This window comes from Mustela nivalis (genome assembly GCF_964662115.1).
Source record: "Mustela nivalis genome assembly, chromosome: 16".
Taxonomy (NCBI): Eukaryota; Metazoa; Chordata; class Mammalia; order Carnivora; family Mustelidae; genus Mustela; species Mustela nivalis.
In genome coordinates this window covers 65236359-65287834 of record NC_139035.1, presented here as the reverse complement: position 1 = coordinate 65287834, position 51476 = coordinate 65236359, and the positions used below count along the sequence as shown (strand labels likewise).

Genomic DNA, 51476 nt, shown 5'->3' with positions numbered 1-51476 from the left:
GAAGAATGATTTAGTTACTAGAGCTGTTCAGAGTAGAATGAGCTGTCTCAGGGGACAGTGTGCTCTCTGAGACTCCCTCTCAGAGTAGAAAGTGGTCGGCGGCCTGTCAGGAGAATACAGAGAGATCTCTGCCCTCCGAAGAAGAGAAACTCGGCCTCCCCAGGGAAGTTAGGTCCATGAAACAGGGGTCTCAGGAGGTATGCAGGTCAAGTCTCCCTTCCGTGTTGAGAGCATGGGAGAGGAGGGCATCCAGAGACAGGAGGGCATCACCACCACGTGACCCCCTGCATGGCAGCCACTGTAGCTCCCACTCAGCGGTACCCAGGGAGCATTCGTGTACCCAGGATCTCGCTCTCCCGGACCATCAGTCAGGGGCACATTTCCCTGTGTGATCTCCTTATCATTCCAGCCTCCGGCTTTCCTCTTACAGAGCTCTCTCAGCCCTGATCACATCTCCTCTGAGCTCCACGCCCTCCTGGTTTTCATCTCCCTCCCCGTAGCAGTCTGTCCCCTCTGTTGACTATCGACTCCGACTCCACTCACGGTTTGCCCAGGTCTCCTCCACCTTCCACGAGTTGAGGTCGTGGGCACAACAGAGCGCAGCACTCTGAGTGTGGACAGGCAGTGGCTAGGCAGGGAGAACATTCCACAAAGGAAAAGTGAAACCCACAGGAAACAGAACAAAACCTGGTTTCCTAGCAGAATAGTTCAGGGCAGGCTTGGATAAACGTTCCCATCCAAAGCTGATGTAAGAACGACCAGGAGGAATGTTAGTGTCGTGTAGAAATGTAATTGACTTCCTATACATGGGCGTTGGTAACTTCGTGCAGTTCTGCGTAATTACTGCCACCCTGAAACCATCTCTAAGAGCTACAGCTTCTAACTTCAGATAGAAAATACAGTGCAAGACACAACTGGTTCCTTCTCGAAAGTGCCGTAGACACTGCGAGGCGTCTACAGGTGCACAGCACTGTGGGCTTATACCATCACTTACATGGTTTCATTTGGCCTTCATAGAATTCATCAGAGAGAAGCCACATTATTCAGGCCATACACAGGCACACAGTCACACACACAGATATACACAGAGACAGACACACAGACACACACACAGATACAGATGCTCCCACCCCCCACACACAGACACAGTACTATATAAAAGTGGTCACGGTTTTTGCTGTAATTTAGAACTGAACTCAGAATCTTAAATTTGATACATTTGTCATTGCTGAGGCAGGAGAGAGACCATGCTAGGGAGTATTCCATCCACAAACTTTCTACCATCTTGCACGTCAATAATACCTTTTGTTTCTTTCCCTTCTGATGCTCATGAGGTGATATCATAAAGACTTCAGGAACACAGAAACATTGACTCGGGTCCACAGAGCCTCTTCTCTTGGGCCAAAGAGTCTTAAGCCCTCGCCTGAAACTAAAAGGGAATCCAACTCTGAGGTCAAGCCCTGCCATCAGTTGTAAATTATTATGCTTTTTTCAAAATTCCAATTCATTTTGTCCTCATTGCTAAGTAAATGTGCATAAATTGTGCTTTTAGTAATTTGTGGTAAGAATCTCCCAAAATTAGGTATTTATGGTGGGTTGGAAGCTCAATATTAGCAACAGTAAAGAATCTTATCTCCATTTTAGAATGGAATCGTATCAGGGAGATCTTGAGAGCAAAGTGAAGCCTTCAAATAAAGCAGAGTAAAGGAACTTTCGTTCCAGAAGGATCATCAGAGAAGCCTTCCCAGAAGATGGTCTGTCTGAGATGAAGTGATCAAATAAAGAATGGGAGTGGCAGAGATAAAGGCAGAGAGGTGGGAACATACACCTTGTCCCATTAAATTGAGGGTCAGAGGATAGGAGCTCAGGTGAGTCAGAAGCTGATACGTTCCTGCACTTTCCCTGCGTCGTGCTCTAAAGAGGAGATTAAAGGTGTCCGTTTCAGGCACGTAGGACAGATCACTCCTTTCTTCTGCTCCACAGAGCCTCATTTTTATTCCAGTCAAAGTAGAGAAATCACCCACAGGCATACAGATGCCCTTTCTGCCACCAGAATTTGTTTGCGTGTTAGAGCATTGTTTGGGGGCAAAAGAAAGAACACAGAATGTTAAAACTGAGACACGGATTGCAAATGCCAGGGAAGAAGAGCTTAGTGGAAGAAGAATTCAAGTGGGAGAGGAAAGAATGTCACCTGATAATTCAAATGAATTCCTACTTGGTGCTTGTGCCCCAATGTCCCCTCTTCCGAATGTGTCCATAACATCTAATTTTCCTGTAGCCATATTAGATATCAAGATAGTCATATTTTGTAGAGGAATAAGAACACGATGAAACAGAGAATGATATAGAAAAGATATATGGAGTGAGGGAAAGAAAATGGTACAATCTCAAGTGTGATGTAGTAGATAAGCATCCCCTCTTTTGCTTTTAACTGAAAGTAACAAGCCAGAGGTCAAAGTTTATATATGGAATTTATAGTTCCATACAGGTGGGAGCCTTATAGACCAACCTTAGTTTTCCAAAGAGACAAAAAAAAAAAAAAAAAAAAGGTGTAGACTTTGGGAAAACTACATTCCTGTGGTTTTACACCACAGGAATTCAGCTGACACCAGAAGTATGAGAGTGTCAACAATGTGCTAATAAATTAGACGAAGAGTTTTATTAGGATATATTAAGTAAGGATATCTAAGCTTACCTTCATATGGACTTTATTTTTTTCCCCTCAAGATTTTATTTAAATTCTAGTTAGCTAACATCTAGTGTAGCATTGGTTTCAGGGGTAGAGTTTAGTGATTCATCACTTGCATACAACACACGGTTTCATCATGAGTGTCCTGCTTAACCCATCACTCATTTACTCCACCCCCAACCATCTCCCCTCCGGCAACCCTCAATTAAGATCGCCTGTAGTTAAGAATCTCTTAGAGTTTCCCTCCTCTTTGATTTCATCTTATTTCTTTTTCCTTCTCTTCCCCTATGTTCATCTATTCTGTTTCTTAAATTCTGCATATAAGTGAAATCATATGGTATTTGTCTTTCTCTGAGTGACTTACTTCACTTAGCATAATACACTCTAGTTTAATCTACATTGTTGTAAATGGCAAGATTTCATTCTTTTTGATCGTTGGGGGATATATATATATATATATAAAATCACATCTTCTTTATCCATTCATCTGCCAATGGACATCTGGACTCTCTATATTTTAGCGATTGTGGCCATTGCTGCCATAAGCTTCGGGGTGCAGGTGCCCGTTCGAACCACTATGTTTGTATCTTTAGATAAACACATAGTAGTGCTATTGCTGGGTCATAGGGTAGTTCTCTTTTTAACTTTTTGAGGAAGGTTTTGAGAAGTGGCTCACCAGTTTGCTTTCCCACCAACAGTGGACAAGGGTTCCCCTTTCTCTGCATATTTGCCAACATGCTCTTTTCAGAGTGGTTAATATTAGGTTTTAAAAGGATATGAAACTTGTGCTAAGTGATAGAAGATTTGTAGACATGAGCAGTGTCAGGAAGGACATGGCTGGGAGTTAAAAGCGAGGGCTCTGGAGTCAGATAGGCCTGGCTCAGCTCTAGCTCCATCATTCCCTGGTTGTGTTGTGTGGGGAAAAGAGCTTGGATGGACTTCTCTCACGTGGAGAAAGCCTCTCGCTCACCGGTCGATTGGAAAGGTCAGTAGGAGAATACGTACACATCGCTTATCACAGTCCTTGTGGCTCATCAGGGCACAGTAGTATCGTTCTTGGCAGAGTGGAGGAATGGGAGCTGTCGCTGGGTAGAGGAAGCATCACGAGCAGATGCTGGAAGCATGGGGCAGTGTGACTGGGTCCCTCCCGCGGAGGCTCAATGCGCGTGAGAGGGGATGGGGAAATTCGGCTGCAGAGGGAAAAAACGTGTTTCACAGTAACCTACTTTACATCAGAAAGAAATTGGGTCTTCACTGTAAAAAGTGGGTAAATAACTGAGAGGTCTTCTGTAAAAGAAATTGGGGGCGCCCGTAGGGGACAGCTGGTTAAACGCCAGACTCTTGTTTTCTGCTCCGGGAGTGAGGTAGTGAGGCTTTCCCGCATATCCTTCCTCAAAGATGGTCTGTCTAGTGGGACTGCACATGGTGTCCACTACGGAGATGATGGAAATGACCACTTTCCAGGGACACTGCAGCTCCTACAGATACTTAAAATATAATAATAATAATAAAAATACTTAAACAACTTGAGGACAGTAGGTTTGGTTACTAAGATCCAATGGCCAAAATTCCTATAAAACACAACTTACTGAAACTGCCTCATAAAGAGACGGAACATCGGAATGTCCCTATATCTACACAAGGAAATTCATTTGTAATAAAAATCTTTCCACAGTAAAAGCTCTGGGAATAAACACTTGATGATTCTATCAAGCGACTAAGGAGGACGTATTTATTACTGATCTTAGACACATGCATTTAGAAATGCCAATATCACCATCATACCCAAATCAGATAAAGATCAAGCAAAAAGAGACATCGAAGCCAATATCCCTCATGAAAGTAAATGTAAACATACTTTCTTAAATCCTTAAAAATTGAATCTAGCAATATGTAATAAGCGATAGGGAGCCCTGGGACCCTGTGCGTGAACTCAGGGATGCAACACTGATGCCCCATGTAAACCTCTATCATGCTTTGCGTTTCCGTGGAAGGACCAGGACAGCAAGCTGTGTGGGTGACCAGTGGTCCTGTGAATTCATAAATCAAGCCGGCCAACGCTTCCAGCTCTTGAAGATCAGGATACCGCCGCTCCTCCCGGGCTCCTTGGCTACAGCTGCCCTAACAAAATATACAGACTGGGGGTGGTGGGGGGGGGCTGCTTACACAGCAGAAATCTATTTCCTCAGTGTTCTTGAAGCTGGAAATCCAATATCAAATTGTCAAACGTTTGCTTCCTCCTGAGTTCCAGTTCGCAGGCCATCATCTTCTCACTGTGTCCTCACACGGTGTTCCCTGCTCTCTGGGTAGGTTAAAACCTCCTCTTTTTAGAAAAGCACCAGTCCCATTGGATTAATGCCCCTCCCTTAGGACATCACCTTAACTTACCTGCCTCCTTAAAAGCCTGATCTCCGACCAAATACAGTCACAGGGCGGGGTTGGGGGGAGACTTCAACACATGAATTTGGGGGAACACAGTTCAGCCTATACCCGCCCTTTCTGTTTCTTTCTCTGAGATGCAAACTTTGTCACTAAGCTTTCCTCCATGAGCCCAGTGTGGATTTGAGAAGGCCTAATTGTGGTTTTCTGATGTAATTGTTCTTTTGCTTACTTCTGCTTTTCTCCTTAGATTCGCTCTGCTGTCTCCTAGATTGATAGCTTAGGGTGCAGGTTGACTAACATTTTTGTTTTTCTATAAAGAGCCATCGAGTGAACCCTAGGTTCTGTGGCTGGTCTGCTCCACAGCGGCACCATGAAGACAGGCATAGACAATGCATAAGTAAATGAGCATGTCCGTATTGCAATAAAGCTTTACTCACAAAAACAGAGAGTGTGTTAGCTTTGGCACACAGGACTCCAATCCAGTGGGGACTTCTCCTGAAGATTTTGACTATGTGAATTAATCCTTCAGGTAATGAAGAGTCATGTAAGTGTATCTGTTCTCTGTATCAAGAGTTCTTCTATGTATGTTCTACTAGGGAGCTTTCTGCACGACGGCACAAATCATCAATTGTTTGACTACTGCCTATTAGGAAAAATGCACATTTTTAGCATTCCTTTGTTTCATCTATTAAAATTCCAATTGCACTGTATGAATTATGGGGCATTGCTCTGAATTGTCCTTATTGAAGACAGTAATCCGTGTTTGCACACCGGAGTCCCAACCAAGGACATTATTCCACCTGATGACAAGAAAAAGAGCAGGAAAATAGCCTGATATGGTCATTCCCGTATGATCTCTGATCTCTGGGATGGGGACCTCTCTGACCTCCCTAATGTCCCTCTTCACGCATTACCTTAAGAGCAGCTCCACGGATCCATAAAAGCTTCCACCTGCAGCAAAGAAGGAGGGACACCACGTGTGTTTGTGGACATCTTGCCAGGTCCCCTTGCCTCCCCACGACTTACTCACACTTTGGTGGAGTTTTCCGACGCTCCCACCTCTAGACTTCAGCTATCTGACCCTAGGAGGTCAGCCTTTATGGTTGTCTTGCACTCTGGGGATGCTTTTCATCTTCAGGTCTATTTCAAGCAATGTGAGTGATCATTAATTTGACCAGTGAAGTAAAGTAGCCTAGTCTCAGCTGAGAGGGCCGCCTCTCCAACTAAGAACTCACACATCGGTAATGACCTTCTACTTCTGCCAAGCTCCGGGTATGTCAGTTACTAGCTGGGTGAATGCTTCAGGCACTAGTTAAACCGAGAGTGATTCCATAGCCAACCTACCCTCTTCCAGGAGGTACAGTCAAGGGTGAGCAGAGAGACACGCCTCTTCCAGCATCTCCTCCTGCCACTCTGAGAACAGGAAGAGAGGGATAAGCAGTCCGGTGACTCATCCTAACTTTTCTTACATTTGAGCATCATCCACGGGAATACAGGTCTCTGAGGACCCACCCACCAGTGTGCTGGAGTTGTAATGTTGGCACTCGGCCATCTACTGGCATTTGTAACAAAACACTCACTTATACCTTTGCTATAATCTTTCATTTTTGATTAGGCACATACAGGAAGGAAACTGTTGATCTTCTCTGACTAAGGAAATCGAAAGCTAAGAGCCTCGGAGGGAGGAGTCTCGACATTGTGTTGCAACTTCTGCATCCAGGGGGCCGTGCCCCGTGAGGAAACCCCCGCCCGCCGAGTTTTCTGGGACTCTACTAGAGCCATCTGCGCTTGCTAGCTTTCCAAATACTTCTTTTCCCTCCGCCCTCCAGGAGGTCATCACACCCTGCAGTTCATCCTCTGAAGGCTTTGTCGACTTATCTTCCTCCTCAAACAACATAAGCAGAGATTCCTGAATTTCTGAAGAAGACATCAGGATCCAGACTCCTGGAGATTTTCAGCAAGGTGAGGCTTGTGGCTTTCTGCAGACAGCTGTGGGCACCTGCTGGCTGAGCCCAAGACAACCGGGGAGTAGGCAGGGGTTAGTGTATGAAGAATTGGGGTAGGGGGCTGGTATCAACTATAGTTGGGGACATGAAAGCATGAGTAGCTTGATTCTAATCCTTTACTACCTAGACAAGGAGCAGGCATGTTTATCACCACAGCTGACACCTGAACGAAAGGAGGCGCATTTTGACTGTGGAAAACTTTAAAATCTATTCCGCAGGTGACTACTGGCACCAGTTACCTTAGAAAAAGGGTCTGGTTTTCTTCCCTCGGTGGTGTTCAGGAAACTCTTGGTAATCTTGGTACAGTTCTGGTCAGAAGTCAAATTAGGAGCACAAGGAAACTATCAGAACATAATAATAAGTAAAAAAATACATCTGGATTTAAAGCTGCATTGTGGGGGCACGTGAGTGGCTCAGTGGGTTAAGCCTCTGCCTTCAGCTTGGGTCATGATCCTGGGGTCCTTGGATTGAGCCCCGCATCGGGCTCTCTGCTCGGCAGGGAGCCTGCTTCCTCCTCTCTCTCTGCCTGCCACTCTGCCTACTTGTGATCTCTGTTAAATAAATAAATAAATCTTTAAAAAAAAAAAAAAAGCTGCATTGTGGTCTTATCCTGATTTTAGAAGACACTCACACACCCATATACATGCACAGAGCAGAAAAAGTTTCACTTCCCCAGACACAGTTATGCAAAAACATGTTTACCTCTAGTAAGGCAGTTTAATCTTCATATTATACTCCAGATGGTACCACCAGAGCTGGTTTTCCAGTTCCTTTTAGTATTACTGTCTGCCTTCCTGAAAATTACTGATTTTTTTCCTAGTGGCAAAGTATAGGAGAAAGAGGAGGAGATTTCGCCACAAACAGAGTTTCAGAACTGTTGAGGGACTTTCTGTGCGACCTGCATAACAATAGTTCCTATGTGCTTGATCAGAGTGTGAGATTTTTAATGCTGATTTTGGAATCTTATGTATGTTACGTAAACCTGTCGGTTATGCTTATTAATAATGTTAGTCCTAGTTCCTAAGCCTCTACTGAATTTTTTACCTTATTTATTTAATAATTAAGAGATATGTTAAAATCTCCTACCATAGGGGCTCCTGGGTGGCTCCGTGGGTGAAAGCCTTTGCCTTCAGCTCAGGTCATGATCTCAGGGTCCTGGGATCGACCCCTGCATCAGGCTCTCTACTCCTTGGGGAGCCTGCTTCCTTCCCCCTCTCTCTGCCTGCCTCTCTGCCTACTTGTGATCTCTGTCAAATAGATAAATAAAATCTTAAAAACAGAAATCTCCTACCCTAAAATTGTGAGGTTTTTGTCCTATAGTTCCCTCAAATTTATATATACAATAACATAGTGTACATTACTTATGTAATTATGTATAGATGTACACATGTATATAAAAGTGTGTGTGGATGAGTGAGGAGAAACATGCTACATAATACTACAAATGCAATTTCTATATTATAATATGTCAATCATGTTATAAGACATATTATGTAATATTTGTAGCATTAGAAAGGAATATAAAGTATCAATAACATATATTTACAATTAGCAGGTAAATGCATAATGACAACTAGGAGGTCAGCCTTTATGGTTGTCTTGCACTCTGGGGATGCTTTTCATCTTCAGGTCTATTTCAAGCAACACTCGTATAGATAAACTGGGTTTTCTTTTAGTTACTCTTTGCATGATAAAGTATTTTTCTTTCATTTTCCCACCTTTAAATGATCTTTTGTTAATACTCTATTGGCAGATTGCATAAATGCATTTTCCTCCACAAATGCAATTTGTCACTTATCTGGGTAGGCCATTTATGGAGGTGTTGTCTCTCTTGTCTTGGGTCAGGGCTGTATGCGTGTGGAAGGCCTAGGTACACCAGATCAGGCTCGGTTCCAGCTCTTACTTACCTTTGGGCTTGTGGTATTTCTTGGCTCTTTGTGTTATTTTTGGTGTCGAATATTTCCTCCAATAGATGTCTCTGTATAGGACTTTATCTTCTAAACTACCAAGGCCTTGAATATCAGAGAATAGTTTCTGAGACCCTCACATTTAAATATGATTTGGACTAGCTTAAAATTCACCTCTTAAAATTATTTTGCCCTCAAGATACATAAACAATACATCTTCTGATACCCCTGGGGCTACATATGTTTTGGAATTCAGAATTGGGGCATTTTAGAAAGGAAAGGCTATTTAACACACCTACTTTAAATACTGTAATACTAGACACCATAAATACATATGTATATGTATATGTATGTGTGTGTGTATATATATATATATATATATATATATATATATATTTTTTTTTTTTTTAAGAGAGCAGGCAGGCAGAGAGGCAGGCAGAGAGAAAGGAGGAAGCAGGCTCCCCGCTGAGTAGAGAGACTGATGTGGGGCTCGATCCCAGGACCCTGAGATCATGACCTGAGCCGAAGGCAGAGTCTTTAACCCCCTGAGCCACCCAGGTGCCCCAAATACACTAATATTTTAACAGTAAAACTTAGGAATGTTCAGTTAGGTGGAATGAATAAAGAATAAACATTGTCTCCTGTCACCTCATATCTGGTTTTATTTTGCAAATAAATTATGTTGTCACACACACACACACACACACACACACACACACAAAACACAAAAATTTCATTTTAAAAATTGCTCGATTTTGAAATGGATAACGGAATTTGGATGAGAACTACATGAAAATTGACCTTATTTTCCTGTGGTGGGCAGCTTTGCTTTGAACATCAGTTTCAATCTCATCCTTGAGGCTTTACAGGTGACCCACTCTTTATCTCTGGAAGCTTTCAGAGTTTTTAACTATGTTTTTAATAATCTTCAATTCCCCCATAATATATCTTAGGGTTTTATCCTTCACTCTATGGGCCTGATGAATCTGGAAATGCTCACATTCTCTCAAGGAGGAATAATTCTTAGCCCTGGGAATCTGAACATGCTAATTATACAAAAATCACACAAACACGCTGTCCGTAAATGAAAAGAATTTATGACTTTGAATAGAAAATTGGAATCCCTACCATGTACTGAGTCCCACGGGGGAAGTACACACGGTGATAAGGAGACCCAAAAGGACGACACCCAGGCCCAAAAGGGGACTCTGGTGGGTTTCAGGAGACAAAGCCTCAGTGGAGCCTTGAAGGCTGTAAGAAGGTGGTGGGAGGAAGAAAAGTGAGGCTGGCTCTTTGGGAAGCAGGGAGGGAATTAGCAAAGTCATGAAACTTGGGAAGACAAGGTATATTGTGTATTTCTGGAACATATGACATGCAAAATACAAAAGTTACAGATGTAAAAATGATGCAGATTATTCAAGGCTTTCCAAGTTAGGCTAAAAAGCAAGAAATTTTTTAAAACCAAAATGGGGAATGATTGGAGGATGTCGACTGGGATAAAAATGGGGCTCTATACGGGGGAGCCGGCTCTCCAAGAACTAATAAGAGGAATTCAGCCTAGAAAGGTAAAATCAAGCAACTGTAGAAATAACTTCAGCCAATAACTGCTGGGTGCCTGCTCTAGCAAGAAAGTAGAACTCCAGCAAAACAACTACCAAATAGTCCTGATCTATTAGGACTGTGACTCCGACCCCCGACAGCCCTCACTCCACACAGGGCATCAACTACCTCTTTCCAGACCTCCTGCCACCACACCCACCCCCAACCCCACCCAACTCAACTATCATTACTAAAAGGAAAGAATTTCTTAGAAGTCCCCAATGTAGCAGTTCTCAACCCATTTCCCACAGTGACACACCTGGAAATTAAGTTCCTCTTTGTCACACACACACACACACACGCAAGGACGACGCCTTGGCATGGGTGCCTCCCTCACCCGAACCGAACTTTTAAACCATCCGGATGAAGGTATAACACCGTACGGTATTTTTCTCTTTCAGGCTCAGCCGCACCCGGAGAGATGGGGAGTGACTACAAGAGGATTATTCTGCTGAAGGGACTGGAGGCCATCAACGAGTACCAGTTCAGCATCGTCAAGTCCCTGCTGGCCCGCGATCTGAGACTCACCAGAAAAATGCAAGAAGAGTATAATAAGGTCCAGATTGCTGACCTGATGGAAAAGAAGTTCCCAGGGCCTGCCTGCGTGGACAAGCTAGTAAATCTGTTCAAAGACATAGAAGGGCTTGGAGACGTTGTTAAAATTCTTAAAAATGAGAAGAAAAAAGGTAATGGGCAGGAGCCCTCACTGTCAGGGTCCGGGTCCCCCACATCAGAGGGAGCCCTGGAATTGGCATAGCTGAGTGATCCCTTTCCCAATTTCCAAGTGGGTAGCCGAGACGAGGTAGCCCTTCAGACACCAACAAGTAGACAGTTTAGACAATCCCTTTACTATAAAGAGGTCCACTATATTTTACAGGGTGTATTTTGGGGGTGTGGGTAAAGAAAAAAGCAGAAAGAGTTGATGAGGAAAGGCAGAGGCTTCTACATATTACAAAACGTTGAAGAGGGACAAAGAAAAATGAGGAAAAATCGTAAGATTTAAAAATTCTTCGTTCAGTCCGTTTGGTGCTCTGTTACATTATTTATGCCATCATTACTATGTTCCTTAGCAAGAAACATGACTAAAAGTTACTAAAAGTTATGAAATATGACTAAAAGTTTCTTGCTAAAGAACATAACTTTTTTAAAAGAAAAAGCTAATTCTCAGAGATGTGAAGATTTTGCCTCCTCTAAAAATATTTTAAAACGTTAAGTCCAGTATCACCAACTCGTCTTATCACCAATTAGATCAGATTTTCCTTCTCTGGTTTCTGTAATTCAAACAGACGTTCCATAGGAGTTAACCCACCACATGAATTATGAAAGCTGCAGATTCTTTTTTTTCCCCCAAGATTTTATGTATTTATTTGACAATGGGAGAGGCAGCAAAGCAGGGGGAGGAGCAGAGCGAGAAGCAGGCTTCCCTCTGAGCAGGGAGCCTGTTGAGGGGCTGGATCCCAGGACCCTGGGACCATGACCTGAGCCAAAGGCAGACGCTTAACGGACTGAGCCACCCAGGTGTCCTAAAACTACAGATTTTTAAAAAGAACGCATAGGATAAGGTGGGAAAAGGGTTTGACTGAGGTACCTGGGAGTGCAGGGGATTGGAGGGGTGTGCTCATGTACCTGGGGGAGAAAGGGAACTGGCTTTGTGAGTCTGCGCCTGTGCTCTGGTCCGCGGGCTGATGCAGGAGGGGAGCACACCAGCATCCCAGACCCACAAACACGAGCTGAGAGGATGCAGGAATGGAAGTGCTACAGCTGCCCTCAGCCAGCTCCTGGGATTCATCATCTTGTTTTTTTAACTGCTTCAGTTATGAGGCAAAGCGGAGCAAGAGGGAAAGAACCCATGAAGAAAAGAAGGCAGGACTCCCCCAGAACTGATGAATCCACGTCTACTGTGAACGAAGCTTCGGGATCAGTCCATGACGCAGTCATGTCCAAGGTAGGATGGAGAAGGTCCCGTGGAAGGAGCTTCTTCTAGGTTCTATCACTTATTACCTTCTTACGTACACCAAGTGCTTTACTCATTCCTCAACCTGCAAATACAAGAATCGGGAAAAAGGGATTCCAGGAGCAGAGTGAAAACGAGGTTCAGAGGCAGCACCCCTAGTTATGATCACCGTGATGTTTCGGAACTGTGTGCACATCACAAGTGCGGATAAGTCCCCATGAAGGAGATGTGAAGTCGTGACCCCTCCTTACATGTGCACAAAATTGGAAGTCACACTAGGAGAGTAGCTTGCCAAGCCTGCTCAAAGAGACAAAAATTCAAACATAAATTTTATAAATTCCGGTACAGCATTCTTCCCAGGGATGAGGAGGGTTCCCAGGCTCTTGTGTGAATCAATTATATGTGTGGGCTGCCTGCTTTGCCATCATCTCTTAGCGGGATTGAATCCAAGTACCTCCTGGATTTCAGGAACACAGAAATTTTGACATAATTAGAAACTAGTAATAAAAACTTGATTTGCTCAGTAGTAATGATGTGTTTCATCTAATATTGGAAACCATTAACCAGGGGTGAAACTTACTTTCAGAAAAAGAAAATCAAAACAACACAACAAGATGAATCTATGAGGACCCAGCCAACCCAGGAACAGAGTCCGCTTCCAGGACCATCTGCAACCAGCACACAGTCCACTTGTAGCTACCCTCAGACTCCGCAGATGCCCCCACCGACCCCAGGCAGCAGTTCTGCAACTAAGGTACCATCTCCTTCTTCCCATGCTTATACACCTTCACAACATGCTACCAGACTCTCCATGACCTTGAGAGACCTTCTCAGTCACTCTCTACTATGTATAAATTCCCTAAATACCAAAAATCACCCCTTAGTTTACCAAGTGCAGCCACTGAGATTTTGTTGTATTACACGTCCTTTGCTACTTGCAAGGATTGCATTTTGACATAATTCCGGACCTCAAGAGGTCTACTGGCTTGGTCCAGTAGTAGGAGTGGGAAGTGGACAGACAATTGGAGATGAACATGAGAGGATGCTTATCCCTTCTGTTCTTCATTCAACCATTTCTTCTTGACTTGCTGGCCATTCTTCTGGACTCGTGTCCTACATGCGGTGCTCCTCCTCATGTTAGCTATGCGAATGCGTGCTACTTCTGTGATTTGGAATTCATTGCTCCTATCTTTGCACTGGCCCAGGGACAGCTCCTTTCAGACACCAGCCTGCCTGCTTGCCTCTGGCAAGACTTCCCCAGCGCCCGAGGACGATACATCACATCTTCCTACTGCTCCCGTTCGTGGGTCCTTTTACCTTTCCTACCCAGCATTTGCAATCATTATATGAGTCTTACGCTCTCTTTTCTTCCTGGACAATAACCTCAGAAACGCAGGACAAGGGTAGGCAGGTGAGTGCCACAGACATGCATCCCCTCCTCCGCATCTGCCTCTGCGCCGCCATGACAGGGCCCCTGCGGTTGCCAGCACTCAGATGTACAATGTCCATTCTGTGACAAGTGCACACGCAACCTGAGGGATGGACAAAGTAGTATCGTAATCACTGTCCTCTCGAATAGTTTGTGACCTGCCCCCAAGCTGTCCCTGACCGAGCTGGTAGCCCGCTCCCATTACACACACATGTAGTTGAGGGCAGACTCCCTATGGACAAGATTTTTCAAATTCTGTCTTCTTATTCTTGCTGTTGTCAGCCCCTATGACTCCTACTCCCCCTACAGTCTCTCCACAACTTAAGGGATGGAGCTAGACACTTGTGCCTGTGACCTTATCAAGTCAGTGGAACCTCAGCTCCCCATTTTCTCTGCTATGACAATGGCATAGATGCCCATCTTAGGACAACTCCACTTTGGCCATGCATATTGGCTTGGAAAGGACACTTTATATGTCCCCATCTGCCTATATAGGTGACAAGGTCATTTCTTCACACAGAAGAATCCTCCTGCTGCCCTGAAACCGCCTGGGAGCACAGGGACCCCAGGAGCCTCTTCCACCCCCTCAGGCTCTTACACCTACACACCCGAGAGCTGCCATTCCTCCTCTGGGGTCCAGCCTCCTGCACGGGATGCCTGTAAAAAGGTATCTGACTCTTCACTCTATGCTTCACTAGATGAGCAGGAAAGTCTTGCTGTGGCTCATCACGGGGTCTCCCAAGGATTTTCTCTAAGGTGTGGGCTCTCTTTATTCTGTTGCCTCAAAACAAGACACAGACCAATATTGCCCTTGAGACCTGCTGCTCTGTCTCTCCTGAAGCAAACAGCTCAGACCATCCTCTCTGCTGAATGGGACAGGGAGATGAGGGAAGTAAGTTCTGGGAAAACGAACAGTTATGATTTTTAAACATTGTCCAATCAGAAAGTATAACTCAGCATCCAAATCTATTATTCAGATTTAGAAGTTTTCAGTATAAATAATTTTAGGAGATGCTTCCAAAAGTTCTTCTCCACGAATTTAAATTACTACATGTGACAGAAATAGAGAAGCTTCTTTTTTAATTTAAATTTGATTAGCCAACATTTGCTACCTCATTACTTTCATATATAGACTTCAACAATTCATCAGTTGTACCCACAAGTACAACTGTACCTACCAGTTGTACCTACAAGTACAACAACAAGTACTCATCACATCTTATGCCTTCCTTCATGCCCATCACCCAGTGCTCCCCATCCCCCCCACCCACCTCCTTTACAGCAACCCTCAGTTTCTTCCTTTCTTTTTTTAACAGCATCTCATGGTTTGATCCCCTCTATACTTTTTTTTCCATTCCATTCCCCCCCCCCCGCCTTCCACTATGAGCATCTGTGCTGTTTCCTGTATCCCACATATGAATGAAACCATAAGATACTTGCCTTTTTCTGATTGACTTATTTTGTTCGGCATAATACCCACCCATTCCATCCATTTTGATGTAAATATTAAGAATTTATCTTTTGTGATGGCTGAATAATATTCCATTGTATATTTCTATGCCACATCTTCTTTATCCATTCATCTATTGATAAGTATCTTGGCTCTTTCTACAGGTTGGCTATTATGGATATTGTTTCTATAAACATTGGAGTGCACGTGCCCCTTCAGATCACTACATTTGTATCTTTGGGGTAAATACCTAGGAGTACAACTGCTGAGTCATAGAGTAGTTCTATTTTCAACTTCTGGAGAAACCTCCACACTGTTTTCCAGAGTGGCTGCATCAGCTTGCATTCCTCTCAATAGCACGCAAGGGCTTCCCTTTCTCTGCATCCTCACCAACATTTCTTGTTTCCTGACTTGTTAATTTTACCATTCTCACTGGTATGAGGTAATATCTCTTCGGGATTTTATTTGTATTAGGAAAGTATTTCTCATACATAGAGAGGGTCACACACAAAGCATGAAAAATTTGCGGATCTCAATGGAAATACAAGCTCCCTGCATAGGCATGAAGGGCTAACAACAATCTTGACACACCTTTGTATAGAAAATTTAGTGACTGGATTCTAGAAATTGTGCTTCCTGTCTGTGAACTCATCTTTCCTTGATGGACCACTTATCATTTGTCACTCGGATGCTATTGCTAGTCCTGATTCACCAATGGGAAAAATGAGGATTGTAGAGGTTCACAGCTTTCTGGAAGGACCACCCAGGCAGTGAATGTCAGAACTCAACACTTGAACACTTAGTGGTCATGACTGAGCCCATGGTAGGTGGGTGGGTGTTACAATATTTTTTAAGTTATTTTTTAAAACTGATGAATAGACAGGGGCATGTCTGGACATTGTTTCTATAGCCCAGGCTCTGAAAGCCTTCTAATGAGGAAAGAGGTCTTGACAGCATGGGGGGAATGGCTGGTTGTGCATGGTGGATGGTCTGAGGTTGCTCTAATCAGGAGGCTGTACGGAAGAGGAAGCTATTTCCAGGAGCTCCCCCATGCACAGCTTCATCAACTAGTTACGCCTTGTGAATTAGACAAATGAATCCTAAAAGTGGCAGAGATGTGGCAAACTTCTATTGGACGTAGAATGGTACAAAAGGGCTTTCGTTAGTAAAAGTAATGGTAGTCAAGGGCAAAGATTTTACTGACACTTGTGCACTTACTAAACAATTATGAAATCCCAGGTACTGGGAACGGCCTGGGTGAATTCCTGCATGAGCCTGTGTGTTGTTGAGATCTCTGAGGGATTTGGTTGCTTGGTCAGGATCCTGCCTCTAGAATTATGAATCCAAGGGAATCTTTCTGGGATGATAAACAAAGCATCTAAATGGATGAATTTGGGATGTTCTAGACCCAAAGAACAGGGGATGGAAACCAATATGCTGATCTGCAACAGGTACAAGGAAATAAAGACCTGGTTAATAGAACATCCTTCACCCCAGCCGATGTTCTTCTGAGACCTGCTTCCCTTAGAACCTGGGAGGACTTTCTCTCAGTCCATGAATCCAGTGTTCTCCTGAGGAAGAGCATAGATAGGCCAGTCGGCTGCAGAAGTAGAACAGAATTCCACTACAGAGCAAGGAAATTTGAATTATCTGACTTGTTTAAATTTGCAGAGTGACATGGGAAATCCTTGTTGGTTTCTGAGCTGGGCGGATGTTGGAGATATCTGCCCATGTGCTGTAATTCCAGAGTGAAGATACTGCTCTGTGTGAGGCAGAGAAGGGGAGAGACAGACAGACAGACAAGGAGGGAAAGTGAGGGAGGAGAGACAGGAACAGAGAGAGAGAGAGAGAGAGAGAGAGAGAGAGAGAGATGTGTTCTGGGTTATCTGATACTGAAAACCATTAACCGGGGGGAAAATCTACTTTCAGAAAAAGAAAATGGAAACTACACAAAATGATGGACCTATGAGGACCCCGCCAACCCAGGGACAGAGTCCGCTTCCAGGACCTTCTGCAATGAGCACACAGTCCACTTGTAGCTACCCTCAGACTCTGCAGATGCCTGCACCGACCCCAGGCAGCAGTTCCACAACCAAGGTACCACCACCCTCTTCCCACCACTTGTACCCCTCCACAACATGCTACCAGACTCACCATGACCTTGAGAAAGTTTCTCAGTACTTCTGTACTCTGTAAAAATTCCCTAAAAAACAACTCCCACTCATTAGCTTATCAAATGCAGACACTGAGGTTTTGTTGTATTACACATCCTTTGCTACTTGCAAAGTATGCATTTTGACATAATTCCTCATCTCAGGAGGTCTACCAGCTTGGTCTAGGAGTAAGGGTGGGAAGTGGACAGACAATTGGAGATGAACATAAGAGAATAGTTTTAAAAGTTATTGTTACGTTGGTTAGCCAACATAGAGTACATGGTTAGTTTTTGATCTAGTGTTAAGTGACTCATTTGTTGTGTAGAAAACCCAGTGCTCATCACAACAGGAGCTCCTTCATGATCCTACTTTGCCTTCCATTCCTCTCTTTCTTCTTGACTTACTGACCACTCTTCTGGGTTCATGTCCAGCCGTCAGTGCTCCCTGCCATGTTAGCTGTGTGCATATATGCTATTTCTGTGACTTGGAATTCATTGCTCCTATCTTTACACTGGCCAAGTGACACCCCCCTTCAGACACCAGCCTGACTGCTTTCCTCGGGCAAGTCCACTCCGACACCCCAACCACAATACATCACTTCTTTTCACTTCTCCCTTTCAAGGGTCCCTTTATCTTTCCTGCCTCCACTTTCAGCCACTATAATGAGCCTATGTTCTCCTTTCTTCTGGGACAAAAACCCCAGGTTGGCTATATAAGAGATGATAGAGAAAGACAAGTGGAGATGTGAGTGAATCAACTCCTTCACAGTGCCTCTGTGGCACCATGACATGGACAGAGAGGCTGCCGGAGATCTGAGGTACAATGTCCATTCTGTGGTGAACATGCAGCCAACCCGAGGGATGGCAAAGCAGCATATTACTCACTGTCTGTCCTCTAGTAGAGTACGCTTCCCCACCCAGGTGCCCCCTGACCCAGACTATAATCAGCCCCCAACACACACACATAGCAGTTGAGGACAGACTCTCTAGGGACAAGGTTTCTCTCAGGTTCTGTCTTCTTATTCTTCCTGATGTCAGCACCCATAATTCATATTCCCTCCACAGTCTTCCCTCCACACTTGTGGGATGCAGCTAGCAACCAGCACCCATTGGCCTCCAGGCCAGGGGGCGATGCCCGAGACCTTATCTGGTCATTGAAACTTCAGCCCCCATCTCTCTGCTATGACAATGGCATAGCTGCCCATTTCAGGAAAACTCTACTTTGGCCATGCATACTGGGTTCGAAGTGACACTTTCCATGTCCCCATCTGCCTGTACAGGTGACATGGTCACATCTTCTCATATAAGAATCCTTCTACTGCCCTGAAACATCCTTGGAGAACAAGGACCTCAGGGAGGTCTCTCCATCTCCTCAGCCTCTTACACCCACACACCCCTGAGCTGCCATTCCTCTTCTGGGATCCGGCCACCTGCAAGAGACAACTGTAAAAAGGATGTCTGACTGTTCACTCTATGCTTCATTAGGTGAGCAGGAAAGCCTTGCTCTAGCTCGTCACGGGGTCTCTCAAAGATTTTCTCTAAGGTGTGGGTTGTTTGTTCTGTTCTCTTAAAACAAGACACAGGCCAGTAACACCCTTGAGACCTGCTTCTCTGTCTCTCCTAACGTGAACAACTCAGACCATCCTCTCTGCTGAATGGGGCAGGGAGATGAGGGAAGTAAGCTCTGAGAAAATAATTCATTTATGATTTTTAAACACTATCCAATCAGAAAGCATATTTCAGTATCCATATCTTGCCATTAAGATAGAAGCATTTGGTTTAACTGATTTTGGGAGAAGCTCACAATGTTCTGCACAAAGAATTTAAATGACTGCATGTGGCAGAAAGAAATGGAGCAGCTTCTTTAGTAAAGCAGTCCCCACGCCTTTGAGAGGGTCACATACACAGGCTGAAATATGTGGAAATACAAGCTCCCTGCCCAGACAGGAGATGCTAATAACAGTAATGACATTTCTGTGTATCAAACATTTAGGGACTGGATTCTAAAATCTGTGTGCTTCGTGCATGTGATTCCATTCTTCCTTATAAAACCCCTAGCTATTGCTAGTCCCACTTCACCAATGAGAAAAGTGAGGTTTGCAGAGGTTCACAGCTTTCTGCAAGGGTCACCCCGAGAGAGAAATTCAGAATTCTACACTTGAACACTTATCGGGAACTGAGTACATGGTAGGTGTGTGGATGTTATAATATTTTTTAACTTATGTTTTTTAAGTTGATGAATAGACGCTGTCATGGTTGGATGTTGTTTCCAGAACCCAGGCTCTGAATGCCATCTACTGAGGAATGAGGTTCAGGGAGGTGGGGCAGGGGGTCCGTGTTTGCTCTAATCAGGAAGCTTAATGGAAGAGGAAGCTATTTCCAAGAGCTCCCCCATCCACAGCTTCGTCAACAAGTGACACCTTATGAATTAGACCAATGAATCCCAGAAGTGGTAGAACTGTGGCAAACTTAGATTGGATGTAGAATGGTACACAGGGGCTTTCATTAGCAAAAGTAGCGGTAGTCAAGAGCAAAGATTTTACTGACACTTGTGCACTTGCTAAACAATTACAAAATCCCAGGTCCTAGGAATGGCCTGGGTGAATTCCTGCATCAGCCTTGTGTTGTTGAGATCTCTGAGGGATTTGGTTGCTTGGTCAGGATCCTGCCTCTAGAAATATGAATCCAAGGGAATCTCTTGGAATGATTAAAAAAAAAAAAAAAAGCATCAAATGGATGAACATGGGGTTTTCTAGACCCGAAGAACGGGGGATGGAAACTGATAGACTTATTTGCCACAGATGCAAGGAAATAAAGACCTGGCTAATAGAACATCCTTCACCCCAGCCGATGTTCTTCTGAGACCTGCTTCCCTTAGAACCTGGGAGGACTTTCTCTCAGTCCATGAATCCAGTGTTCTCCTGAGGAAGAGCATAGATAGGCCAGTCGGCTGCAGAAGTAGAACAGAATTCCACTACAGAGCAAGGAAATTTGAATTATCTGACTTGTGACATGGGAAATCCTTGTTGGTTTCCGAGCTGGGCGGATGTTGGAGATATCTGCCCATGTGCTGTAATTCCAGAGTGAAGATACTGCTCTGTGTGAGGCAGAGAAGGGGAGAGACAGACAGACAGACAAGGAGGGAAAGTGAGGGAGGAGAGACAGGAACAGAGAGAGAGAGAGAGAGAGATGTGTTCTGGGTTATCTGATACTGAAAACCATTAACCGGGGGGAAAATCTACTTTCAGAAAAAGAAAATGGAAACTACACAAAATAATGAATCTATGAGGACCCCGCCAACCCAGGGACAGAGTCCACTTCCAGGACCTTCTGCAACGAGCACACAGTCCACTTGTAGCTACCCTCAGACTCTGCAGATGCCTGCACCGACCCCAGGCAGCAGTTCCACAACCAAGGTACCACCACCCTCTTCCCACCACTTGTACCCCTCCACAACATGCTACCAGACTCACCATGACCTTGAGAGAGCTTCTCAGAACTTCCGTACTATGTATAAATTCTCCAAATACCAACAACCACCCGTTAGCTTGCCAAATGCCGACACTGGGATTTTGTTGTATTAGAAGTCCATTGTGACTTACAAAGTATGCATTTTGACACAATTCCTGATCTCAAGAGGTCTACCAGCTTGGTCCAGGAGTAGGGGTGGGAAGTGGGCAGGCAATTGGAGATGAGTATACGAGGATGTTTATCCCCTAAGTTCTCCTTTCAGCCATTTCCTCTGAGCCTCCTGAGCCTCTTCCGGACTCATGTCCAGCCTTCAGTGCTCCCTCCCGTGTCAGCTGTGTGACCACATGCTATTTCTGACATTTGGAATTCATTCTTCCCATCTTTTCCTGGCCCAGAGACACCCACTCTTTAGACACCAGCCTGACTGCTCTCCTCTGGCAAGCCTTCCCCGATGCCCTGACAGCAGCATGTCACATCTTCCCACGGCTCCTTTTCAATGAATCCCTTTATTTTTCCCGCCCAGCTTTCAAAAATATTATAATGAGCCTGTCCTCTCCTTTCATCTTGGACAATAACTGAGGATGACAGGGAAAGGCAGGTGGAGATGTGTGAGCATCAGTTCTTCCCTGGCCTGCCTGTGTGTTGCCCTGACATAGCCCCAGTGGCCGCCAGCACTCAGGGGTACAATGCCCATTCTGTGTCGAATACACAGGCAACCTAAAGGAATGGCACAGCAGCATATCAGTCACTGACCTCTAGTATGGTTTATGACCTCTCCCAAGCTGTCCCCTGACCCAGGCTGTCCCCTGCCCCCAGTACACACATAACAGCTAAAGGCAGCTTCCTATGGACACATTTTCTCAACTTCTGTCTTTTTTCTTTTTTTTAAGATTTTATTTATTTTTTTGAGAAAGAGTGTGTAAGAAGTGGGAACAACAGGGGTAAAGGGAGACTCGGTCTCCCCACTGAACAGGGACCCTGTAGGGGCTCAATCCCAGGACCCTGGGATCTTGAACTAAGCCAAAGGTTTATCCTTAACTGCCTAAGACACCCAGTTGTCCCTCAAGTCTGTCTTCTTATTCCTGCTGTTGTCAGCACCCATAACTCAATTCCCTCCACAGCATCCTTATTCCACATGGGATATAATTGGTCATTTGTTTGATTTTATTTTTGTGTTTTCCTCAATACATAACAGAGACCACTTATTGTGGAAAAGAGTGTAGAAATACAGAGTCAGAGCACTATCACCCATTCTTCTTCTCCCATTTTTATTACATAATTAATATTATCTTAGGAAATTTAGGAAACCAAGATGCACAGACAAAAATAAGTAAAATTTTATTATCTGATCTCTCTTACATCAAACGTCACATTTTAAAAATAGTCTTTCTGATTTTACCCTTTGTTATGTATGCACAAAGAATATCATTTTGTCACATGACATATATTTTTCTATAATCCAATTTGAGGAGTTTTTTTGTCACTTAATATGCTTTAAAGTGCTATTTAACTCAACGAATGTAGATTTAAATTCTTATTTTAACGTATAAGAAAAATTACATGGTTATTCCATAAATTAGAAAAATAACTGTATTATCTGACTTTAGGTTATTTCCAGAATTCCTCAGACCTGCAATGAGCAAAAGAACACGTTTCCATTAGACATGCCTGCGCCAGGGTAGATCCATAATCGTTTTCCAGGTCAGAGCACAAGAAGCATTGCTGGTCTGTGGTACAGCCAGCTCGCGGCTTTGTAGGCAATCCTGGCACTTCTACCTTGGTCCTTGCCTTCAAACTTCCATTTACAGATCGATAATACCCTCTCATTCCAAGTGCTCTCCTGAAACTCTGACGTGATTCAGGCCACTCGGGAGACAAGATGTCAGAGAAATTCCCCTGACACTTGGCTTCTCCACTGACATGCACCTCAGGGTCCTGCCATGATTCCAACAGAACAGTGTGGTACGATCACCCTTCTGTGCGCTTGGCTGAGACCCCTTTAATAGGAGACAGATTAATAAGAGAAAAGCAAGCAGAAGTTTGTTATAATAAAGATGCTTCATATATACCTGGGAGAAACCAGGGGAAAAGTAGTAACTCCCTGAGGTGGCCGAAACTACCCACTGAAATACCATCTTCAGCTAAAGACAAGAGAAAGGAAGGTGTGGAGACCACATAGGGAGATTACCAGGATAGGGGATAAACAAGAGTGTTTGTTATGCAGATTTCGTAGGTTGTTTTTCCTCATAAAATTTTCTTGTGGTTTAGAGGTGTCCTCTTCCTGGTGGAGAGAGAGAGAGACACTCTTATAAATGCATGTTCCTTACAGAAGGGCAATTTCTATTCTCTTTGTAGAGCTTTTTCTAAATCTGCTATTTTTCTAAATAATCAGTTCAATATAATTCTATGCCAAGGAAGCATATTTTCAGACGGCGAATCCTGCTACGCTTCAAGAGCCTGGAGCCAGGACATTTCCAAATTAGGAAAGTTCATGAGATTCTCCAGTGCTTGTTTAACCTCTTTTTAGCATAGCACTTCTTGGAAACGGATTAGTGGTTTCTGTCTTTTATTGCGACATCTACTGGAACTGATTCCAGATGAAATCAGTGGTTTCGGACTAGAGCCCTTCCCACTGTCAGTGCTGCTAAGATGATTTATTTTCTTCCCTATTTATAGCTGTGCTATAAATATATATACTGTGCTCACTAAACTGAGTTGATTCGTAAATTAAGATGATATATTCATCGTCATCTCTACTGGGAACCCCTTCATGACAACATGGCTATTGCCTACTTCCTCTACACATGACAGAACTCTCCTAGGAGAAATACATTTCATCTTGGGTTAATCACTTTTAGAGAAAAATATTATTCCTCTCAAACTCATAAAAGGATGAAAAAAAAAAAAAAAAAAAAAACTATGTTTAACTCTTCTCCATGCCTTTCATGGGCTACATCATAGCAGATCGGCCATTTCTGCCTAGCTCATTTTTCTCCCAAACCCATCCAATCAGGTATTTCTGGAGTCTCAAAATTGAACGTAGGTGGCTCTCGCTAGAAAGTGACTGTTTTCCCTTTCCTAACGGTGCCTTTTTTTGGTGTGTACTTCCAAGTAGAAACCAAGATTGAAGGTTGTACCCACAGAAGCTTCCATAGAAGAGGGTTTCCAGAAGGGCCCCAAGGAAGTGATGGTGTTGAAAGCAACAGAACCATTTTCATATGATCCCATGAAAGCAGAGAAAAAGATGTTCCATGCCACCGTGGCTACTGAGAGCCAATTCTTCCAAGTAAAGGTTTTTCATGTCAGCCTGAAGAATAAGTTCATCCCAAAGAATATCATCGCCATATCAGATTACCATGGTCGCAATGGGTTCCTGGAGCTGTATGGTACCTCTCGTGTGTCTGATGTCAATTCTGACCAAAAGATGGAAATCTCAAGCAGACTAATCCAAAATGCAAAAGCAACTCCTAAAATCAATACTCTTTACTCACAAAAGCCAGGAACATTTGTGAGTGGGATATATCAGGTGCATAAGGTAAGCCCAACACCATTGATTTGTACTATTTCTTCTGCAACCCCAGAGTTTGAAGATCTGGATTTGCCAAGTAGAGTCTGGTTAACTTCTGAAATACACGAACTCAAGAGGTCACTGACCAGTGTAGTTGGGTAGAAGCTTCCCGCTTCAGGATATGGGCTAGAAAAACTCCTCATGATCTGCTTCCCAAGGTAATGCCATGCAAACTCTACAGAAAGATATTTCCCAGAATCCTTGGCATTTATCAGATATAATGATCCGGTCACAAGTATCCTGGTCCAGTAGAGTGCAGACTTTCTATTAGTATACATATTCTTATGATTTTGTTTAAGTTCTGTTTCATCCCATTTCAGTAGCAGGTTAAGTTAACTGTGAATAGTTATCCTCTCAAACTTGGATGCTAGTTGTGACAACCAGAGTAAAAACTAAAGAGATGACTCTGCCCTAAAATGCAGCTGTTTCCAATAGTTAGCTCAGATTCTGATCATCTGAATCTTAAAGTGCTCTTCTCTTCACAATCGCTCATCAAAATTGTTGTGCAACTGATTCTGGCATTATCTAATAGGAATTATGGATATTGAAAACACTAGAGAAGTCATGTTGCTTAATACTCAATTTATGGGGCACCTGGGTGGTTAAGCATCTAACTTGATTTCAGCTCAGGTCATGATCTCAGGATTATGAGATTGGGCCCCACATTGGGCTCCATGCTGGGTGTGGAGTATGTTTAAGATTCTCTCTCCCTCTCTGATGGTCCCTCCCCCCAAAATTTTTTTAACTACTCAGTTTATTAATATGGTCAATAAAATGCATAATTTGGGTTTATTCTTAGAATTAGTGAAGGTATCTCTGTCCCAACACATCATGGAAATACTAAGTGGGGCCAACCTTACTTTTCTATGGGAAGTTTTATTCCATATTCCATTAAAGGTGTCTTCTAGGGTGGCTCTTTCCTTCTACCCCTGTTCTTTCCTGTGCCTTCTGTGTAAGTGGCTGTGCACACAGGTGCATATGCAGAATTAGTGAGTAGTGAGTGAGAAGAAACCTAGAACAATGGGACTAGATGATCTAGATTCAAGATTCGGGCAGAATTGGAGGAGTGAATAAATAGAGAATGGAGAAGAATTACAGAAATGATATAATCTACTTAATGATGACTAGTGGAAATCCTCAGACTCATAAGGAGAATTCGCTGGACAAAATAATTTAAACTATTTTTTACCCCTCCTTCTGGACCCCTGTCAGAGACAAAAGTATACACCCACACCCTGTGTTTCTCATAGATGTGGAAATCTGATCCAGTTCTCAGGAGAAGGGCATTGCTTTTCTTTTGTAGAAAAACGTGTTGAGTGAGAACATCATTTTGTATGAAATACAAGATAATACGGGGAAGATAGAGGTCTTTGTGTATGGACGACTGACCAACGTCAACTGTGAGGAAGGCGATAAACTCAGACTCATCTGCTTTGAACTCAGCATGGATCCAAGACAGCTGAGATCTGTAATTCACAGTTTCATCAAGGTGGGAACTTCTGGGGAACATCATTTTTCCATTATAGAAGACTTTACGAAAACCAGATTGATGTCCTTTCCATCATTCTTTCTTTAAGAGAGAGAGAGAGAGAGAGAGAGATTTTTAATCACTTTGAAGAGAGAAGCCCCAGAGAGGCCTTCAAAGTATAGAAAATTAACTAAGTATTATAGAGGTGGTTGAATGTATCAAAGCAGGGAGATTATTTAGTAAATTTGGGCTTCATTAAGGCAGATTTGTTTCAAATCCTGGCTCTGTGATTTCCTAACTGGCTAGTGAACTTAAATACCAGGAACCTTATGTTCATCATCTATGATATGGGGAGAATATCCTCTATCCCAGAGGATGTTAAACAGAGCTCATACCAGACCTAAATGATCAAGAGTGCCCTGAATATCTCAAAACACAAAGTGACCAGCCTTTAGTGAGATATACAGACCGGTCTACACAGACAGAGGGCATTGGTACTACGGGATTAAGTCCACGCTCTTCATCACACACACATGCATGAGGGATTGTGGGAAGATCACCAAAGGATAATACTGGAATGAAACAGGTCAATACAAAAGTTGATGCCTCTAGACACACAGCAGGTCCACACTCTTAGGTCTCTCCAGTTCTGAGGCCCTCAAACCCCCAGCCTTTCCCTCATAGCCTCACTTTCTTCCTACTCATTTTCCCAGTGAGAACCTTCCCCTCAGCTCTTGGCCTTGAGTACACCTGCTCCCTCCTCTCTTCGGCCCTGTCCACATGCACTCATGCTGCGTGTGAGTGACTTCCTCATTTCATGGTCTCAACCAAGGTGGGTGGGGTGACTCAAAGGACAGAATTCACTGAAGGAGAGAAGTGAAAGCAAGAGCCTTACAGGAAAAGGAGAGAAGGAATATAGCCAGTGGCTGGGAGAAAGAGTCAGTGCAGGGAGAAAGATAGAATCAGTTGCATCTCAACTGTTTTATCACCATCTCTTTCCTCTTTAAGGTCATCAAGCCCAGGAAAAACAAGAAACAACCACTCGGTCCTGATTCACATACGGAAATCTCACTGTAATATCCTTCTAAAACCTGGATGCCATTAACAATGATGCTATGGAGGTAAAATCTAAGTATAGAAAAAAAAATACATACATATATCTGAGAGAAGTTCAAGATATACCAGCATTAATTCTGGGGAATAGAGTGGTAATGGGTACTTTTTATTTTATTTTTTATACTTTTATACTTTCTGGTGTCTGTGACCATATTTTGCATGTATAATTTTTATAACTTGGAAAAAATAATAAACTTTTTTTATTGTAAAGGAATTCTATAACAGGAGTCTAACTCTTCGGTGTGTTGCTTCAAAGCAAATCATCTATGGCTTGCAGATCAGGCTGAGCCCCCCAAATCCCAAGCAGTATTTGCATTTATACTCTGGGTGTGATCTTAACAAGTTGAGGCTGGGGTCAAGAATAGGCATGTCGGACGGGTTGTGCCCTGCTCAGAGAAGGCCAGCTGAGAGCCCACATCAGCCCAGAAACCCTCTGTGCTTTGTTTGCCAAGAGCTGTGTCTTAGGGAAGGATTGCTTTAGCTCAGAACATATTTCCTGGTTGTCATGCTCCTCAAAGGTGGACTCCATCAGGAAGTTGCCGCAGGCAAAGATCTACATCAAGCAAGCACTGAAGAATCCTTAATTTACTATAGAGCCCAATGGCAGAACGTAGGTATCCCCAAGCTGATATTTACAGTATATTTATTGATCCCATATTTACTACCTGATCTTTTGCAATTACCTTGTGTCAGTCTCCAGCCTTGCTGGAGATGGTTGATAGTTTTCTCCTCTTTACTCTCCTACTCTGAGAAAAGCAAGGAACAGAAGGTGAAATCACTTTCCTAATGATACTCAAATGGTCAATCCCAGTCCTCGGTTGAGAATCAGGCTGTGGTCCTGCTTTGGGGTAGGTGTGTGAGGGGGATGGAAGGTGGACGAGGAGGAAGCTGTGAAGGACAGAATGGGATGTCTCCCTCTGGGAAGGTCCAAGGCTGTTCATGTGCAACTAATCTAAGGAAAAGCAGCATTACAGATCTGCCTTCATGGTTCAGGGCCAGGGTGCGTGGAAAAGGAATGAGTTGTTCTCACTTGTACTACTTTCTTTCTGAGGTGTATCTTTTATTCCGGAGGCTTAGATGCCAAGAGTAAAATAGAGACTTACGTTTCTTCCTTGCCTGATACCATTCCAATAACATATATAAGTAATAATATGCATGAATATATTAATAATATATATTATTAGGATAGATCTATAATATATATTAAATATAGAATATACATAGTATTTAAGTACATATACATTCAAGGTAATTTTGGTCATTGTGGGAAACCAGACAGTGAGGGAACATACAAATACTGAGTCCAGTTTCTTCATCTGCAATGAAAAAAGGGAAGTTTAGAGAAATTGAGAAAAGTCGTCAAGATCATAACATCACTCAGCTAGTTAGGGAAGAGATTCCATGCTAAGAAGATGTCACTGACTGCTAAAACTTCCTCCAAATCAGACTTGATTTATGGACCCTCAGGATATACGTGGTGTCCCACAGAAATGATGTGTATTCTGAGCTATCTACTCATAGTCTTTATGTTCTTACTCTTATTACTCATATTCTTATTACTTGATACAAACTTTCTGTGATTGACTATTCTATGGTATGTAGACAATGGTGATTAAGAGTTAAAGAATGAGTTCTTCCAGGGACCTGCCCAGTCCATGACTTGACTTCCCTTACTGTAGTCCTGATTCCCTCAATGAGCTTGGTATTTCCAAGCATACTGTGTCTCCAAAGGAGGTCAACTTGAGGGGCACAAAAGAATTTGGGTCTTTGATTTTGTATTGACATAAATAGCTTCATCCTCTAACACCATAGACCTTGTCTCTTTTTGCACTTTGTACCTTTTGGAGTTTCTCCTCTACCCCAGCATGAAGTAGGTGAGAAGCTAGAACTTCCCCTAGATCTGAAGTGTGGGATCCAAGAGAAATTCACAATTCAGAGACACATCTCTCATCACAAACCCCTCATTGCTATAGTTGTGCCAAGTGGTCTTAAGTGGTCTTAAGGTATGCAAGAGGCAGAGAAATATCTCCAGGGATCTCAAAGTGTCGCCGTATGGCTCTGATTAGAAGATATACATCCAAACTGAATGCCTCATTTTTTTCATTTATAAAAACAGAGCTAATGATGGTGGCCATTAAACAAGGCATCTATATAAGCACTTAATAATTAACTAGCCTATAATACTTAGTAAAGAAAGCTATTACACTGCTGTTTGTAACTTACATTTCTTATCTAATGGTATGTGTTATAAATTTTTATGTGTCAGAACATAGTCATAAATCTAGTCATATTCAATAATAAATTTATCATGACTAATTTAATTCATTGTTTACTTCAATTATTTTGAATTTTTTTATTTAAAGCAATATTTATGTAATGCCATAAGTCAAGATTTTCTAGGTTAAATACCTATAAGTAGATCAAGGAATATGAATATATGTGTTAATAATATTGCCAAATTGATGTCCCAATTAAATACTTCTAAGAACACTATTCCTAGTAATTATATCATTATCACATTTATAAACTAAATATTATTAATCAAATGGATAAGAAACACTAATTGTTTTAAAATCCTTGATCCAGGGTAACCTAACTACCTCAGTCATGTGACTTCTTGATCTTGGAGCTATGAGTTCAAACCCCACACTGGGCATAGAGATCATTTAAATAATAATAATGAAAGTCATAATAAAATCCTTGATCCAGTTTTTGTGAATCTTTTAAAAAATAGTTTTATCTGATTAATTATAGAAGCAATGGATGTTTATTCTACAGAGATCAAAAAGCACAATCAAGAGTATTAAAAACAGGGACACCTGCGTGGCTCTGCCTTCAGCTCAGGTCATGATCCCAGGGTCCTGGGATCAAGTCCCGCATTAGGCTCCTTGCTCAGCAGGGAGCCTGCTTCTCTCTCTGCCTTTGACTGCCACTCTGCCTACTTGTGTTCTCCCTCTCTCTCTCTCTGATAAATAAATTAATTAAATTTAATTAAATTTTAAAAAGAGTATTAAAAACAACTACAATTTTTCTTCCTATATGGTATACATATTTTCCATTTTTTAAATTAAGGTTTAATACACATACAGTAGAATTTACTGTTATTACTGCAAAGTTCTTTGAGGCTTTTTTTTTTTTAAGATTTAATTTATTTATAGAGTATGATGAGCAGGGGAAGGGGTAAAGTGATGGGGGGAAGAGAAAGAATCTGAAGCAGACTCCATACTGACTGAGGAGCCTGACATGGGGTTCAGTCTCATGACCCTGAGATCATGACCCGAGCCCAAATCAAGAGTCAGATGTTTTAACCAACTGAGCCACCAGACACCCAAAGTTCTCTGAGTTTTTACACATGCATGCCTCAGTCAAGATCTAGATCTAGATTTTGAACAGTTCTAGATCTTGAGCAAGATCTAGAACAGTTCCACTGTAGCCAAAATTTCCTTCATGCAGCCTTATTACTAACCCTTTCCCCATTCCAGGCTCCTGACAACCACTGATACAATTTCTGTTTTTTAAGTTAAATTTAAGTTTATTATTAAAGTCTTATCAATGTATGATGTTATATTAGTTTTAGGCGTACAATACACTGACTCAGCGATTCTGTCCATCATTCAGTACCCACCAGAAGTGCAGCCCGCCTCTGTCACCATACGTGGTTACAATATCATCAACCATGTTCCCTATACTGCACTTTCCATCTCCATGACTTATTATTTCATAATTTTGCCTGTTCCAGAATTTCACAAAGTGGAACTAAAAATGTATACGTGGGGCACCTGTGTGGCTCAGTTGACTAAGCGGCCTACGCTTGACTTTGGCTCAGGACATGATCTCATCATCATGAGCCTGAGTCCTGCGATGGGCTCCCCATGGGTCATGAAGCCTGCTTGAGATTCCCTTTCTCTCTCTCTGCCCCAACCCTGGCTTGTGAGCTCTCTCTCTCTCTCTCTCAAAAATAAGATAAAATGAAAATGTGTGTAGAATTCTAAGCCTGCTTCTTTCACTTAGTCGGATGCATTTAGGATTCATCTGCCGTTGTGGGTATCTGTAGTTTTTTCTTGTCCTGTTGTATGGAATTCGATTGTGTAGATCTGCCAAGCTTGCGTATCCATTCCCCAGGTAAGGAACACTGAGTTGTGTACATTTGGGCCTAATACACATCAAACTTTTATAAATATTCACATTCAGATGCTTGTGTTGACACAGGTTAGCATGTCACATGGAAAAGCTTGGATCAAGACGCAGCTTTATACAAGAATATGCTTAAATTTACATGAAATCTCCACACCGTTTTCTAAGGTGACTGTGACATGGTCCATTCCCAGCAGCTGTGTTTGACCATCTCGCTGGCCCTGCACCTTCCCCGGACCCCGCCTTGCACACACGTGTTAACTTCTTAACAAGCCTGCAGAACGATTTGCTAAGTGTTTGTGGCATTGGACGCTCCCACAGTTCCAGTTCTTTCCTGACCCCGTCAGTCCTTGGTGTGGCCAGTCTTCTTCAGTTTCAGCCCATTGAGTTGGTGCATACTGGCATCTCACCGCACTTTAATGTGAATTTCCCTAAAGACGAATTATTTTGAGCAGTTTGTTAGATGCTCATTTTCCACCTGTGTACCTTTTTTTTTTTTTTCCTTTTTAAAAGTTCAGCTGTTTGTTCTTACTTACAGGGTTTTGAGAGTTCTTTATAAGTTCTGGGAACAGGGTCGTTAACAGCTGTGTGACTATTGAATACTAAGCCTCAAATTATGACATACTTTTCTATGCCTTAAAGGTATCTTTTCAAGAGAATTTTTTTATGTTGATAAAGTTATCAACAAAGGTATCCTCTGTGCTTTTGGAGTTATATCTAAGAAATCTTTGCCTAAACTAACATTACTGATTTTCTCTTGTGTTTCATCTAGTTTTACAGTTCGAATTTCTGCATTTAAGTCTAGGATCCATTTGCATTAATTTTTATGCAGAGAGCAAGGTATGAATCAGGCTCATTTTTTAAAATATAAATATTTCATTCTGGTACTCTTTGTTCAAAAATGATCCTTTCTCCATTGAGTTGTGGTTGTACTTTTGTAGAAAATCAACAGATTGTGTATGTGTGGGTCTATTTCTGAACTGTCATTTCCATTGGGTCTGTGTGCCTATCCTTTCTCTGATATGACAAGCTGTCTTATTATTTATGTCTCTTAAAAATATTTCTTCATCCGGTGCCTTAGAGTTTACAAAACATGTCTTCAATCAGAATGTCTCTTCTAATATCATTTTGCTACTTGGCACATTGTGTAAGGGTCTTCCAGTAGTATGCTCTTAATTCCTCCCTCTCCTATTTTGTGCTTTTAATGCCAAATACTTTACTTTTATTGATCCTATGAACATAATACTTTGCTAATATTTTTGCTTTAGACTAGGAATTGACAAAGGATGGCCCACAGGCTTCACCCTACCCATTGCCTGTTTTGTTGAGAATCCACCTGTTTTTGGTAGCCCTTAAGCAAAGGATGGTCTGTACAGTTTTACTGGAACATAAGCTTGTTTGTTCATTAACAAATTGTCCAAGAATACTTTTGTGGCCAGTGCACAGGTCAGCAGCTGTGACAGAGACTGTAGGGAATGTATAGTTTAAAATAAATGTTTGGCCCTTTACAGAAACATTTTGCGAACTCCGCATTTTGAATATCCATTATCTTTTAGAGTACTTAAAAATAAGAAGAGCAAATTTTATAATACCTTTAGGGTACTTTTCTTTGTATAGATTTAAATTCCCACAGAACTTCCACAAGTTCCTTTGCCTGGGACATCTGGGTGGCTCAGGTGGTTAGGGGTCTGCCTTCAGCTCAGATCCTGGGGTCCTGGGATTGGGTCCTGTGTTGGTCTCCCTGCTCAGTGGGCAGTCTGCTTCTCCCTCTGCCCCTCCCCCCAATTATGCTGTCTCTCATTCTCTCCCTTATGCTCTCTCTCTCTCTCATAAATCTTTTAAAAATAATAATAAGTAAATTCCTTTGCCTAACATTTCTTAAAGTTTCCTTTAATTCAGTCTCCCACTGCATAAATTACCTCAATGTCATGGGTCTGAAAATGTCTATTTCTCCTCCATGTTTGGATATTTTTGCTGGTTTAGAATTCTGATTTGAAAGCTGTCTTTATCTTTCAGAACCTTAAAGATGTCAGTACATGGGCTTCTGGCTTTGATAATTTCTGAAGAAAAATCTGCTGTCATTCTTCTGCCTGTGTCTATGTTTCTCTCCCTTGCCTGTGCTGCCTTGAGGATTTTTGCTTTGTCTTTTAACTGTTTGAATATAGTATACCTAAGTGTGCGTGGTTCGTTACTAGTATCTCACTATTATTGTTTATTCTGCCTGATGTTCTCTGAGATTCTTGGATCTCTGGTGATTTTTCTGTAATTAGTTTTAAAAAAATTCTTTGCCTTTATCTATTTTCATGTATTTCTTATGCCTCAATCTTTGTTCTCTTTATGGGATTCTAACTGTTGGTATTTTAAACGCTTGATATTGCCCCACATCTTTTAGATACTCTAATCTTTTCTTTTTTTTCTTCTTTTTTTCTTTTTGATGTTTCCATGTATTTTGTTAATCCATCTCTAAGATATTGATTCTTTCTTGTGCTGTGTCAAATTTACTGATAATTCTATTCTAGACTTTCATCACCTCTATAACTGTTTTTTTTTTCATTTCTAGTATTTCTAATTCATTCTTTTTCTTATTTTCCATTTTGTACTGAAATTGTCCATCTAATGATTCATGTTTTCCATCTATTTTAAATACCCGACCTGATTGTTTCAACATCTGAATCCTATCTGTCTTTGTTTGTTTTGGTTTATTTGTGTCTTTAAAAGAAAAAAAAAAGATATTATTTACTTATGTGGAAGGGAGAGAGAGAGAGAGAGAGAGAGAGCAGGGGGAAGGGGAGAAGGAGAAGCAGACTCCCCACTGAGCATGGAGACTGACATGGTACCTAGTCCCAGGACCCTGAGAACATGACCTCAGCTAAAATCAGAGGCTTAGCCAACTGAGCCACCTAGGTGCCCCAAAACTGATTTGTCTCTTGACAGATCTTTTTTTCTTCTACTTCTTTATTTGTCTCACACATTTTATCAAAAGCTATCCATGATGGTAGAGACCAAGGTAGACAGTATTTCTACCTGGAAATGAGCACAGATTATCTTTTGCTATGACTTTTACCATAGTGGTTGAATTAATCTGGTCAGGAGTAGAGCTGGCTTTGAGATTTACTGGTGCTATTTGCTCTGAGGACACCACATGTTTAAATTTCCCCCAGTGCTACACCATTAGCTTTGGGTCTTCCCTCACACCTAAACCTAAGAAGATATACTTTTTACATGCTCTTGATCATCCCCTAACAATGGGCTTGTTATCTGGAGCTTATTTAGTCTTGGAGTCATTAGCAGGTTGTGGAGCGATGGGGGAGTTCCTCACTCAGCATTGGCCTTTGGCAGGTATTATATCCTTAGTCTTCTGGATGAGATTTTCACCCCTGATCCTGTCCCTCCCTCAGATGTAAAAGAACCCACTATATTCTGTTCCCAGAACGAATTTCTACTCTTTCCACAGAAGTAGAACAACTTTTTCTTCCTTCTGTTTTAATAGGTTTTCATCTGTGTCCTAAAGATGGCAGACTTTTGCTTCAATTTTATTCATTCAATGGGTATTTATTGAGCAACAATCTCCCTGAATGTCCACCTAGAGTTGAGTCCTACCCTTACCCCAAACTAAACCTGACACAGGGCTGCAGTGAATGGGAAATAAACTTTTATTGACAATATGTTGTGATTTTGTAGTTATTTATTCAGCAATGACCCCCTCCTGGCTAATCTGGAGATGTGGGGAAGTCTATACACTTCTGTTCTCAGGCAGCTCAGTTTGGTTGAAGAGGGTAAATCAGAGATTCTTCAGTTAAATGCTGTTTAGACCAGTTGATCTGAATTGCTCCTTTCATTGCAGTTTTTGGGCTTAAAAACCTGCATTAAGAAAAAATACCTATATTCTAAGAAGAAGCTGATCGTTAAGCCCTCTGCTGCCTGTAGGACTCCATCCTGGTAAAGTGTGTCTTTCTTTTACTTCTCATAAAATTTTCTCCTTCCCTTCCTTCAAGTACTTTTTTTCACTCTTGAGTCTCTCTCCTTAAGGTATATCTGGACTGAGATGCACACTCTTGCTTAACAAGACCATGTCACTGTCTCCTGTCTGCACTCCCATTACAAAGACAGGAGCCAGTGGAAACACTGTTGGGGCATGGGGAAGAGCGCCAACTGGTGGCAGCAGCATGCACCAGTATGAAAAAGAGGCAAAGGACAGGAAGAGGGAAGGCCTTTATCCTGACTCAATTGCCCTAGAGTATGGTAAGTGCAGGGATGTCTGGCTTGACTCTGAAAAATGTCCTCAAGATGTCTTGGACTTTGCCTATTTTTATGTACATCACTCAGAATAATTTTTCCAAATTTGGGCAAGCTGTCTGCATTAGACTTCCAGTGTCATCAACAAACTTCGTGGGACTGTGTGGGCATCTTCATGTATGTCTCTGCCTTATGAAACCCGTGTCCTCTTGACTGTGTGTGTAGGATGTGTGTTTCGGAAAAGGGAGTTTCCTAAGTTCTGTGAGATGCAGATGTACTAAATATCATGGAATTTCACAACATATCCTGTTCTAGAGCACCTGTCCCACTTTCTGAATATAAAGACAAAATATTATCTCCTCAGAGGAGAGACTTGTCTCCACGGAACACCCACCTCAATGAAACTGATCCCCAGATTTCAACTATAGTTTTTCTCCAGTTTTTGACAGCCTGAAGAATGTAAGCCAAAGTATATCCCCTTCCTCACATTGACTTTGTTCTGTTTTCCAAACACCAATGCCTCCATGCTCCCTGTGTAGTCATTTAGGTCAAATAACATATGATTTTTCTGTCTGCAGCAAAAATAAATCAACACCCAACCGCTGAGAGTCTAATTAAATTCATCAGTTAGATACCAAAAGTGCTAGCAACAGTCTCCAGAAGGAAATCTAGATCTTCCTCTGCTTATCATGGGGGTTTACATCCTGATAAACCCAACATAAGTTGAAAACATCATAGGTTGAAAATGCATTTCATTTTCATGAATGCATCTCACTTACAAAATATCACAGCTTAGCCACACTTAATTGTGCTCAGAACGCTCAGAACCTACAGTTGGGTAAAATCATTAAACATAAAGCCTGCTTGATAGTAAAGTGTTGCGCATCTCATGTAATTTATTGAATCCCATCCTGAAAGTGAAAAATGGGGTGGTTATATGGGCAGAAGTGTTATTTGTCAATCATTGACCCTGGTGATCACTGGGCTGCCCAAGGGGGCACGGCTGCTACCCACATCATGAGAGAGGACCATCCACACACCACTAGCCCAGGAAAAGATCCAAATTCAAAACTCGAAGTACAGTTTCTACTGAATGCATATGGTTTTTGCACCATCATAAAGTCTAAAAATGGTAAGTCGAACCATCATAGGTCTGTAGAAGGGAACAAATTCAGCTTTGAAAGAGTCAGGTACATACGGAACAGATGTCAGCAAATTCAGGTAGACAGAACTGTCTTACTTAGAAGACACTCCCTCCTGTGTCCATCTTTCCAGTCCAGAGATCCCTTCCTTTGGGAGGCCAAGATGGCCAGTGAGCCAGTAAAGAGCTATTACCCAAAACAGCTGTTTATATAAGACAGACTTGGTGGCATGGCAGGGAAAACATCTGTGTACCAAACATTGATCTTCTCATCTTCCTGTGAACCACCTTGCCCCTCCCCAGAGCCCCGGAGCCCTGTCCCTTTCTCCTTAGCTCCCGATGCTAAATAAGCCTCAACTGCCTGACTATCTCTGTGTTTTTTAAGAGGCCCCAGTTCATACAAAATTAAGTTTTTCTCCTATTTATCTGTCTTATGTCAACTTAATTATTAGATCAGCCAAAGAACCTAGAAGGGAAGAAGGGGAAAGTCTGCCACTCCTACAGAATCGCCGACAAGAGATAATCACAGTCAAGCACAAGTCGAAGCGGAGCCGCGTGTTGATCACTGACGCAGAAGATCCTAGTATGTCAGTTTAATTTAATGCACTAAATGAGTATGTTTGAGAGTGACTGACGAGATTGAAGGCTCAAAACTGGGATGGAGAATATGGCCTTCTTATCCAAGGTCCTTTTTGGCTTGAATTTTCCAGGAGGACAGATTCACCCTATCAGTTCCTCTACCCATAACCCTAGACAGCAGGGCTCATCTCAGGCTCCTGGAGGCAGGGTGAGTGGGATCCCTCCCTGCGGTCCTTCAGGTCTGACCCCAGACCAGGGAAGCAGACATAGCCAGTCCCTCTGAGGCTCCAAGGCCAATAGGTGATGAGTCCTCACATCCAGTGCTCTCCTCGCTCTCCTCCTCTTTTCCCCCCTCCCCCTCCTCCTCCTGTTTCCCCCTCCCCCTCCTCCTACTCTTCCCCCTCCTCCCCCTCCTCCTACTCTTCCCCCTCCTCCCCCTCCTCCTACTCTTCCCCCTCTTCCCCCTCCTCCTACTATTTCCCCCTTCTCCCCCTCCTCCTACTCTTCCCCCTCTTCCCCCTCCTCCTACTATTTCCCCCTTCTCCCCCTCCTCCTACTCTTCCCCCTCCTCCCCCTCCTCCTACTCTTCCCCCTCCTCCCCCTCCTCCTACTATTTCCCCCTTCTCCCCCTCCTCCTACTCTTCCCCCTCCTCCCCCTCCTCCTACTATTTCCCCTTCTCCCCCTCTTCACTCTCCTTCCCCTCCCCTTCCCCTTCTCCTTCTTCCTCTTTTCCTTGCTCTGTGGCCTGCTCTACTTGTTGGTCTTCCCAGTCAATTAATCTGGTTTATCACTCCACTACCGTGACTTTGTATTCACAAAAGTCACCTAAAATACAGATCGTATAGATAAGAGGCAGAAATCACCCAGAGGGCAAACACTGTGTACGAAGTAATCCCTCTTTCAGAGGCTACAAGGATGAAAGGAAGTTGGAAGAGGATTGTGACAGCCTCTTGAGAATAGAAACTCTTCTAATGTATTTTGGTTCTAGCGTATTCACGCTGCAGCTCTTGGTTCTGGAAGAGAGGTTATTACTTTTGGTTTTATTTTATATAAAGAGACTTGGAAATGAATGATTTCTAAATCCTCTGCAAGCTCCTAGTGGAGAATAAGCTAGTCTTAGTAAGCAGTATAAAATCATGCATAAAAACGTGCCTTCGGGACTGCAAACAGCCCCTTCGCAGTTATTCCAAGGGCTGGGTTGGAAGCTCATTGATCTTTGGGGCTTCAACAGCGTCTCAGATAATGTGCTTTGGGACACAGATCTGCATCAGACACAAATGAGGCACCATTCTCTTCCAGGAAATGACAGCGTCAATAATATCTGGATATTATAATTATTTTGGGAGGGAATTTATTTTTAGCTCTTACGAAAACCGTCCACAAAAGAGATCTGACTGCCTTAGCCTCTTGCGGCACGTGTACATTTCACCCTGGGAAACGGAATTGTTTGCGTGAAAACCAAAGCAGCCTCTCTGAGAGTGCGCGTCTGTTAGCCTCCCACTCCCAGTGTGTCAGGAACCCTAATCCTTCGTCCCAAATCTCCTTCAGTTCAGTGTGTTTTCCTCCGTTTCCATTTTATAACCTAATCAAAGCTATGACTTACTCTTCCTGACTTAACAATTACTCTTCTCACAGTCAAACTGGCCCATCACATTTTCCCCAACAGTCTCAGAAGCATGGCCTCAAAAAGCAAACCTGCTGTCATTCCCATGCCTAAATCCTTTTGATCAGGTCTGATTTCTCTCCAACCAAAGAGATTCTGATATGCTCCACCCAGCCAGCCCGCGGGTGTCTCTCAAAGGGCATCTCCATCATCCTCGTGATACTCTGTGCTCCAGCCATGCTGGTTTTTCTCTCAAGTCCTTAAGTAAGTCAATGATGTCTACCACAGGGCTTTGCCACGCCGCGTTCCCTCTGACTGAAGGCACTGTCCACTCTTATTCATTTCTCAGAGTTGAGCTCAAGTTTCACCTGTCCCAAGAAGCCTCATCTGACTCCACTTCTCAGTCCTGGATTTTCTTATGTTCCCTTGACACTTGCTCGCAAAGGACTATCTTCTTCATTCAAGTCTGTATCTCAGCTTATTAATTCATTAATCTCCATCAATCAGAAAAATATCTACATCCCTCATTAGAGTATAAGCTCTCCAAAACTTGGATTTCTTTTTGATTCCCTGTTGGATCACCAGAAGAGAGTTCCTGTTGTCTCTTAGGAGCTCAATGCGTATTTACTGAAAGGACGCATGGATAGGTGGATGGGTGACGTGCTGACTTCTCACCAAGGCCACGATAATGCAGTTGTAAAATCAAGCTTGGGTGCCCCAGGCCAATGGCCTAGTTTTACCTCATCATGAAACACCAAAGTCCCGTCATGATTTTTAAAATACCAAGGTGGTCATCGTCAATTATTTGAGATACTCTCGCACAGAAGAAGGGGTGAAAAGTTATTCAGTGTTGTTTCTGTTAGAAATGCGTAGTCCTGGGCCCCCGGGTGACTCAGTTGGTTAAGCGACTGCCTTTGGCTCAGGTCATGACCCTGGAGTCCCAGGATGGAGTCCCACATGGGGCTTCCTGCTCGGCGGGGAGTCTGCTTGTCCCTCTGACCCTCTCCCCCCTCATGCTCTCTCTCGCTCTTTCTCTCTCAGTAAATAAATAAAATATATATTTTTTTAAATGAGTAGCTCTGAGCTAAAAATAACAATCTTTGAATTTAAACTTTGAATTTTCTAGAAAGAGGAATGATTTAGTTACTAGAGCTGCTCAGAGTAGAATGAGCTGTCTCAGGGGACAGTGTGCTCTCTGAGACTCCCTCTCGGAGCAGAAAGTGGTCGGCGGCCTGTCAGGAGAATACAGAGAGATCTCTGCCCTCCGAAGAAGAGAAACTCGGCCTCCCCAGGGAAGTTAGGTCCATGAAACAGGGGTCTCAGGAGGTATGCAGGTCAAGTCTCCCTTCCGTATTGAGAGCATGGGAGAGACACAGACTCCACAGAGACAGGAGGGCATCACCACCACGTACCCCCAGCACGGCAGCCACTGTAGCTCCCACTCCGCGGTACCCAGGGAGCATTCGTGTACCCAGGATCTCGCTCTCCCGGACCATCAGTCAGGGGCACTTTTCCCTGTGTGATCTCCTTATCATTCCAGCCTCCGGCTTTCCTCTTACAGAGCTCTCTCAGCCCTGATCACATCTCCTCTGAGCTCCACGCCCTCCTGGTTTTCAGCTCCCTCCCCGTAGCAGTCTGTCCCCTCTGTTGACTGTCCACTCCGACTCCACTCACGGTTCGCCCAGGTCTCCTCCACCTTCCACGAGTTGAGGTCGTGGGCAGAACAGCGCGCAGCACTCTGAGTGTGGACAGGCAGTGGCTAAGCAGGGAGAACATTCCACAAAGGAAAAGTGAAACCCACAGGAAACAGAACAAAACCTGGTTTCCTAGCAGAATAGTTCAGGGCAGCTTGGATAAACGTTCCCATCCAAAGTTGGCCTAAGAATGACTTAGGAAGGAATGTTAGAGTTACAAAACAGGAACCTAGCTGAGTTCTTCTAGGGGCTACAGAGTTACCAGTCATCCCTGTTTCCCACCGGGTCCCAAACTGGATCACTTTTACTTACTTGGGGTAATAAAATCCTAGGGTCCTTATCACCACAGCAAAATTGAGAAAGGCTGCAGGAGGGGAAATTGGGTGCTATCCCAGACAGAGAGAAGAAGGAATTCTTGATTTGGGAGAAAAAGGGAAAGACAGTTCTAAATGTTGTCAACCCATGACCTTCCAAACTTCTAGATTCCCAGCTCAGAATCAGAAAAACCTGGTGCTCTTGCTTCTGGGAGCAATTACGTGTAGTTACTGCCCTCTTGGGGCCAACTGTAAGACCTACACCTTCTAACCTCACAGGGCCAGGGAGAAGAACACGCAGGACACAAGGAGACTTCAGTTAAGTGTCCTGGTGTCGCAGCATTTACCTGGGTAGCCCGATGTGCTCACATTGTCATCTGAATTCACCGTGCACCCACTGGAGAATCCTGCACACGCACAAATACTATATAAAAGCTGTTGTGATTTTTGCTATGGACATTGTATGGAGAATCCTAGAATTGTTGCATTTGGAGACTCTCCTTGGGAGAGGTCTTTGGGCGAGATGCTCCTTTGCCGGCTCTCATCCTCATCCAGATATAAAGCCAGATGCATCCACTGCTCTTAGGGAACAAAATCAGGGATGTAAAGAACTGTAGGTACTTGAGATGGAGACGTTCGTGATTCTCTGAACAATATAAAAAGTGTTGGGCACCTGGGTGGCTCAGCCGGCGAAGCATCTGCCTTCGGCTCAGGTGAGAATCCCAGGGTCCCGAGATTGAGTCCCAACCCCGGCTGGGCTCCCTGCTCAGCGGAGAGCCTGCTTCTGTCTCCCTCTGCCCCTCTCCTCCTTGTGCTTTCACTGTCTCTTGTGCTATCTCAAATAAATAAATATTTTTTTTTTTTAAAAGGTAGTCTCTTGTGGGATATTGATATTGTCATCAGTGCCAAGAGATAGAAGAAGGAACCCCTGAGTCAGACGGGAAAGGTCACACACAGGCTGGGGACCAGGAAGGGGGCAGGCAGGGCATGTGGAGGGGACATGGGTTGACAATCCACGCTGTGGTATTTGGGGCTATTGTCTCATCATGCTATTATGTCAGGCCTGTCGCAAAGGTTCAGAACACTATATATTTGTGTAAATGGTGCTTTAAGAACTTGTGGTGAGGGGCACCTGGGTGACTCAGGGGGTTAAGCCTCTGCCTTCAGCTCAGGTCAGGATCCTGGTGTCCTGGGATTGAGCCCTGCGTCGGCCTCTCTGCTCGGCAGGGAGCCTGCTTCCTCCTCTCTCTTTGCCTGCCTCTCTGCCTGCTTGTGATCTCTCTCTGTCAAATTAAAAAAAAAAAAAAAAAAGAACTTGTGGTGATGTACAGACTCCACATCCAAGAAAGGAAGTCTTCGGAGGTCACCCAACACCTCTGTGATTCCCAGAGAACAGCACACCTTCTACAGGTATTTTAAAAACAGATTTCACTCACTCATCTTTGCCCCTTTGCTGAAAATCAGTTGTCCATATGTAAGTGGGTCCATTTCTGGATTCTTTATTTTGTGCCATGCATTTTTATGTCCTGTTGCCAATACCCCTTTATCATAATTTTACTATGTGGGATACCCAAAATACAAAATATTAAAAATAACAACTCAGCAATGCTTCTAGATATTAAGATGAACATATGAAAATTGTATTATTTCAAGAAGACTCCATAAAAAATAAAAAATCTTGAATAAAAAAGTACAATTTCCAGTAACAAATAAATTATGACATACCTAAGAGCACCTCACAAAAGATCTGTAAGTTCTTTAAAGAGTAAATTTTAAAACTTTATTGAATAAGAAGATGTAAGTAAACAAGGATATCTATGATTTTTTTAATCAATAAAGATTCAATGCAATGAAAATGGCCACTTGTCAAATTAACCTATAAACTCCACACAGAGCCTCAAGGGGCTTTCTGGAGTGCTCTTCAGGCTGAGCCTAAAACCTCCACAAGAAAATAAGGACAAAAACACTCCAAGTTGAAGACATGTGTTAGGAAGGACCATTCCTACTAGATATCAGCACTTTTGATGAATACATGACACTTAAAGTAATTTGATAGTGACACAGAGAAAAATCAACCAATGAATAGAGAAGCTGAGTCTAGAATCACATGTTCATGAACATGGTCTATAACGAGGTGGCGGTACCATCACAAGGAAAGAACAGACAGGTTGGGGCGAATGGCAATCCATGCGGAGACATATAATATCCCACATCATACAGAAATACATCTATCGACTACCTAAATAGGAAAGTGTGCTGCAGAGAAACTCACAGCGGAATCTCTCATTGGGGTGGGGAGGGCTTCTCCAACGAGGTACAAGAGGACAGGCCAGAGAGAGATATTTGGTCACATGTAACTGTATGTGAATTCTGACGCTCTTTGTGGGAAGAAACGCGCACACACACGCTCAAAGTGAAAGTGCAAGGCTCAAGCGGAGAAAATGTGCGCAATGTGTAGAACGAGTAGAAGTTTCGAATTCAGAACACATGCTGAACCACCTATTAATAAGGAAAAAGATAATCAGTCTGTCTGAAAAGTGCACAAAAGACATGGATAAGCAATTTATTCACATGTCTGATAAACATTAAAAAGAGGATGTCTGTCCTCACGAGGCGCTAGTGACTTTCAGAGCAAGTCTGTGGGGTGGAAGACATAAGGCAAAGAACAAGAGAGAACAGTCATGAGCTGAGAATCACCGAGGGCTTGTGTGGGGAGCCCGAGTGCCCTCATCAGTGGGGTCAGAGCCGATGGGCCCCAGAGACCACTATCACCGCAGCCTCGGGATGTTTTTCCTGCAGACTGGTAACGATGGGAGAAACTACCTCCACGCGTCACGTTCGTGAGTAAAAACTCCAGCTATTATCAGAACTATTTTCCAATTAACAAATCCATCTGAAATTCTAGGAGTAACAAAGTCACCCAAGTGCCCCCTGTCCTGTCTAGGGAAGGAGGAAGGGGAGCTGACATTGGCTGAGTATCTACAACATGTAAGCCGTCCAGTCAGCATGCTTTGTAAGAATTTCTTCTTGGATAAGCCACTTACATAATGGCAATGGCGTTTTGATACATTTTACATACAGTAAAAGAAAATAAAGGCTTGGCTGCTTCTCTGAAGATCTGCTTTTATCTTGTAAATGTAAAATTTGCATTTTACTGCAGAAGATTTGTTGACCTAAAAAATGTTTTAAAGTATTTGTCGCATGGTAACATTTATGCCCTAAGAAAACGCATTCGGATCTCTTCTCTCTTAGAGCCCCGGGACTGCAGGGGGCACATGCTGGCACCGCGCCCCGCATGTGGCTGATCACACTGGCTCCCTTCCGTCCCCAGAGCCTTCACACGGCTTCTGGCAGGTGAGTAGGAAGACAACCTGCTGCTTCCCTCTGAGATGGGGATGTTAACTCCTACCTTTCAGGGGTGCTTGGAAAACAGGGGCTATAAATACTCAGCGTGGTGTGCCTGGTACCCAGTTTCATTGATTACACCAGTTACTACAGATTAAATTCGGTGTCTGAAGTGGAATGACAGACCCAAGGCCACACAGACAGTAAAGGGAAGTACAAGTTCACAACATCCCAGGTTTCTGAATCCAGGCGCTCTGCGCTTTCTATCGGCAGCTGCTTTTTGATTGGGCAAAACGCGTCCAGCTGAGTAAGGGACGGGCAGGGCTAGGTCGGGAGAGATAGGAGGGAGCTATGGGATCAGGTTCACGGAAATCCCAAAAAGGCAGAGGAGTAAAGAAACCAGAGAAAAGGGAACAAACCAGACCACCCTGCCCCAGGTGTCAGAGGTGCGGTCTTGTTCTAAGAGTCACTTGTGACCAACAAAGCATTACCAGGCCCTAAAAAGGAAGCAACCCATTAAAGGTGTTATCACTGGTCTTGACCCAACAGATGCTACTTATCAGTAGAGATGTTCCCTGCTTGCCTTCAATAATAGACCAACCCTAAAAGCCCTCAGGGGCAACCCTGTTGGGACCCCCCTCACTCCGGATTTTTTTCTGTATCCTTGCTTAATAAAACTACCGCTTTACTCACTCTCCTTCGTCCACAAGATTCACAGATTTGTTCTTCAACTCCATGAGACAAGAACCTCCCTCTCCTACTTCAAAATGATTCCTTGTGTAAAATACATACATACATTAAAAAGCTGGTGCCACTGGCTGTGATTTGGAAGGAACCTGTCATCTCCCACCGACACACATACACAACATCTAGCCCTCTTGAAATTCCGGCATTTTTAAAAAATGTGTACAAAGGTGTTTATTCTCATTCAGAGAAATACAAAGTAAGACAATAGTGAGTTCATCCCTTGTCATCCTTTCAGTCGTAAAAACTGTATATAAAGGTTTTATAATACGGAGTTTAGGTTAGGAGATGACAAAATGGGACTCATAAACAGCATATAAATTATGGTCGTATGTTGGAGAATGACTTGGTAAGACTGTCACAATATACGACAATATGTTGGGTCATAAATAGATGACCCAATAAAACAATTTCTGATTGCATACATGTATTTACATAAACATGAACCTGTATTTAAGGAGACTTATGTTTGCAAATATGCAGTGTGTCTCTAGAAAACACCCCTGTGATTCAAAAGTAAATATATGAACACTTTTTGACAGTTTTTGATCCTCATAAACACATAACAAATATAAAGAAGAGTCAAAATACTCAGATAGAAGGTTTGACTTGTGAAGTTACTTCTTTGAAAAGAACAGCTACTCTTTTCACCTCATACTTAATAAAAGACGTTTCCTTGAGATCTCGCCATTTCCTGGGGTCCGGGAATCTAGTGAGTCTGGGCTGACTGACTGCTTTGGAGTGGTCTTGCCAACAGAATACGGCTGTGCCCTCAGGGGCCCGAGGGATACGTCCTACACTCTCCGAGATCATTATTGGCCATTCTTTTCTTTGCCTGAACCATTTACCTCTCCTCACCTGGAACATCTGCCCAGGCTGCCAACTCAGTCCATTTAGTGTTCAGGGCCCTTGTCTCACACGAAGCTCAATCTCCCCTCAGTGAAAAGGAGTTTGGCTCAGGATATATCAGTAACTGAGACCTTCCCATGTGGCAGGAAGACATGGTGATTTAAACCAAGAGTTTACACAGGATGGAGAACTCAGGGTCAGGTGGAAATCGGGGCCAGGCTTCAAGCTATCTGACCTTTCATAGAACGACCTTACTTAGCAGCAGGTGTATGTGAATCCAGGCTGTAGGCGAGGGGCTTGGAGTGTCGAACTGGCCAAGCAAGTTAAGCGTCAGAAAATCTCACTCGGGAAACAGAGGCAGCAGTCTGTGCTACAAACCCAAGCAATTCGGTGACAGGAGGTCAAGGGAGTGAACAGAAAATGTCCAGTTACATGCGTCTTACTGGCTCTGTGGCAGCAAGACAAATGTTAGACTCCTCTGCAAGCGTGGTTCTTCATGTCATAGGCCAGGAAGGGCTTAGAGATTCAGTGGGTTTTAGCATCTGGAGCAAATGACAATGGCAAAGGCTAGAATTTGCAAGTGAATGTCGAGCTTCCCTCAGTGATGGAGCTGAAATATATTCTCTCCAACCATGATGTCCTACTTCTATTACTCACACATCACTCAAGACATTCAATCACTGCCTGTTTCTGCAAGCTTCTAAGAGAGGCTCCTTTCTCCATCTTTTCTTTTCTTTTTTTTTTTAATTCAACAAATATTTAACAAATACCATATCTATGATAACGTTTGGGGCACTGTGAATAAGTGAATAAGCAAAGGCAGAAAAGAGAATCTCTGCTTACAGTCTCTTTGCTGGAAGAGGAACTGAAAATAAACACATGTCCAAGGATATAAAAATACCTTGGATGGAAATGTGCAAGTTAAAACACTCCTCTTGGAGGAAGCAAAATGGAAGAGGAGTAGGACTCTGAAATAGCATCAGGTCCCAGGAGTTCAGCTGGTCATCAAACCATTCTGAACACCTACAGACTCAACCGGAGATAGACAAGAAGAAGAGCAGCAATTCCAGGGACAGAAAATCAACCACTTTCTGGAAAGTAGGACATGAGAAGTGAATCTGAAGTGAGGGGAAGATAGACCATGGCGGGGGGAGGGGTGGCTCCTGGCAAGCGGTGGAGCAGTGGAGCAGAAGATCAGAACTTTTAGAGTCTGCTCCACTGAGGGAGCTCAGCAGGGTGTGGAGCCCTCATGGGGACGGTGTGGGCTCAGGACAGTGTGGGCTCAGGACCAGCGTGGTCACAGAAAGATCAGGGATGTCTGAGTGTGGCAGAAATGCCAGGTATCAGAGCAGGGAAGCCAGTGGCAGAGATGGAGCCAAGGAGGGGCTGTCAGATCAGGGTTACCTTAAACCATGATCCAAGGCACAGCCAGGCCACTGGTCTTCAAGCAGGGATTCCATAAGTAGCAGTTGTGGGGAGACTCAACTTCCACGAGGAGGAGCAGCACAGGAGTGCACTGCAGATATCTGCTGGGTTTGGAGACTCCAAATGGGGCTGTGCACTAGAGCTAGAACCACTAGCATCACACGCCGGGTGAGCTCAGAGTGCAGCCAGAGATCAGGGAGACAGGAGGGATTAACTGCTTTTCTCTGAGGGTGCACTGAGGAGTGCGGCCCTGAGTTCTCAGCTCTTATGGGCTGGAGACTGGGAGGCTGCCATCTTCATTTCTGTCCTCCAAAGCTGTATGGAAAGTGTTCAGGGAACAAAAGATACTGAGACCAAAACTGTGCAGATTACTTAGCCTGGCGCCTGGCAAGGGGGGTGCAATTTCTCTTCAGGCAAAGACATTTGAGAATCAGGACAACAGGGCCTGCCTCCAGAAGATCAGCAAGAGCATCCAGCCAAGACCAAGTTCACTAATAGGTGGGAACTGTGGAACTCCAGAGCTAGGGGAAAGCAACACATAGAACTCATGGCTTTTTTTCCCATGATCCTATAGTCTTGCAAAGTTAATGTTTTTTTTTTTTTTTAATTTTGTTATTTTCTTATTCTATTTTTTTTAAGATTTTATTTATTGGACAGAGAGAAATAACAAGTAAGCAGAGAGACAGGCAGAGAGAGAGAGAGAGAGAGGAGGAAGCAGGCTCCCTGCGGAGCAGAGAGCCCGACGCGGGGCTCGATCCCAGACCCTGGGATCATGACCTGAGCCGAAGACAGAGGTTTTAACCCACTGAGCCACCCAGGTGCCCCTATTATTCTATTTTTTAACTTTTCCTCTTTCCTCTTTTAATGTTATTTAACTATTTTATCTTATCAATGCCATTTTTTTAAAAAATCTTTTAAAATTTTCATTGTTATAGTCACATTTTATCCCTTCATTGTATTTAACCTTATTTTTTGTATACATATAGGGTTTTTTTTCTTAAAATTTTGAGATATAATATCTTCTAATAGATCAAAATACACCCTAAATCTAGCTCCAGCCTGATCACATTCTCTCCTAATTTTTTTTTTCTTTTCCAACCAACTTATCATATCAATTCCTTTTTTAGAATTTTTAAAAATTTTCATCTTTACAGTCATATCATCCCTTTATCACTTTTACCTTTATTTTTGTGTATATATATAAGTTTTTCTTTTGTTATAATTTTTGTGAGGTAGTTCCTTCTAAGAGATCAGAATACACCCAAAATCAAGTGGGTGGCTCTGTTCTATTCACCAGTCTAATATATGTGTGTGTGTGTGTGTGTGTGTGTGTGTGTGTATACATATACATATATATATAATTTTTTATTTTTTCTCCTTCTTTTCCCCCCAGTTTCGGTTCTTTTCTGATTTTGTTAGCATATAGTTTTCTGGGGTCTTTTCCAACCTTTTAGTATTTTACTCTCTCATTCATATATTCTTATCTGGATAAAATGACAAGGTGGTAAAACTCACAAAAAAAAAGAACAAGAGGCAGTACTGACCATTAGGACCTAATCAATATGGACATTGGTAACATGTCAGAACTAGAGTTCAGAATGATGGTTATCAAGGTGCTAGCTGGGCTTGAAAAAAGCATGGAAGATATTAGAGAATCCATCTCTGGAGAAATAAAATTCCTTTCTGGAGAAATAAAAGAACTAAAATCTAACCAAGTTGAAATTAAAAAAAGCTATTAATGAGGTACAATTAAAAATGGAGGCTCTTACTGCTGGGATAATGAGGCAGAAGAGAGAATTAGTGATATAGAAGACCAAATGATGGAGAGTGAAGAAGCTGAGCTAAGGAGAGGCAAACCACCTCTGGACCACAAGGGGAGAATTTGAGAGATAAGTGACACCATAAGATGAAACAATATTAGAATAATTGGGATCCCAGAAGAAGAAGAAAGAGAGAGAAGGGCAGAAGTTACATTGGAGCAAATTATAATAGAGAATTGTTGCCCTAATATGGCAAAGGGAACAAGCATCAAAATCCAGGAGGCACAGAGAACCCCCCTCAAAATCAATTAAAATAGGCCCACACCCCATCATCTAATGGTAAAACTTACAAGTTTTAATGACAAAGAGAAAATCCTGAAAACAACTTGGGACGAAAGGTCTATAACATACAATGGTAGAAATATTACATCAATAGCAGACATAACTGCAGAGAAAGCTGGGGTGGCAATCTTTATATCAGACAAATTAGATTTTAAACCAAAGACTATTATAAGAGATGAAGAAGGACACTATATCATACTTAAGGGGTCTGTCCAACAAGAAGGTCTAACAATTTCAAGTATCTCTGTCCCTACCATGGGAGCAGCCAATTATATAAACCAACAAATAACAAAATCAAACAAATCCATTGACAATAATACAATAATAGTAGGGGACTTTAACACCCCCCTCACTGAAATGGAATAAATCATTCAAGCAAAAGAGTAACAAGGGAACAAATGCTTCATGGCCTCCAGGAGCCTGGAGCTGAGATGAAGGGTGACACTGCAGGTAATGCCGTGGGTCCCATCAGAATATAGATGGTGTCCATGGCGTAGAGCAGGGGAGCGCGCCAGGACAGGGCTCGCCAGTAAGGAGGGGGCGGACGTGGGAGCCACAGGCGCTGGGACAGTTTGCAGCTGGGCCGAGGACGAGGAGTCGGCAAGGGGGACTTCCAGGGGAAGGCCAGAGCGGACGGGAAAGGAGCAGGAGCCGGGGGAAGTCCCGGAAGGCCAGACAGACTTTCAAGAAGAATGAGGTTCAGACCTAGAAATCCTTCCAGGAAAGAGTCACTAGAGAGTTGTTCATTTTCTCCGAATGTCACCGTCCTGCCATGATTCCGGCTGGTTTGCTCTGCGGCCGCTGCCTCCCCACCTCCTGACGCAGAGCCAGTGAAGGACGGCGTAGACCCTCAAGCCGATTCTCAAGCTTCCCAGCCCCGGGACCACATACATGTTTGCGTGAGTTCTCGGTGCCTCTTCCTGGCTAGTGCAGGCCTGGCTGGGGGGTGTGGTCGCCACCTTCTCCGAGGGCCGTGGTCAGGCCTTTCCCCACCTCCCTCTGCCTCCGGGTGCTAAGCTCCAGGCCACTCCGCACCCCTGGCACTTCGCCCTCCTGCACTGCACAAATTTCCGCTCACTCTTCATAGTTCACTTTCTCCAAAAGTATTTTCAAATCCTGCCAGCCTGAGTCCAGGTTCTGGGCTCCTACGGTTCATTCTCATCCCACCCAGGACTTCTCCAAGGCCGATCCTGTGCCAAGATGGGCACAGGCTCTGACACCTGCCGCAGGCGTGCGAAGCCCCACCCCACCCACCGTGTGACCTGGGGCCCATTTCTTAACCCGTCCAGGGCCGAGCGCCGACTCCACACGGTATTACGAGTCGATGCGCTTAAAGCACGAAGCGAAGGATTGGAGAGAGCTGGCACCCCACAGCCACCACGCACTCAGGGACACCTGCACCGTGACTGTCATGTACCCACTTACGAAGCCCCATGTCTTGTCCGCCGCATCCGCTGAAACGGAAACTCTGTAGGGGCAGAAGCTGAATCTATCGTGTTGAAAAACACGAGTAAAATCTCAGCACAGGGACCATAATGCAGCAAGACTGCCACGGGTTAGGTACTCGATTCTCTCGTGCTGCGTGTAAAGAAGGATTCACCCAAATGACCACGATTCCCCCCCTCCCCAGCCGGCCTGAAACTCCGGGCGTGTGTGCCTACCTCACGCTGCCCATTTCCCTCCAGTGGAGGACCAAACCCAGCCTCGGTGCACCTGAAGCAGCATGGCTGAGACTCTCCCAGGCTTCGCCTCCTGACCCTGCAGGTGGAGCCTCCCTTCCCGCAGGGAGCAAGTCTCCCACCCCCCAGCCTCGCCCCTCCTGGGCCCCCACCGCTGGCCAGTGTCGGTCCTCAGACAACTAGTCACTCGGCTGAGACGGCAGGAGGGCAGGAATGACAGCAGCCAGGCGACGCTGTGATGAAAACTCAGGGTGACCCCCATACCTGAAGCTAGGTACCCTTCCAGCGCCCCCACCGGGAAGCCCCCTGGAGGAACCCACCCGCGCAGGGAGCGACGGGAGCAGCCCTGACTTAAGAAGGGGGGAGGGGGGACCGGGACGGCGACGTGGGCATTTAAATCTCAACATCTGTATCCATCGTGTGTTAATGGATCTTTAAT

General features: G+C 43.5%; 1 protein-coding gene across 1 annotated transcript; it reads left to right on the top strand.

Annotated features, from left to right (window-relative positions):
• The first annotated feature begins 6486 nt into the window (after positions 1 to 6486).
• Positions 6487 to 27405, top strand: LOC309849996 (pyrin and HIN domain-containing protein 1-like). The gene is made up of 9 exons (XM_082703096.1): positions 6487 to 7033; positions 10985 to 11269; positions 12398 to 12528; positions 13124 to 13291; positions 17346 to 17513; positions 20817 to 20984; positions 24155 to 24574; positions 25911 to 26096; positions 27084 to 27405. The coding sequence occupies exons 2-9, from the start codon at positions 11005 to 11007 to the stop codon at positions 27150 to 27152; spliced, it is 1575 nt and encodes a 524-aa protein (XP_082559222.1). The 5' UTR covers positions 6487 to 7033; positions 10985 to 11004; the 3' UTR covers positions 27153 to 27405.
• Positions 27406 to 51476: the final 24071 nt, after the last annotated feature.

Bases quoted from the DNA above. Each gene is read 5' to 3' on its own strand.
- LOC309849996 (XM_082703096.1), top strand. From the start codon at position 11,005: ATGGGGAGTGACTACAAGAGGATTATTCTGCTGAAGGGACTGGAGGCC. The intron at 12,529-13,123 runs GTAGGATGGAGA...ACTTACTTTCAG, and splicing joins ATGACGCAGTCATGTCCAAG to AAAAAGAAAATCAAAACAAC. The intron at 24,575-25,910 runs GTAAGCCCAACA...TTTCTTTTGTAG, and splicing joins GGATATATCAGGTGCATAAG to AAAAACGTGTTGAGTGAGAA.